General features: G+C 42.4%; 8 protein-coding genes and 2 non-coding genes across 18 annotated transcripts; 4 read left to right on the forward strand and 6 right to left on the reverse strand.

The window, feature by feature from the left end:
- Positions 1-8,215: 8,215 nt before the first annotated feature.
- gja1b (gap junction protein alpha 1b) lies at positions 8,216-13,623 on the reverse strand. Its single transcript, XM_028397665.1, has 2 exons — positions 13,462-13,623; positions 8,216-11,354 (listed from the first exon to the last, which is right to left on the reverse strand). The coding sequence occupies exon 2, from the start codon at positions 11,336-11,338 to the stop codon at positions 10,172-10,174; it is 1,167 nt and encodes a 388-aa protein (XP_028253466.1). The 5' UTR covers positions 11,339-11,354; positions 13,462-13,623; the 3' UTR covers positions 8,216-10,171.
- Positions 13,624-14,745: 1,122 nt separating this feature from the next.
- On the reverse strand, positions 14,746-16,602 carry LOC114428902 (gap junction Cx32.2 protein-like). The gene is made up of 2 exons (XM_028397678.1): positions 16,501-16,602; positions 14,746-15,763 (listed from the first exon to the last, which is right to left on the reverse strand). Exon 2 carries the CDS (start codon positions 15,745-15,747, stop codon positions 14,893-14,895), a length of 855 nt encoding a protein of 284 aa, XP_028253479.1. The 5' UTR covers positions 15,748-15,763; positions 16,501-16,602; the 3' UTR covers positions 14,746-14,892.
- Positions 16,603-17,683: 1,081 nt separating this feature from the next.
- On the forward strand, positions 17,684-19,397 carry LOC114428903 (gap junction Cx32.2 protein-like). 2 transcript variants are annotated; one of them, XM_028397679.1, is made up of 2 exons: positions 17,684-17,736; positions 18,368-19,397. In XM_028397679.1, exon 2 carries the CDS (start codon positions 18,377-18,379, stop codon positions 19,145-19,147), a length of 771 nt encoding a protein of 256 aa, XP_028253480.1. In that variant the 5' UTR covers positions 17,684-17,736; positions 18,368-18,376; the 3' UTR covers positions 19,148-19,397. The 2 variants fall into 2 exon arrangements, with proteins under 2 accessions (XP_028253480.1, XP_028253481.1); XM_028397680.1 differs by having other exon boundaries at positions 17,727-17,763.
- Positions 19,398-20,625: 1,228 nt separating this feature from the next.
- mcm9 (minichromosome maintenance 9 homologous recombination repair factor) lies at positions 20,626-27,746 on the reverse strand. Of its 3 annotated transcripts, XM_028397635.1 has the most exons (15): positions 27,640-27,746; positions 26,705-26,890; positions 26,376-26,541; positions 26,113-26,219; positions 25,574-25,780; positions 25,411-25,492; positions 25,105-25,305; positions 24,807-24,932; positions 24,506-24,625; positions 24,235-24,409; positions 23,950-24,152; positions 23,523-23,726; positions 23,134-23,216; positions 22,721-22,866; positions 20,626-22,546 (listed from the first exon to the last, which is right to left on the reverse strand). In XM_028397635.1, the coding sequence occupies exons 2-15, from the start codon at positions 26,867-26,869 to the stop codon at positions 20,965-20,967; spliced, it is 3,567 nt and encodes a 1,188-aa protein (XP_028253436.1). In that variant the 5' UTR covers positions 26,870-26,890; positions 27,640-27,746; the 3' UTR covers positions 20,626-20,964. The 3 variants fall into 3 exon arrangements, with proteins under 3 accessions (XP_028253436.1, XP_028253437.1, XP_028253438.1); XM_028397636.1 differs by lacking the exon at positions 24,807-24,932; XM_028397637.1 differs by lacking the exons at positions 20,626-22,546; positions 22,721-22,866; positions 23,134-23,216; positions 23,523-23,726 and having other exon boundaries at positions 23,989-24,152; positions 24,251-24,409.
- Positions 27,747-28,071: 325 nt separating this feature from the next.
- On the forward strand, positions 28,072-34,797 carry cep85l (centrosomal protein 85L). Of its 3 annotated transcripts, none has more exons than XM_028397644.1 (13): positions 28,072-28,363; positions 28,687-28,836; positions 29,343-30,214; positions 30,333-30,418; positions 31,475-31,592; positions 31,669-31,836; positions 31,947-32,099; positions 32,263-32,417; positions 32,926-33,043; positions 33,126-33,176; positions 33,256-33,363; positions 33,448-33,640; positions 33,746-34,797. In XM_028397644.1, the coding sequence occupies exons 1-13, from the start codon at positions 28,321-28,323 to the stop codon at positions 33,913-33,915; spliced, it is 2,385 nt and encodes a 794-aa protein (XP_028253445.1). In that variant the 5' UTR covers positions 28,072-28,320; the 3' UTR covers positions 33,916-34,797. The 3 variants fall into 3 exon arrangements, with proteins under 3 accessions (XP_028253445.1, XP_028253446.1, XP_028253447.1); XM_028397645.1 differs by having other exon boundaries at positions 33,451-33,640; XM_028397646.1 differs by having other exon boundaries at positions 33,463-33,640.
- A 433-nt stretch (positions 34,798-35,230) lies between these two features.
- LOC114429102 (heat shock protein 30-like) lies at positions 35,231-35,865 on the forward strand. The gene is made up of 2 exons (XM_028397950.1): positions 35,231-35,722; positions 35,782-35,865. The coding sequence occupies exons 1-2, from the start codon at positions 35,231-35,233 to the stop codon at positions 35,863-35,865; spliced, it is 576 nt and encodes a 191-aa protein (XP_028253751.1).
- Positions 35,866-37,289: 1,424 nt separating this feature from the next.
- gopc (golgi-associated PDZ and coiled-coil motif containing) lies at positions 37,290-43,278 on the reverse strand. Of its 4 annotated transcripts, none has more exons than XM_028397659.1 (10): positions 43,161-43,278; positions 42,702-43,042; positions 41,478-41,642; positions 40,342-40,365; positions 40,011-40,186; positions 39,352-39,517; positions 39,169-39,264; positions 38,605-38,769; positions 38,356-38,521; positions 37,290-37,887 (listed from the first exon to the last, which is right to left on the reverse strand). In XM_028397659.1, the coding sequence occupies exons 2-10, from the start codon at positions 42,960-42,962 to the stop codon at positions 37,772-37,774; spliced, it is 1,335 nt and encodes a 444-aa protein (XP_028253460.1). In that variant the 5' UTR covers positions 42,963-43,042; positions 43,161-43,278; the 3' UTR covers positions 37,290-37,771. The 4 variants fall into 4 exon arrangements, with proteins under 4 accessions (XP_028253460.1, XP_028253462.1, XP_028253463.1 ...); XM_028397661.1 differs by having other exon boundaries at positions 43,167-43,247; XM_028397662.1 differs by having other exon boundaries at positions 43,157-43,204.
- Positions 43,279-43,362: 84 nt separating this feature from the next.
- LOC114429264 (5S ribosomal RNA) lies at positions 43,363-43,481 on the reverse strand. The gene has a single exon (XR_003669639.1). It is a non-coding gene; the product is annotated as a 5S ribosomal RNA (ribosomal RNA).
- A 290-nt stretch (positions 43,482-43,771) lies between these two features.
- Positions 43,772-43,890, forward strand: LOC114429265 (5S ribosomal RNA). Its single transcript, XR_003669640.1, has one exon. It is a non-coding gene; the product is annotated as a 5S ribosomal RNA (ribosomal RNA).
- Positions 43,891-44,661: 771 nt separating this feature from the next.
- On the reverse strand, positions 44,662-50,769 carry ufl1 (UFM1-specific ligase 1). The gene is made up of 19 exons (XM_028397642.1): positions 50,693-50,769; positions 50,349-50,494; positions 50,208-50,236; positions 49,996-50,093; positions 49,639-49,753; positions 49,351-49,481; positions 49,159-49,217; positions 48,935-49,081; positions 48,670-48,845; positions 48,407-48,586; positions 48,206-48,332; positions 47,436-47,558; positions 47,098-47,218; positions 46,850-47,016; positions 46,605-46,735; positions 46,443-46,523; positions 45,384-45,469; positions 45,113-45,293; positions 44,662-44,929 (listed from the first exon to the last, which is right to left on the reverse strand). Exons 1-19 carry the CDS (start codon positions 50,767-50,769, stop codon positions 44,717-44,719), a joined length of 2,388 nt encoding a protein of 795 aa, XP_028253443.1. The 3' UTR covers positions 44,662-44,716.
- Between the last annotated feature and the right edge of the window lie 17,775 nt (positions 50,770-68,544).

Raw genomic sequence — 68,544 nt, forward strand, 5'->3', positions numbered from 1 at the left:
CAAATCAGACAGCCCGACATAATTCTACAAGGCATTTGGTGCACATGGCAACACCGTCTCAATTCAGTGTTTCTTTTTTGACACTGGCTGGTTTCTGGTTTAATCAGCCAGTGTCAAAAGCACTTGTGTCACAATCTGTTCCTCCCTCCAATAGAAAATAGACTGGTGTTTCCCCAACCACCCCTCTGTGTCTGGGGTCTGAGCTCAGGTCAGGTTTAAGGCAGACAGACAAGCAAACACATGCAGCTTCTGCTGGGAAATCACAGTCAAACTCTCTCATCAAACAGAAGATCAGTAAAGAGGCATCATGCAGAGGCAACAAAAAGTATCCATCTGCATAAATCAGAGCAAAGTCTGCACATGGACAGGTGTCTGAGGACACAGATGCCTTCTCTTGCGGCATGGAAACCTGTGTGGCAATAAAAGATTGATACAGAGGTCACATTCAGAGGGTGAATGCAAGCCTTAGGGGCACAGAAAATCTAAATTTGACTTGAGACAAGGAATCAACACAGCCTCACAACAACAAACAAGTCCATAATACATCCGCCAGGCGACACATGGTTATGTTTATAACAGAACTATTGCCCGACATCGTCCATTCATGGGACCAATAAAGCCATAAGAGTCTGTGTTAGGAGGCAGGGTACCATGGAGGAACATGCAACATCCCAATGGTCACATCCACCAGACACTATTATTATTTTCACTCATGGCTGGAGTTCGGCCTTAAAAACACTACTGATTAGGTTAGACGGGGTAAGGGGACACCACCTTCACAACATGTCCTTGTCTCATAGAAATAGGAACTGAAACATCAACCTCATGTTGCATTATCTTGCAGGAGAAAATAAAAAACAAAACAAGGAACAAACAAAGAACTGGAACCTACCGGGAACGAAGAACACAGGGAACACACTCCACAGAGCAACACATGGAGCAAAGACCGACCAAGGTGAGCAGCTAGCAGGTGAGGAGATACAGGTGGAAACAGTTAGGGCGGAGCATGCAATCACTGTGGAGGGAAAACAGGGGGAAGTAACACAGGAAACTTAACTTTCAAAATAAAACAGGAAGGTGAAGGAAGACACAGAAACTGAGGACGAAGACGACAAGAAGGTGAGGAAAGTGAGACAAAAACAGACTACTTAAACAAACCAAGCATAACAACAGAAGGAAGAGAGTCAACCAGAGAACAGAGAACCAATAATACCACCAAAGAAGGGTGAAGTGTGAAGGGTCCCTAAAAACCTGAATACTCTGGTCTTATAGGGGCTTCTCCTCATCACTTTGTACAGAAAGCAGGTAAACTATCACTTATTTTACAGTGGTGAGATGTAACTAAGTATTTGTACTTTACTGTACTTAAGTACATTTTTATGTATCTATACTTTCCTTAAGTAAACCTAATAGTGCATATTTTGCCTCGATCTACACAGAAATATGGATTGTGTTGCTATCGCTGAAGTTTGAACCAATCAGGTGGCTCTATCAGCTCCAGCGATAGCAGAGCTGGTGATAGGTGATCTGTCCTCTGCAGCTAACCTTACCATCACTTTAGGTACATTGCAAAGTACTTAAGACTTTCACTTAAGTAGTAGTAGTTGTATCACTTCTGCTTTTACTTCAGTCTATATTTTGCTGGCTAATTGTTCCTTTACCTAAGTACCGAGCTTCAGAACGTCCTCCACCACTGCTGATTTTATGCATGTCTTAATCTGTTTTCCATGTTTGTGTACAAGCCGGTTTAGTGACCCTGAAACCTGGAGCTGAACCTCCTCTGACTAAACTTGTTCCAGTTTCCATCTGCCTCTTTCCATTCTGTCCTCCTTTACAAATGATCTTGTGTTTAGACTTAAATGTCATAATCGTATGGTTTAGCCTCTTAATGCAGTTTAAGCCACTTTCCTACACACGCACGCACACACACACGTCAAAATGTCCATTATTACTAATTAACCCTACACTCAGTAATGATATCAAGGGAGGACAAGGGCACAGATGCTCTGACCTCTTCAGTATCTTTTCCTCCTAAAGGATCCCATTGTTCCCAGAACAGCTGAGAGATACAGTGTAACCACTCCAGGCGGTGCTCATTCAGGCCTCCATCAGCCTCCATCAGCCTCCACCTGTGTGTATGAGCAAAGAGTCTAGCTTTCCCGGAACACTGTTTGGTTGATCAATGCAAGTAGTAATTTGATCTTATAGTGATAAAAAACACTTTTTAGAAATGATAACTGCTAAAAGTAAATGTTGGTTTACTAACTCACATTTATTAAGACATTTACAGTGTGTAATTGGCTGCATATGAACATCCATGTCCAACTTCCACCTGCTCTCCCTCCACTGGCTGTGTGTGTATTTTATTAGCCTTATTATATGACTTCATGTTTAACACTCAATGTATTAATAAATACACTGAAGATGATTACATACCTGTAATACCTGTAATAAATAATGTTTTTCTCAGGTGGACTTGAGGCCAAGGAGAATATTTTAGAAAGCACATCATGACTGTATGAGGTGGATGATCTCAGACAAATTCCAACAAACTGCCAAACGGGCACAACAATGCCAGCTGATTTCTCCTCCGGGAGGCCGTGGAAGGTGGATAATATAGCTGCGAGGTTCCTGTAATCATAGCGAGACATGAAACGAAGCTGAAGACGGAAAACAGACAAAGTCAGCTTTGGCTACTGTGTGAGTAAAAGTGTTTGAAGCATTAACTTCCAAACAGGAGTTTATTTGTTTTAGAGCTTTTCTAGAAGTTTATTGGTCGTGAGTCACACTTTCCAGAAGTTTTCGACTTGGTTGGTGCGACAGTCTATTCTATGTCCCTGCTTTTAATTTCATTGTTCAGATACTTTGTTTCTTCTGCAGATCACAGTGGTAATGCTTCTTTTCTGAGATGCGCACCACTCGTCCTCCCCTGGAGCCTAATCTGATTGAGCTCACAGTGGACTTTGAAGTGCCATGGAGCGCTGCCCACTTTCCTGTGACACACTGCCAGCATGGGATCATTAGTTTGATTGGTCCTGTGTCTCTTTCTTTGAGTATCTGGGCAGCAAAATGCACCAATACACAATTATAACCTGTGTAAATGATGTAACTGTCTTGGATTTGATCATCTCAAGTAAGCAACGTCCATTTATAGCAATGGTGTTTTACCCAATTTTGCCTATCATAGACTGTAAATAAAGATGGAGTCCACCTAACCCCACACAAATATGAGCAAAGAGGTGGAGCAGGTGGAAGCTTGTGAAATGGAGCCAACCTGTCAGTAGCATGATGATGTGAGGGCATGTCATTTCAAACCAACATCAGCTTTTTCATGTGCTCCATGATTGGCCACCCAGAACATGCGCACATCGACCACCACCAGCTCTGATTGGTCAACAGTTTAACTGTTCACCTGTGCTGGTTTATTACACCTCAGTCCTAACCGCTAGTTAGCTGATGATTGCTAAATGCTAACGTGACAGCGTTCATTGTTTTCGGACTCTTTCACAATGGCGCACAAAGCGGCCTTTGTGTATGAAAATGGAACATGCAGTGACTATTGTGGTTGCGTGTTTGTCAGACATGCAGAAATGCAACCTTTCAGTAGGTAGACGTGATAAGGAGCTTAGGCAGGTAAACAGTCCCCATTCATTCTCCAAGCTACGAGGTTTGCTAATACACACGGATATGTAGGCAGTGAAGAAAGACTGTAAGACGCAGACGAAGGATTTTTTTTTTTTTTACCACATCATGTTGTTGAACCTTTTGACCCAGTCACACCAGTAAGATGGTCCTGGTTAATTCCTGCTCAACACCTCAGGGTGTAGATCTGTGCTATCGCTGGTAAACAAGAGCCATAAAGAAAAGTCTGTCTGAACAAGAAAATGCAGGTTTTCAGGGTCAATGGTGTAAAGTTCACCCAGCTCAGCTCGCCTTGCAGGCTGCATTTTCCAACTTTAAAGTGGGTCAGTGTGGAGGTAGTGGAGTACAAGTACAAGGAGCCTACTTAGATGTGTATTTGGACCACAAACTGGACTGATGCAAGAACGTGGACACTGTTTACAGGAAGGGCCATCACGTATGCTGCTGTCTGCTGGGGCAGCAGTCTGAGGGTGAGGGACATCAACAGACTCAACAGAATCATCAGGAAGGGCGGCCATGTTGTAGGAGAGGACCTGGACTCTCTGACAGAGGTGTCTGAGAGGAGGACGTGGTCCAAAATAAAGACTATACCGGACTGTCCCTCTCACCCGCTCCACACTGTGCTGACCAGCTACAGGAGCTCGTTCAGCAACAAACTCCGACCCCCACGATGCACCACTGAGAGACACAGGAAGTCATTCCTGCCTGTTAAACTACAGAATGCTGCGCTTTAACTGACACATGCTGGTTCTTATATGCTCTTTACCATCTAAAGGTGTATACAGTGTGTAAATATGTTGTTTTAGATACAGCTCAGGGATTTAAAGTTACTTAGATATTTATTATACTTTATATTTTAATTGCTTTTATTTCTTCACTTCTTGTCTGTAACAAAAATAATTCACCCTCGGGCATAAATAAAGGAATTCTGATTCTGATCTTCTGACAAATCAACAGGAATCTGCAGATTTGAGGCCTTTCCTACCGCCTCCATCCACAGCTGCAGTTTGCACAGCTGTCGTGGAGATGGATCCGTTGGTATGCAAACTCTTTCCGGGAAACAAACAGAGAAGCAGGAATGTTGACAAAAATACATCACTAAACAACTCCATTCATAGGACTATTTCTTTTTCTTTAAAATCTGTCTCAGATGGACGACTGCCTTTGTTGGATTTACTGTGTCAGGAGCCTGCGGCATTGCTTTGCTGCCAGCCGCTTCTGGTTTTTGTATAAGGATTAAGAGAGCGTGTTTTCAGAGAGCACGCTGACACAACACTCACACTTTTTATGCATTTTTTTAACCCCATAAGCTGCAGTTCCAGCCAGGCTCTGACATCCGTGGTTATGAGTCAGACGGTGACGTTCACTGTGGAGCTGTTCACTGACACACTTACCACCACAGCATACGTGCACGGTTTCTCGCCCAGTAAAAAAACATTGTCCTTGGCACCACGTGTACTCCTCCTCCTGTAGGACTATTAATTTCATCTTGACACACGGGCTACTCACTTCCTTTATTTTTAACTCTCTGTTCCTTCTGTTCTGGAGATGACTCTGTGTTTTCCACGGATGTGGTGTCATACAGCACTGGCTTTCCTCTCACAATTTAGAGTAAGGACAGTAACTTGAAGACTGTTGAGATATTTCTGTTTTCTGTTGTCTGGTCTTAAATTCCAGTTACTCTGCTTCTGAATAAATGGACTTCTCATAAATCTCAGAAGTACATACAGACTAGAGAAGCTATAAGACCAGAGAAGGATCATTACTTAAAGGGTAGGGTAGGAGATTTTTAAATCTCAGTGAGAGTCAGCCAGATTTGGAAAGTAAACACACTCCCCTTTCTCTCGGAGCTCACCCCGAAGCCACGCCTCCCAATCACATGGACGCACATTACCTGAAGACGAGCTGCGGTCTGTGACTTCGGCCATCATGCACGTACCTCTCTGGTGCACGCAGAGCAGGAAGAGAGTGACAACCAGCCAATACTCTGCGCAGGGTCCACCCGGAGGATTGGCTGATGTTCTTAGCATTTTATAGCTTCCACAGATGATTCATATTTTTCGTTTTAATGCGAAACTGCTGAACTAATTGGTTGCTATCGGACTGTAAAGAGAAGTTACATTAATTTAACAAAAAGTGCATCAGAATGAAATCTCCTACCCTACCTTTAACCCCTAATCTTGTTTGCAATGCATAACTTTAACTAGATGTTACAATCAAAACAATTAAAAACAAAATGTAACCGTTGGCAAAAACACAACAGCCCGTGGTGTTGGGGGGGGGTTCAGCTCCAGACTCTTCCATGTTGCAGGTGCCTCCCACCATCAACACAGACTTTTGAGGTTGTATCAGTCTCATTATAGGATGATGTTGGGTCAGTATGTCCTTTTTTTGTTAGCATAAACCTAACCATGCATCATATCTGTTGGATGTATTATTGACCAAATGTAATGCTTTTTCATGAATGCATGTAGGTATTATGACATATGTAGTCAGCTTCTAGCATCCTTCCTTGGTGATTGTCCTTGAATTAATGATTAACCCTTCACAGGGGTTAGTGTCTCAGGGTTACAACATGTGTGTGTTTGAAATGTAAACACTTGTCTTCCTTCTGATCTGGTGCACTGTAAAAACACCAGGGACAGCTCCAGAGCCGCTTAGCATACTGTAAGTTTTTACGGAAATTGTAATGAAAAACTCATTAATGAAAAGTTGAACATCCCCCCACAGTCTCTTTGCCTCCCTAACTCCTGATCCACATGTGGTCTTCAAGCTGCAGCTCGGCTCTCTGCACACATGTGGTTTGATTTAATGCTGTGGAAAGATTAAATAGGAAACTTGGAGAAGTGAAAAAGAGCTGTGTCCTTTCACATTATGAAATTTAACTGAGTCTATCGGAAGCTGAAGGTACAGCACGCTTTGGGACTGAGTGCCTCCAGAGCCAGATCACTCACATGTGTCTGGATCATGACTCCATTTATGTGATGTTCAGGAACCCATGCCAACATTAGCTGGACAGAACTTTAGTTCTTTTTTTAGGCACATGATGCAATCCTGCCCAAATGTTACAACAGTTAAGTCAGAAAGTCTGTCATTATATAATGAATATTTGTTCATATTTGGCTATACAGGTAAAAGTTTGCATGGTGATCAAACAGACACAAGTACATCTTTTCACTTTACTTGAGAAAAAAATGAAATTGTTGAAAACATTTTGTATTATTAAAATTGAGGAGAATGAGGAGAGTAATAAAAATGGCGGACAGTCTTTGATGAAGTGCATTATTGAGGTCTTGAAATGATCTCATTATGAGTGTAATTATGAACTGACCAGCACAGCAGTCAGTAATGGCATGTGGCAGCTGGCATGACAGGAATGTGGTGCCCGCAGCCTAAAAACACTGGCCTGTGGAGATGTCAAACATGATTGGAGATTGTTTAGCTCAGCTGACCATCATCCACCATCAAGTGTCCTGCCACAGCTAAAGCTAATACTTTATTCCTATTACAGGGAAGTACTGTATCTTTCTGGGATTTCCACTCAGTATTAAATGGGAATAATTCAGGGCTACATTGTTGATACCAACGTTTCTTTCTTTTAAATTTCACAGTATGTATCATGAAAGATTAAATGATTTTTCAACAGTGAACTGTAACATGTAAAACATATTTTTACAACAAATACATACCTAAACCTTGAGCTAAGTTCTGATGATTAATATACAAAAAAACCAATACCATAGAAATGCAAATTGCAAACCTGAAGCTATGCTAATGCTAGCAGATGTAGCTGTTGAAATAATACAATTAATATAAGGAATTAGTTAATTATTCCGTCGAAATGGTGACTATTTGATTCATAGCATTCTTTGGTTCTCGTATTTTCTGAATAACAAACTGTTGCTATGTATAACAGACCGTTGTTAGGAAGGGTGCTTTGATCATCCTCAGGGAGGACGACTTTGAATCAGTCCACCAAATTTAGTTTTAAATTGACATTTTATTTATTAGGAGTCTTGCTAAATGAGAGACAAGAGGACAAATTACAGAACAGAAGAAAACATTTAAATATGTAGGCAATAATTAGGATCTGAGCTAATGCTAAAAGCTGTATTTGTGGCAATAACACTTTTTTCATTTGGTATAGGGAATTAATGCATTGAATATTCAATTTTTATTTTTTCAAACATGGCATTGTGCAGTCTGTTATTCTGAAGATCAAGCCGTTGCTAGGTATAACAGACCATTGCTAGGTATAACAGTTCGTTGCTAGGTATAACCCAGAGCGTGGCTATGTATAACAGACCGTTGCTATGGGCACTGTGGGCCATCATAACCGATTAGCTAAACAAATCACACAAATTTAAAGTCAACGTTTTGAGCGCTAAATTTTCATGAGTGTTGCTGAATGAGAGACAAGAAGAAGAGAAGTTTAAAGGAATTATTAGAAGCTAAGCTAATGCTAAAAGCTGTATTTGCGGAAAAAAAACAACAAAAATGGTGAAGACGAGACTTTTGACGGATGAACACACCGATTTCCTGCAAACCACACTGAAAAAAATCAAACAGGGAGTAAAAAGAAAAAAATATTTATTGGTTAAAATAGCTTTTCACAGATACAATTAATGAGTTTTCTTTTGCTATCATGCACTTACACTGTACAACAGTGGATCCCCATGGACGAGCATTGTCTGAATAACTGCAACAAATGACTAATTGCTCGGGTCCTGTCAGTGGAAGACTTTCTCTCAGAAGCATTCAAACCAGCGGTCAGATGTCTCAGATGTTTTGCACTGTAGTGATTTCTGTGTTATAAAATAAATTAGTAACATGTCTATCAGAAAACTCTTTACCACTCACTGTGTGCATCATATTACATCTCATCTATCACCAAGATCTCAGTGCAAATGCCATTGTAGCTGAAAGATCCATGACATATGTAAGTACCGACAAAAACGATGAACAACGAAAAAAACATGACAACAAAAAGAGTCCAAATTGAGATTTATCCTAGTGTTTGGAAGATGTGGAGCTACACTGGCATACATTTTAATACAAGTGACTAAATATTAGTCCAGATCTATAAGCAGTCTTCTAAAAACTCACATTTTTTTTATTGTGACACAGTTAGCTTGATTTACAGTACTAAATATCTATTTCTCAAGCAGCAATGGTTACATTGAGTCTGAAACCTACAAAACAAAAAAAAGAAATCATTCACTCAAATATGTAAAACACAGATAATCATTCTACTTCTTTCTCTAGCGCTCACCAAAGATGAAAAAAAGAAAACACACTTCATGGAATGAATGACAGTAATAAAGCCTTTTCTTTATGGATCCCACATACAAGCAGATCAGAGTTCGCTGTGTCACAGCCGCCTGAACCATCCTCCCCTCTCACACATAACTCCCCCACCCCCACCCCCCACCCAAAAAATATAATGACATAAACATAAAACCACACAAATTCAAAGTTTTTCAGGAAGTAACAGTCCGTGCTGACTGATAAAGTTCAAACATGTTTTTACTGTCAATAAATACACAGTCTGTGGGGAGCTGATGTAAGATTTGATTTTGTTTTCTTTTTCCCGGATAGTAGTCAATTTTTATTTGATTTGATTTAAAGTGGTAGGTGTCATACAGATGTCAGTCAATAAATATTAGTTTACTGTAAGTCACACACAAAGAATGAAGCAAACAGCATTGGATGATAGCTCCATCGGCCTTTGTTGTGACTGGTGGTGGTTAGGGTTAAAAAAATTTCAGCTGAGAACTGGGATAAGATGAAAAGACTCCATGTCAACAGTCTCTGTAATGACTGGAGCAGAAGAGCTGAGACATGAAACTGGCTGGAAAACAAAAAAAACTGCAGCTGCCATCCCTTGCAGCCTAACTTCCTGGTTAATCCAAATACGGGCAAAGGAAGAGAAGCATGATTGAAGCAGGAAACTCGAGATCTGAGTCGCTCACAAGCTGCTTTAGTTATGCACAACTTAAGAAATAGTTTAAATTCACACTTTGTAAAGTTGTCATGTAGAAACCCAAACTGTCTTTGTACCGGGCTGTAAACATGTTTATTAATTTATAATATATTGAATGAAGCAGTAAATTTGTGCGTTTATGAAGATTTGTGTGGGTACAATGTTAATCTAATCAGCTGTAGAGCTGTCATGATTGCTTCGATCGCTTTTATCAATTGGGAGGTGAAAAAATAAAAAGAATTTTCTTTCCAGTCACTCTGACCACGGTGGTCCTCTGATGATCGGTGACTGCTTCTATTCCTGTGGCTGTTCTATGGGTTAACACCACTACAACAAGTTAAAGTCAGTGAAAGATATTTGTACCTTTGACAGTGTTACTTACATAATAGGTTTTTAATGTCTGTTTGACTGACTAAGAGTCTCTCTACTGTAGACAGTGATTGAGGTTAGTCCCACCTCTTAAATGAACCTATGTCATCAAGTGTTTCCTGATTCTCTGGCTGTAACCGCACATCCGTCCCGTCAGCCAGGAGGAGAAACCATGGTTTACACGTCCAGGTCATCTGGCCTGGCTCGGCTGCTCATCCGGCTGCTGGCCCGGCTACAGGGCCTGGCGTCTATCAACGCCAGGGGCTGCAGCTCGTGTCCCGCTGACGAGGACAGTTTCTTATGCTCGTGGGTATCATCAGGGAAGTCAAAGGCTTGTGCATGGGAGTTTGAAATAGTGCTTCCTCCACCGTTCTGACCTAGCCGGTTCTGCTCTGTGGAGTAGTTGGCCCAGTTCTGTTCATTGGCCTGCTTATTATAATTACGGCACGAGCCAGTTCCCCGCTCCCCTGTTGCTAGCTTGTAGCCTGGGGGGGACATAGGTGAGAGTGGGGCGGTCGGGGAGGAGCAGCCATTGTAGAAGGCGTACTTTGTTGTGGACAGTTCTTTAGGGGTAGCGCTCAAAGTGCCTCCGCCTGGGTAGAGCGTGGGCTGCTGTTTGCCCTTCACACGATCCTTGATCCTCTTAAAAAACACGTAGAAAAGCTCGATGATGTTGAGCAAAAGGGACACCAGTGAGACCACCAGCATGAAGATGATGAAAACGGTCTTCTCAGTGGGGCGGGACAGGAAACAGTCCACCCTGTGTGGGCATGGGGACCTCTCACAGGTGTAGACCGCAGACAGGCTGAAGCCGTACATGTACCACTGGATGACCAGGAAACCGACCTCGAATATAGACTTGAAGAAAATGCTGAAGATGTAGGTTCTGAGCAGGGCGCCTTTCATCTTCACCTTGCCGTGCTCCTCTATGCCATACTTTAGCTTTTTCAACTCAATTTTCTTCAGTGGGATGTCGACATCGCCTCCATCGTTCTGCACGGCTTTTAGCACCTCCTCCTTCCTGTTGAGTTTCTGCTCTTTCCTGTTCAGATAGAAGACGTGAGCCAGGTAGAGCAGAGTTGGCGTCGACACAAAGATGATCTGGAGGACCCAGAAGCGGACGTGAGAGATGGGGAAGGATTTGTCGTAGCAGACGTTCTCGCAACCTGGCTGTTGAGTGTTACATTTGAATGCAGACTGCTCGTCTCCCCAGGCCGATTCCACCGCAGTCCCCAGCACCAGGATCCTGAAGATGAAGAGCACCGACAGCCAGACCTTCCCTCCAGCTGTAGAGTAGGCCTGGACCTTGTCCAGCAGGCGACCCAGAGCACTCCAGTCACCCATTCTCAGGGAGGGTTAGCTGTTGAAAAAGAAGGACAACATTGAACCTGTATCAACAAGTACAGCATGTACACTCAACACAGTAGTTTGGTTTTTGCGGAGGCCCCTCAGCATTCTTGACATTTGGCTTTTTGCAGTGTTGTGTGATTAAACAGCGTCATTATTGGAGAAGACAAAAGTAAATGTTTCATGACGCAAAACAAGCTAATCCAATTATTGAGAGCGGAGACAGAAAAGACATTCTGCTCCTTTTATGCAACTCTTCCTTTTACATGCAGAGATCCAGAAGTCTGGCACCTTAACAAGAACAATAATAGATATGAAACTAGAAGATTTAATCAATAGAGGAACTTTAAGGAAGTAATTAAGTTCTTCATAATTAAAGATGATCACATCGTGGACCTGTGGGGGCTCAGATGTGTCCCATGTGCAGCACTCAGCCTTTTAAACCACCCGATGCTGCTTTCTAGGGGGGAAACTAGTGAGTAAAACGTTCATTATAATCATATACAGCATGAGAAACATGCTGTATATGATTATAATGAACTCACAAACTACTTTGCAGCTTACTGTTAATACCTTTTCTTAGCCGCAGCATGCAGTGCAGATACTCTCAGAAGATTTATGATCCAATTTAAACTATATCTAAAGTCCTCAGAGGAGCTTTTTCTGCATTATGTTCTGTAATAATAAAGTTGTTCAAGCCATTGGCAAAGAAATGTTCAGATTCCAATATCTACACCAATATATTGGTCAGATTATAGAAGGTTAGTGATTTTCTGATTCACATTAAATGAAAATTATGGTTCTGGTCTTTACATGTTAGTGACACAAACGTCAGTTCGGTCAGTTTGAACCTCAGCAGTCTCGGTTTAAACTTCTTATTTGTAAAAAAAATGCACCAAAGAGGAGAAAAAAACTTCATGAATTCAAGACAGAAAAGCTGCAAAGAGACTCGGGGGCATTGCGGTTTTTCAATAAAGCCACAATGCTGCGTGACTGCGCACCCAATCTGATTTGAAGTTGTGTGGCAGAGCAGACGCTGTGTGCAGCCTGTGTGTGGCGTGAGCGCCTTTCCTCACCGCTACCAGAGAAGTCCTGCAGATCCACTTTACAAAGCACAAAAAGAGGTTTAAAAAAAAAAGAGTCCAACAAAAATGTGGCACTAAAAAGTCAGTAATTAACGTGGATCATTAAAGCTCACAGTGCAGCAAGAGGTTCATCTCAGACCTCTTTAAGTGGATCCTAAGAAAAAAAAGTGATTTTTTTTTTTTTACTATAATCCTAAGAACTCTTATCAGCAGTCTGACGGAGGCTCGGTCTCCAGTCTGAGATGAAGCTTGAGGTTAGAGCACAGCTTCTGTGTGATAAAAGAAAAAAGTCTTCACACATGGAAGCACAGTGTTGATCCTGTGGATAAGTAGGAACCTCCAGTCTAATCCACATGCTGCCAAATGAGCTGCATGTGCTCTCACTTATCTAACATTACACATCCTCACATCACCCTTTAAATCCTCAGCCTTTCAGCGGACAATGAAGAGTAAACAAAAAAAGGGGGAAAAAATGAGACTTGAGAATTTTTTTCTTGTTATTAGTCAGAAAACATCCCGCCACTTTCTACATGAATGACCAAGACAAAGCAGAACAATAGACTCCAGCACAATGACCCACTCAGCAGACCTCTTAGCAGAGTCTCTGTAAAATGTGCTCTGCACAGAGACAAGTCCTGCCACATGAATGGAAAAGAGTCCAAATGTGCGTCAGGGCCACACTGAACGCAGCTTTTACGCACAGCGGCCACTGGATTCTTGGAGAACTTTAAATATAACTCATAACTATCCTCAAGTCCAGAGGAGGTCTGTGCCACACACACACACACACACACACACACACTGCTGGCAAAGACACAGACACATAAGTTTTGTTTTAGATGAAAACAATATCAAAGTTTTTAGTAAATAAAGTTTTTAAAAAAGCTTTTTCTCTGAAGACGTGCGCCCGGACGCACAAGAAACATTTTTTTTTCTCCAGAAACTTTCTGAAAGTTCTGGTAGAGTTCAGCGCGCAGTGGAGTTTTCTGACAGCAGAAGTTTTTAAAAGATAAAGAAAAAGTTTAAAAAACTTACCTGGAAAGACACAGAAAAAGAACAGGAGGCGCCCGGACGGACTTTCTCCGTCACTTGTAGAACTGACTCTCAGGCGAAGTTGAAATCCAAGTTTGGGACCAGGAGGGAAACTGAGGCGAACTTGTCAAACTTCCCTTATAACAGTCCCGTCAGAGAAGTTACAGTCACCTGATCTCTACGTCAAGACCGGAGCCTGTGTCTGAAGCTGCGGCTGCGGCTGCTGCTGGGAGGACAAAGACCAAAAAAAAAAAAAAAAAAAAAAAGAGAGTCCCGCAGGAACACACAAGGTGTGGTGTCTGTTCGGGCTTTAAACTTTCAGCATCTGTCCTTTAAAGTTCTTGAGGAGGACACATGGCAGCCAGAGATACACACACATCCTCAGTATGTTACACGCAACACGTCACGTGTGTCCAACTTTTACTTTTAACCATCCTGAGCGTGTCTCCGCTAAATGACTCCAGGCTCCGACATATCAGACAATCACCAAAACAATCTGATAAAACTTCAACATGCGCCACACGGACCAGTCCAAACTGTACTCACACAGGCTGCTGTGGTTATGAATCATTAACATTTTTAATGTGAATATACTCAGGTCTGTAGAACCTTCAAACAGCTGAGAGTGCAACCTTTTTACTGTACATGTTTATTCTAATTTCAAAATAAAATAAATGATCAATTAAATGGAATAAAATGATGCATATGTGATCAAATATCTGTACAGCCATCATTCTATTCTATCATTAAATACAGTATGATAGAAAAACTGCATTATTATGATAATGATTATTATTATGTTAAACCTGTTGGTGTTGTACTGTTTATATGTATTTTGTAACTTTCCATGAAGCCACCTGTGGCTCCTGTACTTCTCTTCACCAGTACACAGCGCCATCTAGTGACAAGGATAAAGTAATGCAGGTGTATGGATGGAGAAAATGCTGCAGGCTGTGTGTGCTTTCAAGCTGGAAGTGAATTTGTGTGTCACCAAAAAGTTAAAGAAAACTTAATTTACCTTTCAAAATAAAAGAACTGATAATCTAATAATGCTTTACAGGGTTATTAATATCTAATTAACTCAATAAAGAATCAAGATTTCAGTTGATGTTTTCATGACTGATTGCTGTATATAAGAGATTCACACCTGAACGTGTGTGAGTGTGTTACCACACATTCCACAGAGGATCATGATTGTGTTATTTATAGGCTTTGTGATTCCACAGTGTTACTACACAGAGCCAGAGCTGGGGTACAGCAACACAAAGCAGCTATATGATGCCAAAATGTGACAAACAGATATTTATTAAGACACATGAAACATTATAGAATCATTATCATTATAATTTGTAAACACAAAATCCAGCTATAGGCTGTGGAAAATATTCAAGCAGGAGAATAATAAAGACATGTGATGATAAAGACGTGGATCCATCACATGTCCTTCTCTTTGCTGATGAAATCAGAGTGTTTGTCGTCTTGATCTGCCGTGCTTTGAGCAGGCAGAGGCGTCAGTGGGAAGCCTCTGTAGTGGTTGCTCATGCCGCCCCACGCCGGGTTGGCCGGGTAGTGCTGTGAGCTGAGCGCTCTCTGCTGAGCCAGGAGCTGCTTGGTGGCCTTTCTCCTCCTCTTGCAGATCAGGTAGATGATCTCAATTATATTCAGAAGCACAGAAATACCAGAAATGACAAGATTGAAAAAGATGAAAATGGTCTTTTCTGTGGGACGGGAAATGTAACACTGTGCACCGGTGCGGGCACAAGGCAAAGATATAGGGCAGTGGAAGAGGAAGTCCATGAAGAGAGAACCGTAGATGTAAAACTGGCCCACGCTGAAGCCCACTTCAAGGAGAATCTTAACGATCAGCTGCGTCATGTAGGTGCAGAAGAGGACGCCCTTTATTTTCACCTTGCCCCTGTCGTCTGTGTACTTGGGTTTCCTCAGTATGGGTCCATTCTTCTGCTGCTCCATCATTCTTTTCTCTTTGTGGATGATGTGCACAGCGTGGCCCAGGTACACCAGGGTGGGCGTGGACACAAAGGTGATCTGCAGGACCCAGTAATGAATGTAGGATATTGGAAACTTCCAGCTGTAGCAGGCGTGTTTACATCCCGGTTCGTGGGAGTCACACAGGAAGTCTGACATGTCGTCCGCCCAGACTTTGTCCGCAGCAGCTCCCAGGACAAAGATCCTGAACAGGAAGAGGACGCTCATCCAAATCTTGCCCACTATAGTGGAGTGAGACTGGACTTTGTCGAGCAGAGAGGACAGGTACGACCAGTCACCCATGGCTTTAAACTAATGTCTGAAAACAGGAAAGAAAAATACATTGAAATGAACAAAAGTGCACTTTACTTTTACTTAAAGTGACAGTGCAAGACTTTTGCATAATTAGCATAACCTGAGTTTTAACTCTGGCATCTGACTAAAAGAGGACAAGGGACCGTCTCCTGACCATACTCCTTCCCCTAGACTTTCACCTTGGATTCCACTTTATTTATGACTCATCACAAACTTCCCTTATTTGCTTTATATGTTTCACATGCTCTCCCATGGAGAACACTAGAAACACTTAGTTACAAGCCTTTGATGACAACGTGTCATCACTGCCAGGAAAGACAGGAAACTTCTGCACTGTAGCTTTATACTTTTGTACGTTTGGTTGGCAACGCAGGCTCAAAATTGTAATCAAACTTTGTCACAACTTCCAACAGCTGCTCTAACGACCTGACTGGAACTGAAGCCTTCGAAGCAAAGGGGGAAAGCTATAAAAAGATATGAAAGTAGCTTCCTCTGTCCCGCGTGTCAGAACATTGATCCTAAGCAGACGCTATCATCCTTCATAATACTTCAAGTTACAAGTTTAATGGTGGCCCTCACAGCTCGGCTAACCTGAAAAACAACCAAGTGAGGTTTTTTTAATTAAAAACAATAAGAAGAAAAAAGACTATAATTAAAATATGCTGACACAGCACCTGATGCGCCTTAAGAGAAAAAGCAGCACACACATGCTTAAATTCTCAAACTGTAAAGAGTACTCGCCTGTCAGGCTTCAGTTATTAGACGTCCTTTGCCGCGAGTCCATCGAAGAAGACGTGACACGCTGACCACCATCAGACTTATACCGCCGACTGAAGGCCTGTGGGTTTGGTCTGGCTGACTCAGCCTGCCAATCACAACCCTAGCTTCTCCTTTCACTCAGTCAAAACTCGTGATGATTCTTGAGGACAAATTTCAACACCGGTTTCTGTAAAGGGAGCCTCCGATGACCCGTAACAGGACATTTTCTTTTTATCGGTAAAAATATTTTTCACATTAACCGTCTCATAGGCACACCCTGTTTATGACACATGCCTGTTATTCTACAGGGGACAGTGTGGAATTACAACAGGTTGCTCTGCACATATTCATGGTCAGACTCATGTTAGTACCTGGAGAAGGTGTTTAGACGGTTAGACAGTTTTCTTTTTAAATAAAAGAGTTTGATGGGGAGGTTGGCAGCTGCACGACGATCACAACACAAGTTCATCCACATCTATGGAATAATCTCTCAAGGTCACAGCATGCAGTTCTGCACACGTAACAAGCCTATTAATGATAGATGAAGGCTGGATGGAATCACGGTCATGTTCTGGGAGCGAGACTCAGACTCAGACTGGGACGTGTCTCAGAAAGCTCAGGCCCTGCTGGGGGAGGCACATGGCATTCATGTCCACAAGCATTATGTTTCCAGGTTCTTAATGGCAACATTTCACTCCAGGATGAACTGATGCAGCTCACTGTGACATGACCAAGCGTTATCTGGAGAAAAAAGAGGTGAAAGGTCAGCTTCACTTTGGTGATGTTAAAACATTTTAATTAACTTCCTTCAAAGCCTTCACTACTTATCTGTAAGACGGACCTGGATCAGAGCTGTCTCACAAACACATGGCCGTGCTGTATAGCATGTTAAAGTATTTCATCCAGACTTCCTCCTTCAGATAGTTTACAATCACATGCACACACACACACACACACACCACAGACTGCCGCTGAACTGAAGACGTGTCATCAATTTCAGATGAACAAACCATCACTCCTATAAAAAAAAAATTGGCAAAATCATCCTTTTTCAGCTGTTTCAACATCTTTTGAGTGACGGCAGTCACGTCGTTTGGGGAGTGTGGGTGGATCAGTCAGACTGGGGAGGATTCTGATGATTTAGCAATTTATCAGGCTGAAATTATAAAAGGGAAGCGAGACAGCGCTGTCTGAAGAAACTGGCCGAACAAAGCAGAGGTAGGAGCGCTGATTATCGGGACTAAAGTTTGTATTATCAGATATTTAGAGAAATAATTTAATTACATTTGATACTTTTCAAAATGTATAGCGATTTACAAAGAATTTTAACCCTTACATGTGATTTTTATTATACACTTTGATGTTATTTATTCAGCCTGCTGCACACAGTTCAATAATATCGGCACTGGTGATGCGTAATTACAACTGTTCATCTTCATAGGGTTAAAAATATAACGTCATCGTGCAAAATGAAAAAATATATGAATATTCAATATGATTTCAATTGATTTCCTTTTAAATCTACAAGACTATAACGTTATAGTTAATGGCTCTTTGTGCACATTTTTTGTGCTTCAATAGGGGATATTGAAGCACAGGAGTCGTCACCATGGCGACCAAGAAAAATAGTGAAGCGAGGACAATTGACAGATCATGTTTGCAGTTTTTAAAAAAATGCTTAGTTTGAACCCAAACAGTGAGGTTAAATGAAATGTAACGCAAGTGCAAACAAAAAGAGGCGAGGAACAACGACCCAAACTTTTAAAGATGACAAAATGTGCCATTGATACTGAGACGTATTAAAAGAACCTTTTCATGAATGTTCATCATTGCTTCTCCCTCTTTAAAGGTCGTCATCATGGGCGAGTGGTCCGTCCTGTCTGCTTTGTTGGACAAGGTGCAGTCTCACTCCACCGTCCTCGGTAAGGTTTGGATGAGCGTCCTTTTCCTCTTCAGGATCTTCATCCTGGCTGGTGGCATAGATAAAATATGGGGAGACGAACAGTCCAGCCTGGACTGTAACAGCAGGAGCCTCGGCTGCAGGAACAGCTGCTACAATCACTCCTTCCCCTTGTCTCACACAAGATTCTGGATCCTCCAGATCCTCATAGTCTCCACACCGACGCTCATCTATCTGGGCCACGTGTTGCTGGTGATCCGCAAAGAGAACAAGCTGAGGAGACGGCAGGAGGCAAAGATCGGTAAGAACGGGATGGTCAAAGCTCCAAAGTACTCAGATGAACACGGGAAAGTGCAGCTCAAGGGCGCTTTGCTGGCCAGCTACATGATGCAGCTTGTGTTCAAGATCATCCTCGAGGTGGTCTTCATCGTAGGCCAGTATTTACTCTATGGCTATATACTAATGCCTACTCATATCACATGCTCCGATTACCCCTGTGGGGGACCATCAAAATGCTACATCAGTCGCCCTACAGAGAAAACCATCTTTATCATCTTCATGCTGGCGATGGCCGTCCTCTCCGTGTTCCTCAACATTGCGGAGATCTTCCACCTGATGATCTCAAAGATGAAGGAGAGGAAGAGGCGGTACAGTGAATCTACCCCCTCAGAGGTCTACTATCCCAACAAACCTGACTACACTTCACCGGAGAGGGTTACACTATGTTGACGTATTAGTAATATTTTATCCTAGTATCTCAAAATTGTAATCAATATGTGGGAATGTGGCTCCGGGTTTAGCTGCTGAATCCTCTATTTCCAGTTGCACTGATTCTCTACAAGACAATAACTTGTATATATATTGTTTTACGTCATTTGTACTGTAAGGAGTTTCCATTTTTTTCATGTGATACTAGAGTGCAATATGCAATTCAATCATGAAGTAGACCCTGACTGCAAACTATTAAATTAAACTTGACAAAAAACGTTCTCAGAACATGTCGATTTGCTTTTGTGCACACTTGTACATTTTCACGACAACCTCTGATAGCTGGCTGTTGTCTTGTAGCACATTCTTATACACATCTGTTCACATATATGAAGCTGCCAATAAGAGGTCCTGTTACCTTTGTTTTGCACTAGTTTAGGTTTAGGTATAAAAACTCTTGGTTAAGTTTAGGAAAACATCATTATGGTTTGGTAGGGTTAGGGTCTCAAATATAGGTCCATAGAGTCAGAACAGGAGTGGTTGAGCTCTAATATGTTAAACTTTCACCAGGACTTACTGCAACTTCCTGAAACTGACTTCTTATATAGTCATAAAGAGAGTGTTGTGGATTTAGAATTCCACTGTTGCTTCATATGCCGTTTTATTTTGACAGCTCTCTGTCCTTGTCTCCGTTTTCATTTTCCCTCATTAATGCTCTCACTATTTGTCTAGGTGGCATTCAGTCTGCACATTGTACAACAGACAGAGGCTCATTTTAGTTTTAATTATTTTACTTGCTCACACTATGAAACATGTGGATATATTAAGCACACTGTCACTGTGAGGTTTTTTATTTCCATAATGAAGTGGAAACAGCTGTCAGAGACATACATCCTGTTAACCGTAAGGATTGCTTAACGCTTAAAAAGAATGACTTCCTCATCTCATCAACAGCTTCTCAGAAAGCTGAATTATTTCTTAGTGGTTGTAGAGATTTCTGTCCTGTCTGTTTAAAGAGTTAAAGAACATAATGATGTCACAACGAAGACCAATTTCTAGAGATGTGACAAGAAACTCTCAGCTCATCGTTTGAAATCAAATTTAATGAAGTAACTTCGAGACATCATGTGATGTTGTAATGTTTGCACATCCTGCCTGGTTTGTTGCCAGCATGTGGGCATAAAAAAAAATCACTGCTTCCATAGCAAACACAACAATTCACAAAACCATGGAAACATTTAGATATGCCAATCCGCACAGACATGCTGCTGAAAAACAGACTGTCACAGCAGGCATAGCGTCATCATGGCTGCTACAACAGTGTATGTTAGAGAGCCGCAATCTGAGCTGTAATCTGAAAATAAAGCCCTAAAACAGGCTAAAGCAAAGGCTAACCGCTCAGTTCTTATACTGTGAACTGTCTTCAGTGTCTTGATGCTGAAGCTGCCTCTAAACCAGATCCTTCACACCAGATTAGAGTCCATGGACTGCTTGTTGGCTTGCTAACATTACTCTGTAGAATCATACATAATGATATAGCTGATCTTCAGAAAACTTCTGAATTTTATTTAACTCACAATATTATGAATCCCAACTATTCACATTTTCTTAAGTAAAAAGTAAATCAAATAGAGAACGTGTGGATAGAAGTTAATCTATCTTCATTCATGAGTGAGAAGCTGTGGATGCAAAACTTGATGCATGTACTGTAACTCCACTGGACATAATAAGGAGCTTATAGAAACATTTTGCTTGATGTCCGACAGATTCCAGTTTTTTGTTGCATGTTGTCATCAAGATTCCTAATCCACAAACATGCTGAAAAGCAGATTATGATGTCAGACTTTGGCTTTTTTAAAGACCTCTTGGTCCCAGTCAGTTTCAAGAACATCATTACATAACTCGGCTGAAGCAAACAGAGACAGACCCGAGAACAGACCACTGGAAGCACCATTATTTCTCAGTGCAGGACCCAGTTCAAAACACTTCCTCTTCTTCAGATTGACAGTGCTTTGATGGGTAACAGGACCACCGTTCACCGTGTCACTGAGGTTTGCAGCATGAGTCAGCTCTGTCCTTTGTTCGTGTCCCTGTCCTGGTGTGACCTGCGGGGATGTGGAGGGTAATCCATCTGTCATTTTGTCCACGAGGAGAGTAGCTGTGCTCTTCTGACAGAGGCTGGGAGAGTTCAGGGTCTTCCCGACTTTTGAATTAGATGTTAAGAGTTCCAAATTGTTCTTTTGAGGTGGACTTGTTTCCACTCCTGTTGGAGCTGCTTTCGTGGGTTCGGTGCAGATGAAAGAGAATCTTGAGAGTTTATCCAGAGTTGAGGGGGCCACAGCGGTCTTGGTGTTGTCTGGTTTTAAAGGCCGGATGCAAGTAAAGCTCTCCTCTTCTGTGTTAAATGGGCTTCTTAGTTCTGCCTCATCGTTCCCCTTTTCTTTACCTTCAGTGCCACCTTGCACCACTTTGTCTACACTAAATACACTCTCCCTGCCCCCACTGGCAGAGCACACATCTGCTCCCATGTCACCAGCCTCTGAATCATTCTGTTGTTTTGTCTTGTTTGTAAGTGTCCTCACTGATTCATCATGACTATGTGGTTTCTGTGTTTTTCTTATCTGTACACATTTATCTGAGCTGTCAGTCGTGTCTTGATCGTGGTCTGAAGGCCTCATTTTCCTTGGTTTAAACACAAATCTTGAGAACTTTGCAGGCAGATCTTTGTCTGCTTCAGCTGTCATTTTTTCCTTTAGCACTGCAATAATGTTTGTAGTCCTTTTAGGCAGCTCCGTCGTGTTTTCCTTCTCAGATCCACCTCCCTTGTCAGCGGTATGTGAAGGGCGGTTTTCATCTGATGACAGTGTGCTCTTATTGTGATAATCAGTCACATTTTTATCAGCATCACCTCCAGACACCACCCTCTTTCCAAGTCCTCCTCCCACCTTGTCACACTGCTGATTCACCTCAGGCTGCCTCAGTGTTTTGTTTCTGAAAATCTTAGAAACCTTCTGCAGTGCACAGCCCACTTTGTCATGGTTGTCACCTTTTCTGTTTTCCTCCTCTGAAGAAGACACTATTGTTCCTATAGGATTTGAAACACTGTCACAGTTATGACTCAGAGTGTTGCTCTCAGTTTGTTTGGTTATTGTAGACACATCTGACCAGCTGGTGTTTGGTTTCTTATTAGTGGTTTCTTGAGTTGATGTGAGCATGGGCATGGTTGTATCATCTGGGGACAGCGATATCCTCCTAGCATGCAACCAGCTCAAGCCACCTTCTACTGTGACACCGTCGTTGACGTGACTGCTGATGTTATGGCTCGGTGTTTTGTTGACAGAACCGGTACCTCTGATTTGATCCTGCTGAGGAGCAGTTGGTGGAACACTTTGGGAGTCCTCTGCGGTGTTGCTCTTTAGCCTAGTGAATGGAGAAATCGTAGATGTGAGTGATCTGTGTTAAATTCTGTTGTTTAACACCATCATGTGCACAAAGAATGTGCATGATGTTGCTGAGAAGGGACAATACACACAGAGAATGAGACAAATTGCCTAACCTAGACTCTACAAATGGAATAGGGAGGAGGTAGTTTACCTGGCCAGTCTGTTCATCTCCTGCTGAAGGAGAGACGGCAGGTTCAGTCCTTCCAGCAGCACCTGGCACTGAGTTTGGTACTGTTGCTGAGGGTCAGCAGGGAATGAGGTGAGTAATGCATTTACATTACCCAACAGAGCCCCACCCTAAAAAGGAAATGAAAATGCACCACATGGTTACAGTTATCTTAACACACACACACACACACACACACACACTCACCAACAACAGTTAAATTTCAGTTACTTTTAAAGGATCACTGTGTGAGATTTAGTGACATCTAGTGGTGATGTTGCACACTGCAATGAAAATTGTTTTATTATACATCACTGAGCCAGCAACGTGCAACGAAACTGCACTGATGAGAGCAGATGATGTACAGAAAGTACACACGGCAGCTGTTTTTACTTCACCTGCATTGAGCACTCCATGACAGAGACAGCGATGACAGCGTCCTCTATTGTTACTGTCTCTCTGTACATGAGTCTGGCATGAGCTGTAAAAACAGACAAACAGTTTAGCAACTCCTTCTGATTGGTCAGTCTATCAGGTTAAGCAGATACCATGAGCCATGCATGTGCCAGGGACACTAGCTAATGTTAATATAATGGACAAACTGTAAACCTACTAAGCCTCTTAGGTCCAGTTTTAAGCCTTAATCCACTAGAGTGGACGGCAACAAAGATTTCAGCATGATGTGTCGTAATTAGTACTGCGAATATATATACTATATAAAAAACACTAACCCCATGGCTGTAACACTGGCTTCAAAGCCTGAGGTAAACCAAGCTCCTCTCCTCACCTTCAGCCAGCCTGCTCAGGCTCTCCAGCATGCGAATGGTTGTGCGGGCGGCATTGCGGCCATTACTCTGTCTTTGCAGCTGGTAGTAACGTGCCAGGATGTAGTTGGCGTCCTCTGACACTTGCGGCTGCAACTGCTTGATCACACTGAAATAAGTTTTCATTTTGTCCATTGGCCACAGACCAGAAGACTCAGCAGGCATTTCTTGGAGGAAAACAAGAGAAAGAGACATTTCATCAGGATGGCATGCATAGAAATCGATATGAAATGACCATGAATGACTACAGCTCTTCTTGTAAGAACACAATCTCAATGATGATTGTGTAGATTTATACAGTCACTGTGTACATCTTTGCTAGATTGAATAAACCCTGTATATCAAAGTGAAGGTGTTGCATTCAGGGTCATTGGCATCATTGTCCTTTACCTCTGTCTTCAAGAATAAATGAGGAGATAATCCGGTCCCACTCTGCATTCCTGGTATCTAGCAGAACTAGAACCAGGTCAAAGCGGCTAAGCAAAGGGCTCGCCAGAGCTACGTTCACAGACAGAGGCTCGTTAGGGTCGTACTGGCCTTTAGGGTTGGTAGCAGCCAGGATGGATGTTCGAGTGTTCAGCTTACACACCATGCTGGGGAGAGAGAGAGAGTAGAAAATGGTGAACCAAAAAAGGGGAAACAGGTGTAAATGGAATCCAACACTGACAGTCCTACCCTGCTTTTGCCACACTTATAGACTGTTGCTCCATAGCTTCATGTATACTAATGCGGTCATGTTCCTTGATGCTGTTGAACTCATCGATGCAGCACAAGCCACCATCTGACAGGACGAGAGCTCCTGCCTCCAGATGCCAGTCACCTCCATCCTTCACCGCTGCCACAGTGAGTCCTTCACAAAAAAAAACACACACACACACACACACAGTATGGTTAAAACCAAGAAAGAATCCGAACAATGAGGCAGCGGAGTGTGAACAGGGACTACCTGCGTTTGTTGATCCAATTCCAGCAGTAAGTACAGAGCGAGATATGACCTTAGCTGCGTACTTCAGGAACTGTGACTTCCCTGTACCAGGGTCACCCACCAGCAACATATGACACTCACCTGGAGAGGAGTGTGCATTTGACAAATGATCATTTTTCCCCCAAAGACAAAATCCAAAACACAGCATTTGCCAGAGCATAAATGGAGTATTTTGTGCTTGCTTTTTTGAACAAACACTTTATACAGTTAGTGTCCTTACATTTCCTTACATTTAATACATTTGAAGAAGCAAGAGAGATACCTCTGATCTTTGTCCCTGAAGGATCTATTCTTTGCACCCCGCCTGCCAGCACCATGGCAACTGCCAGTTTAATCACATACATGCCAAACACTTGTGGGCACAAGCTCAGTAAGATCTGGTTCCTACCTACAGAACAACCATGAAAACAGTGTTGATCCCATCTTAAAACACATTGATATGCCCATGTCTACTCATAGTCACATAGGTCTGTGTGAAACTCACAAACTATAGCTCTAAATGTCTCCAAAAAAAGTCCAGATGCCTTAGAAATATAGAACCTTGTATGGTGTCATCCTACCAGCTATGGGATCATGTTTGTAGCTGTCCCAGAACTCTTCGAATTCTTTCTGAGCATCCTTCATGAGCAGAGCAGCGGCAGTCTGCTGGTTGTTTACTTCTATGTTGTTAGCTTTAAGCACCAGCTCCACTTCACAGCGACAGCCTTCATAAAAGGGCTTCCAGCGCTGACATACCACACCATAGACAGTCACGTCGTCTCCTGACAACAATGCAGAACATATCATAAGTAAGTGATAACGGCGTTTGAGAATGATCCAGCTCTTGTCATAGTGGGATAAACATTACTTTAATAAACTGCTCTTACCAGATTTACAACTGTCAACTAGGTCATCTTCCAGAACCACCACTAAAGAGCGAGGAATGCTGCCTACAGACAGCCTCTGCACCTGGGGTACCAGGGGCAAGATTTATACAAACATTAATAAGAATCTACATCTCGTGTCGTTTGGTCAAAAACACTGCCATACCTGCTCCTGTATCTTGATCTCCTGGTAGTCCCTGCAGGCAGCGGGCTCAGATCCTCCAGACAGACAGGTGAATTTGTACGAGTTACAGCCGTCAGGGTTAGGGCAGCTCACCGGTGAGACAAAGGTATAAAACTGGTCAAAATCTGCCTGCAGCGTGAAAACATGACGGCACTTGGTGCACATGTAATCACGCTCGTATTCCAGAACCTATAATGGGGAGAAAACAAAGAACCCGAGTGTAAGTACAACAAAATCGAGGAAAAACTGCAGTTTATTGTGGAGCTGAAAGCACATCGAATGCCCCAGAGCAGCATTTCTCCTAAGACCTATTTACATTGGCTGTATTCTTCCTTCCCTCAGAAGTGACAGTTAAGAAGCTTTACCCGAGCATAATTTTTTCTTTGTGTTCAAATCCCTACACTAAGAGCAAGTAATTCAAACATATGAAGAACTGTCATTCTCCTGTTCTCCTCCTTATGTACTAAACAGCAGTAAAAGTCTAGCGAGAGGAGTGAAATTGTGAAAACTGATCATGTTACCTTGGCAACACTGGTGCGTATAACAGTACCAGTCACAGACAGAAAGTGGCCTACATCTCTAGACCTGGGAATAGTGTCTCTGGTCAGCTCTGGACACACTGGTAGGCCTGGGGATAAAAACAAATCAGCAAATCATGAAAACCCAGACATACTGAGATATTCTCTTTCACAACAAGCATTGTTTAGGAACATGTAATTTAGTAAACGAAAAGGGGCTCCAATTGAGCAGAAAGTATCCTCTGGTTTTCAGTTAGATGTGTGACCTGTAATGCGTGCATGAAGAGTGTGTCTCATCCTCTGCTCTTTTGTTCTTTGTTCTCCATGGTGTTGGGGAAAAGCCTTCTCTAATAACTCCAAGGCTTTTCTGTGCAATACTTTATCAAATATAGCCAGGACATCATGGGGATACGCGTTGAAATAATCCCCAACCTGTAATCAGAGTTCAGGCATTTTTATATTAGTGGAATAAAGAAATTATAACATAACTTCAAAGATAAAACTACTTTATGGGACTATGTGTTTTTGAAGTCCAATATGGCACACGACAGACATTAGATAACATTAATAGTATTTTTTTAACCATAGCAGTTACCTCCATATTGGCTTCAAACAATGTCATAGCATTAACCACAACAGGCAGGTGGGTCTCTTCATTAGTGTCAGTGATGAGCTGGAGAATGTCGCCTTGATGATGCTCCATCAGATAGCTTTCAAACACCCGACCCATCAGGGCCTCCTGTTCGGGGCTTATCAGCATGATGAAGTAATGTAATCTGAACTGCAGAATAGAAATAAAACAAAATTAAAAAAATCACTGGATCTGAACAGAGGTTTCAGATATTATACTGGGAGAAAAATGGAACATATATTATTATTCCTTGTTCTAAACCACATCAGAATATGTGGATTATGTGTTGCCCTCTGAAACTATAAAACGTTGCATTTAGGAGCTGATTGATGCATTAGAAGTCAAACCATGCTACACTTTTAGCGCTCACAACACTAATGCAAAGTTTCACACAAACACATTACAAACACGATTTGACAACAAAGGTTTATTTATTATTTTCCACAACATCAATCATTTAGGTTCGTTTCTCATGTTGTAGAAGAAGAAGAAGAAGAAGAAGAAGAGATAAATGCTACAATACACTAATCAACTTCATGACACTTGCTAACTTAAAAGACTACACCTTGCCTCTATTAATACTGAGAAATGCAAGTTATAGTGATGCTAACCTGTACAACAGCCAACTGCCACGCAGGCTTGGACATTACACGTATGTTCTCTATGTAACCTCTATGTAATCATTATTGTAGCAATGCCCTGATTTGTATACCATTTTGTCACTATGCCCATTCCCCCGTTCCGCCTATGTATAATAATATATACGTGGCTAGCTTGTCAGTCCTTAGCAAACCTGCTGATAAAGTAACGACGGCCGTTTACCATCTTTTAACAGTCACTCGTTTTTTTAAACACATGTTTTAACCGTTGTTATTAAACAGAGTGAAGAGCGGACATACCTTATCTTACACATGGAAACATTTTGTCATTACACCTCGCTTCACTTCTCTTGTCTCGCTTGTATTACGCGGGCTTGTTTTTCTTTGGGTAGTGGGTAACACTCTACTTCCGCTTTTGGTTCTTCTTCTTCGTGGCTTTTGGTGTGACAGAGTCAGAGCCATTAGCGCCACCGATGGGTCCGGCGTCTGAATCGAAAAGAAAAACTATTTTAGATCTAAAATCTGTTATGTGTTTTTTTTTTAAATAAAGTAATTTAATTAATGATTTTGGGGGCGATTTGTTTAAATATAAAACATTTTAAAACCATTTTAAACCATTTAAAAATTAAATTAAACCATTTAAAAATGGTGCCTCTGCGCGGCGGCGGCGGTGCCGTGTCGTGCTGGCGGCTGAGATGCTGCGGAGGAGGAGTTTTGTGGGTCCACTTCCACTCAGAGGACGTTCAGCACAGGACGTACAAGATTTATTTACAGGGAGGACACCGTTACTCAGCCAGAGAATGATTTCGATACCGAAGTCTTCCCAGCTGTTAAAGGATTTCGTTCTTTTATGTAGTTTAGTGTCATGAACGTGATCGTAGGCGCGTTTCCATATTTTGGCATTTTCCCTCTTTGTCCTCTGGTCGGACTGCTGCGGTTTTCTGTGCTCTTAAACGATCTTAAAAACCACCATCGTACAGAATGTGGTACAGAAGAGATTTTGAAGACGACTCTAATAAGAAAGGTGAGAGGCTTGTGTTTATAATAGATGAGGAAGACAGGAGTGCACGGTGTGCGTAATGTGGTTCTGATTTAAAGGCCCACAGCAGCAGCCAACACATCAACTCCAAGCACAAGGGAAAGTACTGTATGTCTGCCTGTATAGGAGTGCTTCATGCCCACACATCATCTGTTATTAATATTTAACAAACTGGAATAATGTAGACGTGTGTTCACATTAACTGGGTAATATACACAAAATGTGTGCTACCACAGGATACAGAAGAATGAGGGAAACACATCTGATCAGTCAACACTAGCCTGATAACCTCATTTCTGTTGTTTCAGCCTCTCCAGGATGTCTCCCTGGTCCTGACCCAGCCTGGCACAGCGGCCTCCCCGGCCCAGGGAGCAGTGTGTGTGGAGGGCGCAGACAGAGCACAGTGTCTGACAGCGGCGACACTGGGATTGGCACTTATTGCTCTGACAGCGTGGAAGGTAGGATGTCCTTTAATTTAATGTTTAAAACCTTTGTTTTTAAACTATAGACAAACGCTGAAGAGCCAATCGTGGTTCACCTCTCAGATAGATGTGGACACCCAGCCAACATCTGTGTCTGCTGGCCTCCATTTTTCAGCTCATTAACTATTTATGAAGTCTGATGAAGAGTGATGGAGTCAGGTGTCAGGTGGCCTTGAGGACAGGACAGGCAAATGTTCATCCATTAATATTTGTGCTGATGAACACCTATATTGTCATCAAAATGCTCAGTATGTGCTCTAGAGCTGCAACAATGAGTAAATAAATGGAAGTTTGGAGCTGTTAGAGTGGGAATGGGACACTTCAAGGACACTTTCCACTGATTTGTCCATAAAATGTCTGCATACATTGACTGATTAGGGGACAATCAATCAATAATGCAAACAATAGGCAGCTGCAGATCCAGTAGACTGCAGCAGTAGGATTTCCTTCTGTCATGTTGATGCTTTCCTCTGTTTCCACAGATGACTCCAGTTCCAGTACCACTCCTCTGCCTTTCCAACCACTGTCGCAACACCACATGAGCCAGGACGATGACGGCATCCCCATCGTCCATGTCATGCCGTCTCCATCCTCATCCCCTCACTTCCGGGTGCCAGCCTCACCCCACAGCACAGGTCGTTGGAGCCGGTCTTCCCACCTGTGCACTCCAGCCATGTCCCCACTGAGTGCACCAAGCTGTCTTGACATGAAGGACCCTCAGCCCATCCGGAGATGGTCCTCTCTCACCAAGTTGTCATCTGGGCCCGATAAGAGCTCTACTAGGACGGCAGGATATCAATACAACCCGGATACACAGGGCTCCCTGGACAGAGGTCTCCGGTATAAGTACAGAAAGGAGCCCCTGGGTTCAAACGTGGATCTTTATCTGCCTCTATCATCCTCATTTATGTGTAATAGCTTGCTGCAGCGCTCACCGGGGGCCGGCCCCTGTTACCGGTATGACCGCAGCAGCAGATCACCAGGTCTGGACACAGACTTGTCCCTGTCTTCGTCGCTGTCTTCACCGGTCAAACACCACAGTTTGGACGTGAGCTACAGTGCTCTGCCAGAGTCTAAACTGACTCGAGGAGGTGGACAGATTTATGGCCTCAGCTTATCTACACATGGAGACTTACCTCTGAGTCACCAGGCGGACAGAAGCTCCCCAATCCAACCTGCACTTCGCACCCAGATGTGGCTGACTGAGCAGATGGAGTACAGGCCCAGAGCGGAACGAGGAAGCGAACTCGCCGGGACTGGAACGGTGGAGGGAGGCAGCGGCGGTGGTGGTGGTGGAGGAGATGGGCCGTTGCCATGGCAACAGGGACATCAGCAGGAACCAGATATTAACCAGGTAAAATACTATATTAGATTACAAACACGGAAGTAGAGGAGAGAAGAAGAAGAAAGTGTGGAATTGAAACGAACAGATGTGTGTGTGTGTGTGTGTGTGTGTGTGTGTGTGTTAACAGACGCTGAAAGGGACCTCCCTTCCTGTCAACACGCTGGTGAAGATTAAAGAGGGGCTGCTGAGACAGAGAGAGCTGGAGATAGATAGGTAACAGACACACACACAGAGCTGCCCTAATTCTTCCTCCAACAGTCCTTTGTCACGTGTCTCTGACAACAATATTTGATCCTGAGTGCCTACATCTTTTAACCAGTTATTTTTTATGTTTCACCACTTTCAGCCTCACTGTATGTGTTTTAAGGTTTAATCCTTATAGTAATTTTGCCAGAAATTTTTTGCTATTTGTTTTGTTGTTGTCAGTATGTTTTTAAAAACAAAAATATACACAAAAACTATGCTCAGTCTATTTTCCTTTTATGATCCTTGAATGCATCATTATATGTCAGAATCCCAGCTTAAAACCACCTATTTCATCATGTTATTCTACCTTAAAATAAAGCTGTTGCACTAACAAGATTCTGTAATATCTGTGGGGCCAATGCAACAATGCATATACCGGTAGTGATTTACACAAGTTTACATTTACTGTAAATAATAAGAAGTTCAACTTTTATTTTGTTGTTTTTGTGTTGTTTTTTAACAGTGTTATATTACACAAACCTTGAGATGTTGATGCGTTTATGTTACAGTAATAAGTAGGGATGTCCCGATCAGGTTTTTTTGCCCTCGAGTCATTTGATTTTGAGTATCTGCCGATACCGAGTCCCGATCCGATACTTTCAGGACTCTCTATAAAGGCACTCATTGCAGCAAAACCCGTGTGTGTGTGTGTGTGTCGCACTACCGCCACACTGGGAGATTTCACACACGCAGCATCAAGGTCTCGAACCCAGGACCTCTCGCGCCAAAAGTAGCTGTCATACCCTGACACTACAAGACACAGAGCCACCCTGCATAGAAGGCATTAACTTTGAGAGCCCTGATAAATATATATCCGAGTTCTGATCGTGGGGGTAATTTCCGATTCCGATCGAGTCTGAAATCACGTAATCGGGCCCGATTTCCGATCACGTGATCGGATCGGGACATCCCTAGTAATAAGTGACTGAAATGTGACGATTAGTCACTTGGAGGAATTGTTCGGCCCTCTGCCTCTGCTACTATGTGTTATCATTCTGAGTAGGAGGGCTTTCTGTGTTTCAGACAGAAGCAGCAGATCCTGCAGCTACATGCTCGGATCAGAGAGAATGAGCTCCGAGCCCAGCAGGTCCTGCAAAGCCAGAGAGGGTGGTTTGACGATCCCCACATCCTAAATATGGAGGTAAGACCTTCACCTTCAAATCATAAGTTAGTGACTAACTATAAAAGTCACACTATATGTTGTGATTGGTCTTTAGGAGTCGGCAAAGAGAACGCCAATGCAGCAGCCAACTGTCAGGCTGTGCTGTGATGAAGACCTCGGTAGGAAGCTGGCAGTGGCTGAACTCGAAGTCCTTCAGCTGAACGAGTTCTTCAAGCAAGTCAACCAAAAATATACAGAGGACATCAGGAAACTGGAAGAAAAGGTACAGCAAGAGAGAGTTCACTCATGAGTGCTGGTTCTCTTGATGAATGATAGGATAACTGAGCCGATAACTGGACGTGTGTGTGTGTGTGTGTGTGTTTTGGTCCACAGATAAAGACGAGGGATCGTTACATCAGCAGCTTGAAGAAGAAGTGTCAGAGAGAGAGCGACCAGAATCAAGAAAAACAGCAACGCATAGAGACGCTGGAGAAATACCTGTCAGACCTGCCCACTCTGGACGAGGTGCAGGTCCAGGCCAAGCAGGTACACACTCATACCGCATGTGATCTCACATAGACAGAGGCGGGGCTTACTGTAAGAGCCTGGGCTGCTTAACCATGGCATCCATCCTGGTCTCAATGTGAAATAAAAAGCTTTGCGTATCAAAAGTAGGACACATTGTTAGTTGACGTTTGTGTGTGTGCAGCAGGAGGAGGTGCAGCAAAAAGCAAAGGACCTGGAGAAGACGGTGACACGACTACAGAGGAGCATTGAGGAAGGATGTGCTCTGATGAAGGAGAAGGACATCAAGATCGAGATGCAGGCCAAGAGAGAGAAGGAGCTGATTGCATCTGTACACAGGTAAACATGTGACGGACACCTGTCCTGATAAGCAGCTGCTGTTAGCGTGTATTAAAGGTAGGGTAGGAGATTTTGAAAACTTGGTGAGAGTCAGCCAGATTTGGAAAGTAAACACACGCCCCTTTCTCTCGGAGCTCACCCCGAAGCCACGCCTCCCAATCACATGGACGCGCATTACCTGAAGACGAGCTGCGGTCTGTGACTTCGGCCATCATGCACGTACCTCTCTTAAGAGCAGGAAGAGAGTGACAACCAGTCAATACTCCGTGCAGGGTCCACCCGGAGGATTGGCTGATGTTTTTAGTGTTTTATAGCTTCCACAGATGATTCATATTCTTCGTTTTAATGCGAAACTGCCGAACTAATCGGTTGCTATCGGATTGTAAAGAGAAGTTACACTAATTTAACAAAAAGTCCATCAGAATGAAATCTCCTAGCCTACCTTTAAGACTGAATGAAAAGCAAAAGGGGGATGCAGCATGTGTCTCTTTGTGATGTGTTGGTGCAGCCTGCAGCTGAAGGTGCAGCAGTGTTTGGATGACGGGGTGAGGTTGCCCGTGCAAGACTTGAAGCGGCTTGAGGTGGAAAACAGTCTGCTTCTGGAGCAGCAGGATCACAGCAGCAGGGTAACAGCCTAAACGCATGCACACACACACACATACACATATGTCAAAGATCCATTAATGTGTCGTATCTGCTCCCCGACAGCTCTTTAAGCATCAGAAAGAACAGATTGAGAGACTGACCTCACAACTAACGGTAGGACACTGAAAGCATCCATCTACACTCTCTTATTGTACCTGACTAGCTATCAAGCTCACCTGTTTTTTGCTGCCAGGCCACCAGTACCAGACTACAGAAGAAAAGAGGTCTGTCTCATCGACAGCAGTCTCACTCTCAGGAAAAGGAGGAGATCCCGGCCACGCCATCCAGAGGCTTCCCACAGGTATCAGTGTTGGAAGGGTTAACTCAATGTTGCTGTTGTTCTGTTAGCAGAAAATAAACATACATACCCTCATTTTCCACTGAGCAGCAGCAGCAGCAGCAGCAGGTGGAGGGAGGGTCAGGGGTAAACCCTCTGTCCCACGTGCAGATGACAGAAGTGGGCCGGCTGCTGAAGGAGATGTCCCTTTGTCTGCTGGACCTGCAGGGTCTCTGCAGCATCTTGGCTCAGCGAGCTCAGGGCAAAGAGCCCAACCTCTCTCTGCTCCTAGGCATGAAATGTACGCAACACACACACACACACACAGCTGTGACATCTTTTACACATGAGGCTTTCAGTTGTTGTCAGTCACTCACTGTGCTAACATCTTGCTGTCTCTGTCCAGCATTGAGTGTGTCAGCAGAGGAGAGCGACCGCAAAGAGGCGGCGGTCGAAGACGAACTGAGGTTCAAGCTGCTAGAAGTGGGCCAGCTGAGGAGAGACATCGACGACCTGCAGAAAAACGTCTCGGACCGCTATGCACAGTACAAAGGCGACAGCTGTGTGTCACAGTGATGCTGACACACACACACTGCTCACACTTCAATACTTAATTCACAGAACGCCAAAACCTGCAGGCAGGTGTAAAATCCATCCTGCACCATTTATCTTAAAGAGAAAACTGTAAAAAAACAGCAGAATCAGTGGACTTTGAATGCACCACGGTTCCAAGATTTGACCAAATCAGTGTTCTAAATCCACTTTTCCATCACAACCACTTTATTCTATAGGTCTCAATTCAAAATAAAACATTTGCACTAAAAACATTTTGTATAAAATAATCTGCACTCCGCAGCCTAACTAGAAAAGCCATGATTTATTCTCTTACAAACCAGCACCAATAGGACAAGAATAAATCACGTGTTTTGGATTGTAGAGGCAGTAAAATGCAAATAATTCAATATATATAGCATGTGGAACTTAATTATTTTCAAGTATTACCTGCAGATATGTTGTACATACCAATCTCAGTTTATTTAAATTTATTTAACGTCTATAACACAAAGAAAAACTGAATGACGTCATAGTTCAGGTCTGATTGTTTTGGCAGCACATATGTCATTATTTATTATTGATTATTTTGTACAATCTTATACTGAAAAAGGTTTTTTTCTGTTTATCCAGGCAGGTGAGAAGCAATAAGCTTCTTTTTTTTGCATGATATACCAATTTTGTAACATTTAAATGCAACTGTAACCCAAAGTCTCCTCTTGTTGTTGTTGTTATTTTTGTTGCTCTGACTATGGATGATTTAACAAGCCACTGGATGGTTTTTTTAAAGGAATTCATTCTTTGTTTGATATTGTTTACGTTACAAAAATATATCTATTAATATTGAAGCTTTGTTTGTAAACAGCAAAAAATGTTTTTTTTTTCTTAGAGGGTTGATCTTATTTGTTCAGAGGGCAAATAAAATTATTTTTCTAAAGAAACGACGTGACTTCATACTACAACACTTGTGCTTTGAATACTTATGTCATAAATATCATACAATAAATCTAGAGAATTGAAAAGAGACATGCTGGCAGTCAAATAGTGAATTATATAATTATAAAAACACACTTTATTCTAACAGATCTGACCCTAAAATTGTTACAAACAATGATTCTCTGCATGTACTGGCAGTTTGCTTAGCATTTCAAACAGTAACAGGAATGATGGAGTGAAATCAGCTCCCTTTTGTGAAACAGCTCTACCTAGTGGACATCTCTGGCAACGACCACAAATTTCCTGAAGCCTCTGCAGCTCCTGCTTTGGGATATAAAAGCTGCGACAGTCTCACTGCTCAGACAAAAAGCAACAGAGGAAGAGGACTCTGAACACACTAAGGATGCTGTGCTCTCATGGATTCCGGTCCGCCCTCAGTCCAGTCATGGACTTCTACTGGCCAGTCCACAGTCTATGGCCAGAGGTCGGACCTCTGCCCTACCAGCAGGACTTCCTGCAGAGAAGCCTCCAGAAGCTGCACAGTAGTCTGGAGCCAATGGACAAACTTCAACACAACATCCTGGAGGAAACGGAGCCTCTCCCAAGCAGCATGGCCGTGCAGCCAGCCTCCTACCAGCTCCAGCGGGACGGAGACAACTTTGACCTGCCCCTGGATACTGAAGGTTTTTCTCCAGAGGAACTGTCTGTCAGGCAGGTGGGCAGGAAGCTGAGAGTCAGTGGAAAGACAGAGAAGAAGAAGAAAAAGGAAGAGGACGGGAAAGGCTCCTTCTCTTACAGACTGCAGGAGTTTGACCTGCCTGAAGGACTGAACCCTGAAGCCATCAGCTGCTGTCTGTCTCCGGACGGAAAGCTCCACATCCAGGCAGCCAAAGCTGTAAGGAGGTCGAGAGGTAGCTGACCATTAAGAGAAGCTTGGAGGACGAGACACAGCAGAGTGTGTGTTCACAGGCAGAAGACAGCAGCACACAGGACAAACCTCACAACACATGGACTGACATACGATATGTAAACAGCTGAACCGTGGCGTCTTTGCGATTCTTATGAAATAAAAACTGTTCTGTAAATGTACAAACAAACCAAACTGAAACCAAACTTTATTTAAAGACTAAAAAAAACAGACTTGAATACATTACATATAAAGATGCACATCATACAGAATATATGAAAAGTTCTGAGACGTGAAATGAGCGCAAATTAAAATGAAAATATGGCGAAACAGAGAGAACACTGGCAGGTAACCAAAAAGAGCTGGGCACAATCATAAACCGCATGGAACAGGGCGGTGGCGATGGGCTGACGTCGGCCTGTGTGGCTGTGGTTTGTTGTTGTATTTTTTGCTTTATTGCATCGTAGTGTGAAGCGTTCCTGACAAAACATGTTCAGTAGAATGAACTGTGGCACAATAAAAAACAACAACAATATACAGCAATACAACATGAGTTAAGAAAGAGTCCATTAATAAAATGATTGTATCACTTAACAAGTGTTATTGTGCCCACACCCCTTCAGAGTTTGACATGTGTTTTTGTGACATGCCAAAAATGTTAGTGATGGAACGAGGTTAAAGATCTATGGTGGAGTAATGGTCGACTTAGACCTACTGGCCACTTTTGGCCACTTTTGCTTCAATCAGTGTCAGAGGACGGAGGTAAAAAGATGAGAAAAAGTGGACAAAAAAACTACACATTTACAAAAGTCCTCACTGAAATGATAAAGTCAGAAGTTTTGCAAGATTTTAATTTTGTTGTTGTCAAATAACCACAGAGCCACTGCTGCCTGTGGTGATGACATCATCATCAATTTCTGATGTCAGAATATTTTTCTCTCAACTTTGTGTTTTTCATTTTTAGTTTAAACCTTTGTAATCTCTACATTATAGAAGATCATTAGGACCACGTGTGAGGAAAAAAGAATAATTCTGCCTTACACTGTAAAAAATGAATTCAAATCTTTTCAAATTTAATGACTTTAAAAGTCAAAATTCTGCCTTTTTTTCCCCCAAGTCAAACATTTTTTAGTGTCCTAAATCCTCTTCTCTTGGCAATATAATAATGTGTTAATATAATAAAGTGTTTATTTATTTTACATTATTTTATATTACTAATAGCCCCAACTCCAACCCCAGATTTGTTGCTCACTGTGGCCCTAACATGGCATCATACTGTAAGGTCGGGCAAGTCGTTTTGTAGTCTTTGTGCTTACACTGAATAAATAAACATTTCTATGGAAGGGACATTTACATGTTCTCGTCACAATAAAGTGGAAAATGTCGACTCGAGTTTAATTACTTGATCAAAATATGCCCCGTGCCCTGAAGAGTTAAAAAAAGACTGGAAAAAAACCTGCACTGAATAAACGTATGCCATCAGGATTGTTGGTTCATTGTCCAAATGCAATGTAATTAAACTAAGGAATAAGAATCAGCATTTCAAAGCCAGAAGTATCTATGATATTTGTTTTATTTAACTTATTAGATCGCACTGTCTCTACGCGTCTCTGAGAAAGTTATTTGTAGTGACTTTTCTGAAGATGTTTGGGTCGCTCTAGAGTCATTTTCACGGACAGATAAATAACTATATTAAGTGAAGCAAAGCACTTTTCAAGTGAGTCCAAGAAAGCAGTCCCTGAAGGACTTTTTCCTGTCTTCTGTCATTGTGCCATCAGGACAGCTTTCACACCTGCCCTCTGCAGTACTGTTAACTCCCATAACCATCACATTGAAACACACCCAACAGTCACACACTGTCCCGTCTCACTCTTTCCTTCACAGTACATCAAAACAACTGCCAAAGGTTTGTAATTAGACTACAAGAGGAAGAAGGGAAAACAGACTGCTCTCTGTTTTGTTTTCCCTTGTCCCTGTGAAACAATGAATTCTTTCTTTCAGTCCTTTCATGGCACCTCCAGTTTCCAGTTGACACGTTTAAGAGGAGCAGTCAGTCTCAGAGGGCTTTGAAGGGGTTTCCTCTGAGGGTGTCTCACTAGAAATCCCAGTGTCTCCATTCTCCGGTCCATTGCTCAACGACATCTTTTCCAGGGCTGGAGGGTAAACACAGATTAGGACACAATAAGTAAACTATGTCAGATTATTTAAACTCGGGGGGTGTCATGTGGCTCGTTTCGTTTTTCCTCTCATCACACCGATCCTTCTGTTTTCATTAACCGAGTACGATTGATCGATCGAGATCGCATTTCGACGACATCAAACAAAAGTTTCGATTCCACTGAAAAACACTGCAGCCCTGGAAACTGAGCTCTCCCAACCAACAGCCTACCTTTGATATTTGCCCTTACTTGAGCCACACAAGAGGTTTTTTGAGAATTATCGGATAACAAGATAAAGTTGCATTTTCGCCCCAAAGCTAAGTAACAGCTAAACATAATCCCGAGTTCTTTCGATAAAAAAAGAAAACAAACAGTTAACAGGCTGACATCAGCAACTGAAGAGGTCCGGGAAGGTCTCGCTCTCTGATCTGCACCTTGTTAGTCCCTGTTTTGAAGACTTACCCTGAAGTGATGCTGAGCTGTTGCTAGGTGGCGCACTGCTGCTATCATCTAGTTCATCCAGGTAGAGCCGGTAACGATGGCCACTGTCGTCCTCATACTCCACATTCTCATCGTCGCTGTCCACCTCCGGAGCCACGTACACCACTTCAAACTCTATCTGTCCTCGCTGACACACAGACACCCACAATGAGCTGTCAGAGAAACACACACACAGTGTGATGTGTGTGTGTGTGTGGACGCTTACGTTACCTGCTGAGAGAGAATGGTGACCGCCTCCTTGTGTTTGGCATCTCGCAAATTGATACTGTTGACCGCAAGGATGGCGTCGCCGACGTGCAGACCTCCGCATCGGTCGGCGGGCTGACCCGGATGGATCTCTGAAATTAAGATGGGAACGCCATGTTCCTTCCCGCCCTGAAAAAAGACGCACAAAAAGACAAAGTGTTCACACATCGAGCACAAACATTCTATATGTGCTTCTCAGTTTAATTAGGAGTACATGTGACTAGGGATGTTCCGATCTGATCACGTGATCGGGCCCGATTACGTGATTTCAGACTCGATCGGAATCGGACGTTACCTCCCGATCAGGACTCGGATATGTATTTATTAGGGCTGTCAAAGTTAACACCTTCTGTGTAGGGGTATGACAGCTGCCTTTGGTGCGAGAGGTCCTGGGTTCGAGACCTCGATGAGCCACTGCGTGTGTGAAATGTCCTAGCTTGGGAAGGCTGAAGCATTTAAAGTTGGCGGCAATGTGTTGCGGGAAGTTTGGCGAAGAGAAAGAAGAGAAGAGAAATACTGTGGTCTTACTGTAATAGAGATTCCTAGGCCTTCATGATCCTCTTTGACCAGTGACACCTTTCTGATGGGACCCACTCCCTGAGTTTTCTTCAACATGTCTGGATCCTGTGGTGACATCAAGATTTCAGCTTTGGAAGAAAAAGGTATCAACATGTTCACCTGCTTTTGTTGCTGTTGTTTGTCATTACTCACGTGTCCCACGGGAGAGGGAAGCGGTTTCTTTGGGTCGCTGCGGCCTCTGCACGCTCGGATGACGGTCTTGTGGCGGTGGAGGTGGATCTCTGCTTCCAGCTGATTCCACAGTTTGTCGTGTGCGGGCCCCTTCATGTCACGGCCCAGTAACTGGATCTGCTGCACCCTGGAAGACAAACCAGACCATTCGGCTGTCAAATCAAACAGTAGGACATCCATCCATTTTCTTCGATTAGGAACGATCTTTTGTGTTAAAGGTAGGGTAGGAGATTTCATTGTGATGGACTTTTTGTTAAATTAGTGTAACTTCTCTTTACAATCCGATAGCAACCAATTAGTTCGGCAGTTTCACTTTAAAACGAAGAATATGAATCATCTGTGGAAGCTATAAAACACTAAAAACATCAGCCAATCCTCCGGGTGGACCCTGCGCGGAGTATTGGCTGGTTGTCACTCTCTTCCTGCTCTGCGTGCACCAGAGAGGTACGTGCATGATGGCCGAAGTCACAGACCGCAGCTCGTCTTCAGGTAATGCGCGTCCATGTGATTGGGAGGCGTGGCTTCAGGGTGAGCTCCGAGAGAAAGGGGCTGACTCTCACCGAGTTACCCTACCTTTAAGAGCTTGTGTTGGTTCTTACAGGTTCTGTGAGACGTCTTACCTGCCAGCCAGTTCTTTGTCCAAGTATTTGGCAGCCAGCCTGGCTCCGTACACCTCAGCCTGCAGTACTGCGATGTGCCTGCGCAGCGCCTCGTTTTCTTTCTTATATAGTCTGGCTTCGGCGTCCAGCCTCCCCTCTACCAGCTTCTCCTTCTTGCTGGCCTCCAGCTCCTGTTCCTGAACACCACACACATGACACAACACTTCAGTGACAATACTTTTCCATTCATGTAGTTTATATGCACACATTTTAACAACGTCTATGATGCACAATCATATTTATATTTATATATATATACAACTTTCCAAAACACACCCATGCAGACACTCACCATGTCGTCCAATGTTGGCGCAGGCTTTAAGGGAGGGGAAAGGAAGCCGAGGAAGAAGAGAAAGAAGAAGAAGAAGAAGATTAGAGGAATGTCAGCCAAGAGGGATTGTGAGTGTGTTAATCACTGAATACAAATAAACTATGAAGCAATACAGACGTCAGTATTTAAAACTGTGACTGAAAGCAGTGGGAAAGCAGGAGAAGGGAGGACCAAAGCACCAGCAGCCCTGAAACTGTAGAGTGAAATGTGCAGTCGTTCCAGGCTACACTGGCAAAATGAAGAGAAAGTAACAAATTAAACTACGTTAAAATGCGCTTTTTCATCTGATTGTGTGTTTTCCCTTCAAACTGATGACGTGTTATAAGATGTTCTCCGAATTTTGTCCATTTGTATGGTTGTTAGCTGTGCTGAGCTACCACTTAATGACTTAATGGACTGCGTATTGTCTTTCTGAAAGCCCTTGAAAGGCTTCTGTGCCTGAGAGATGCTGACCACATCCCAGAGGACTGGCTGCTGATGTTATGCTTTCATTACTGGTGTGGATAAGCAGTGGGTTCAACACTAAGCTTGTCTAAATGTTGCTGTCTATTAATGTGGAATGCATTTCTTTGGCAATCTATTAAAACTAGAGTCAGACTGACACTGGATGTTTAGGACAGAAACCCATTTTTGGGTAAAAATCAATGTGAAGGCAGCGTCTGGCTCACTGTGTTCAGCACTGTAGACAATAGACTCCTTGTCATAGCCACTGCCTGTGTGTACAGTTAATGCATTAGTAGTAGCTTGTAGTGTTAGAGCAGCATCTACTGTCTACCTTGAATGTCCTGAGCAAGCGTCGCTGTACAGCCAGTCTATTCTAGCTTTGCTCTATCATATCTGATCATGTGCGATGATAGCTAACAAACATCTGCCTACTACAAAACAGTAGTGATGAAAAACAACAAATAAAAACAATGTCACCATACCAGATGCAAACTGGTGTTGCACTACAAAAAATACAGCAAAGGAAACAATCATTTGAAAACTTAAATATTATCTATAGATATACGTTATTGATCCTGAAAGGGAAGTTGTTATACAGTCACTCTTCATGAGCTGTGGACTGGTTATGGACACCATCTCCACCTTTTACTTACCAGTCTGTCTTTGATGGTGTCAGAGTCCTCCGCTTGTCCTTGTTTGGCATGAAGCTGCAGCTGTAGAGCGTGAAGCTGCAGCAGCAGGTCATGCACCTCCCTTTCTGCCACTGCCCGCTCAGCTTTCGCCTCTGTCAGCTCAGAACGTAGGTCCACCAGTTGGGCCTGGTGTGGAGAGAAGTATGAATGGAGGGAACGAAGTGTGGATGAAGGGTTGTGTTGGGGGGGGATATGTCATATCAATACTGTGCTGGCTACAGTACCGGTACTTTACAGTACTTTTAACTAATGAAAATTTTGTTCTGTCATCATGTGTCACGTGTGGTCCAGTTGGGAAAAATACCTCCATATAAGTTTCAAATTTTAAAAAACAAATATTCAGCACTGCTCAGTATAATGGGAAGCCATGCTTGACTCAGGCTGTCTTCAGCTGATGTGCAGAGGACAGTGGAGGTAATGAGTAAATAAATAACTCTCACTTCTGGACAAATGTTATATACACTGATTACAGCTTATTTGCATACTTGGTCAATTAATAATCACAGTATTTTTTCTTATTATGATTGTGTTGCAGTGCACAAAGAGAGAGTTCGAGTTCTGTTTACTTCAAGCCACAAGAGTGCTTTTCTATAGAAAAAAGGGGGAATTAATATTACAGTGAGAAATAAGGCAAACATTCTTGGGGTTTAGAGGGTTAAAGGGGTTTCATATTACTACATGATGCTGGCATGATGCTCTCAGACCAGCACCCAGTTTGGGATCAGGAAGCAGACACCCACTGAGCTGCTTGTTTCTGAGTCACCAGACCTGTCAACCTTCCCAGTATTTACTCAGTGCTCAGTCATTTCTCTCTCCGTTTCTCCTATTGCTCAACAACACTGGTCACCCTGAGTCTGACACTTCCTGTGGTTTTCCTCCCCAGTCTCACCAAGTGGCTTCTTTCTTTAAAGATATCCTAACTGTGTGAGGTGTCAGGAGGAGTGATGTCACTGAAATCACGACATAAACAAAACAGATCTGAGCTTAAAATCAGGTCTGACAGGTAAGTCCAGTCCGATGCGTTCAGCGTGTCCAAATATTTCCCACCTGGAAGAGTTTGTAAATAGTGCTCATGTAATATGTGCGCATCCGTGTGTGATTCACAGATGTTGACCTCAAGCTGGCATCATAATCTCCACTGATGTGGTCAAAGTGATGATTTGATAAAAAACAAGAAACACTAACCTCTAGTTTGTGGTTGAGCTGAAATACCGTCTGTGTTTTGTGACACAGCTGAGCAAAACAGGAGCTCAGGCTGGTCATCTTCTGCCGACCTTCATACGTAATATCGACTTGATCCGGGTCTATTTCTCCGAGCAGCAGATCCACATCCACGAAGGCTTTGTCAAACTCTTTCTCCAGCACTTCCAGCCACCGAAACATGGACATACCCGGGCCGAGGCCTGGGTTCTGGCCCGATGGGGAGCATCCAGCCGAGGCGGACATAGTTAGAGCACAGCGCAGAGCCCTAACGTTGACGTTAGCTTCTTAGCTAACTGGTGATATGTAACGTTCTTTGTTGATCGCTAGAAAAAAATAGACATGAAATAACGTTCAGCAGTTATAATCAAATTGGATGAACCGTATTATCGGGGAGAAAGCTGACAAAATCACGTATTCTAATTCTTGCGGAAAAAGACCTGCCTTTACCAGGAAGTCCCACATCAGCTTCGCGATTCTATCGGTGAGGCGATTACTACTGTCTGACTGCAGTGGAAAGCAATGGATGGCAGAGCGAGAACTGGAGCCGCTGCGATTGCAGACATTTATACGGACTATGTTATGAACCTGGAAGCATTTTGTGCAGCAGCGACCTCTGCTGTGTGTCAATAAAAGTGAAATAAAAAGCTTACAGCACCTGGTATTCCCAGGCGGTCTCCCATCCAAGTACTGACCAGGCCCGACTCTGCTTAGCTTCCGAGATCAGACGAGATCGGGCGTGTTCAGAGTAGTGTGGCCGTAAGCGAGGGAGTATACAACTATCAGGACTTTTATTAAACATGTCAGTCATCAATAGAATTGATAAATATATTTACTTATTTCTAATTATATGGTCAAATAGTAACCATAAAGGGTGTTTTGTGTCGCAGAACAAGAAGCAAATATATATATTATTGTCATTAAAATACAAAGGAGACAAATATACATTATTTATCTTCATACTTTGACAATATAATTTGACATAAATGCTACTCAGATATTCAGATTGTTTGTGTCTAACATGTATAAAAGTCCTGATAGTTGTATACTCCCTCGCTTACGGCCACACTACTCTGAACACGCCCGATCTCGTCTGATCTCGGAAGCTAAGCAGAGTCGGGCCTGGTCAGTACTTGGATGGGAGACCGCCTGGGAATACCAGGTGCTGTAAGCTTTTTATTTACAGACAGCAGAGGTCGCTGTTTCACCTGTTTATGTGAACAAGTTATAAATGCAGTAATTTATTGTTATGTATTCTTCATGTATCTGGTTCTCTTTGTGTTACTTTATTGTTGGGGGGCTGGGGCCTATCCCAGCTATCAGCAAAATACATTCAGATTGCAGATTCTCAAGAACTTGTTTTTCGTGCATGAAGTGTTTTTCTGCTGTAAAGGTGGACAATTTAACATGGGAGTTCTATGAGGAGTGACTCAACTTCTGGAACCTGCCCCTAGAGGGCTGACAGGGGAATTGCAGTTTTCCATATTTGCTTCATCTCTGGTTGACTCTTGGCTGTGAGATTGTGAGATATAGATTTACACATTTTTAAATGAAACCTCTCTCTTTACACCTATTTGTTCAGAGCATTAAATTTAAGATTCATGCAGTTACCAGTTTCTTTTATTGTAAGTCCTATTTATTCTTTAATTTATTATTTAAAAAATAGTTTAGTTAATAGATTTTTGCTTTTGTTTTAATTGGTTTTGAATGCAGAATAGCTATTAAATTAACATACATATTAAATTTACATAATGCAGTGGAAAGCACAACACAGCCTTTCTTCTGCAGTGCAGTGGTAAAGATGGACTGTGTTCACGTTTTGTCCACTGTGATTTTTCTCAGTCATTAGAATGCACCAAAGTCTGTAGGAATGAACCAGCGGCTCACTGAGGACTTAAAAATGTTAAATCAGGTCCACTAGATAAAATACAAAAATACACCGACATGGCAGGAGTAAAAGCATTTATCTGAACAGAAAGATAGTCAGACATCAGATTCATTCAGTCCTCGTTAACAGACGTTTTCCTCTGGGACAGTACCAGGTCTTTCACCTGCGGCGTCAGGGTCATGAGCTGCGAGCGGACGCTCCGGGCCTCCTCTTCCTGCTCCTCAGACTCCTCCTCCTCCTTCTCCTCCTCCTGCTGCTTCTTGCCCTGACTCACCAGCTGCTTCACCACCAGGCTCTGGTAGGCAGTCAGCAGCTGCTGCTGCTCCTGCAACATGCAAAGGTTTTAACAGTTTAACTCTCCACACTAATGCTCCATCACACACGCAACACTGCAGCAAGCAGATGGAGACCCATCAGCAGCTGCTGCGCCGCACAATGAGATTAGTGTTAACTATTTACATAACCGGACAGTGTAAACCGGTTCCAGGTCAGTGAGTGTCAGACATACCACAGGTACTCGGCCTGTGAGCGTGCCAATGATCTGAGGCACACAGCGGCCCGGAGCGTGCAGCATGCAGTGGGTGGTGGCCTGAAACAGCAGCACGCTGGTGAGGTGGAGGACCAGAGCTGGATCCTCGGCCTCCTTCAGCTGCTCAGTGAGAGCCTGGCGGTGCTGGAACAGGGCCTGCCTGCATGACACACACACATTCACACAGCTTGAATCTCCAAAAACATCAGCTGGATTCAAACCTGTAATTAAATCTATAATTTTCTACTACCTCTCCTTTTTCTTGTCTCCCTTCTTCAGCAGGAATCCACACACCTCTGCACTCGTCTCTATGTTGGTCAGAAAGTCTTCAATAGTCTGTGATGATGATTACACAGCCATCAATGTAATTACATGTATACACAATCTTGGTTAGAAGTGCAGAGAACTCGTAAATTACAAGTATTAATCTTACAAAAATCAAAATAAACTAAAATCAGTACGTACATTATCAGTGTCCACAGCTGTTACCAAATAAAACAATATCTGCAGTGCAATCAGCACATGTTGTAGAAATCATGCAGAGTTCTGGTCATATGTAAATAAATCATGGCTTCTCAGTTTTTACAGTATCTTGAGTAGGGATGTCCCGATCAGGTTTTTTTGCCCTCGAGTCTGAGTCTGAGTCATTTGATTTTGAGTATCTGCCGATACCGAGTCCCGATCCGATACTTTCAGGACTCTATAAAGGCACTCATTGCAGCAAAACCCGTGTGTGTGTGTGTGTCGCGCTACTGCCACACTGGGAGATTTAACACACGCAGCATCAAGGTCTCGAACCCAGGACCTCTCGTGCCAAAAGTAGCTGTCATACCCCTACTACAAGACACAGAGCCACCCTGCATAGAAGGCATTAACTTTGAGAGCTCTGATAAATATATATCCGAGTCCTGATCGGGAGGTAATGTCCGATTCCAATCGAGTCTGAAATCACGTTATCGGGCCAGATTTCCGATCACGTGATCGGATCGGGACATCCCTAATCTTGAGCGATGTAGGATAAAGTGGTTGTGACATTTAGTAAATGTACATTTGGTTTTTAATATGGTGCATTCAAGTATCATCAAAAAGTCCAACAATTTTCTTGTTCTTACAGTTTTTCCTCTAAAACACTGTGTCATTTTGGCAATTTAAAAAATGAATTTCTATGTTTGTATGTGAATTGAAGGCTTTTGTAGACTTGAGGGTTTACTTGTTTTGGGTTTATTTTGACTCTCTAGTTTTGATTTGACCTCCGTGCACCTGCTGTGGAGCTGTTTGTTTTCTGGGGGTGACATGAAATGCTACTTACTTTGCCATTTAGGCAGTTGTGTAGTTTCATCAAAGGTCCTCTGGTCTCCTCCGACAGTTTGCCCAAAATCTTCACTCTGACCTGAGGCAGCACATCACTCCATCTTTAAATTGAGACTAAGCTTATTTTTTTTTATTGCTGATTAATTCCAAAAGCACAGACCTCGTTGGTGATGGTGCTGGGGTTCTCCACAGACATCATCAGGTCAGCAGCCAGGAAATTAACCAGGATATTGGTGACATCAGTGCATAAGGTCTTCAGCACGTGTTTGGCGATGTGGACCTGGGTTTCATCTGCAGTTGGTTCAAAACAAGAATTCAATTTATAATTTAACTTTATATTTTAATTAATTTTAATAAGAATATCGGGCGGGTATACAGCAGTGGGGAAGATGGAGCAGGATTCACCAGAGAAGAACTTGGTGCCTTTTTCAAACAGCCGGATGTTGTTGTACAGGTTGGTGATCTCCTCCTGCAGGTCCTTCATGCTCTTCTTCTTGTTGGCCCCTGATGGAGAGCTGGTGGAGGACATGAACACCGTCCGCAGCACCTCCTGATAGGCTTTAGTCAGAGGCCTGCAGGGACGTAAGACAGTGAGAGGACAGACTGATCGCTGGCAGAGAGAACTGGTCTGGAGACAGGAACCTGTGAGTTACCTTACTAAATGCTCCGCCAGCTCCGAGAGGATTTCTTCAGGACAGTCACTGACTCTCTCCTCCAAAACAGCCACGATCTCCTCCTGAGCCATAAAGGGAGCTTCAGTCTGTTTGCTGCGATCTTGGCAAAGATAAAACACGTGCTAATTAGTCTCAAAGGGACACTACAGTTACCTTTGTCTTCTATAAAAAATGCTTAACAACCCTGGAGAGAGATTCCTAGCCAACCAGCCATTATACCACTGTTACAATCAAGCGCCTCACAAAGCAGGCTTAATGCACAGGTAGGAATATTAATTCTGGTGAAGATAAAACGGCTTTTTTGGCCTTTGGTGTACTTGTCTGTGAAGGTCCAGATTCTTCATCACTGTCCTCGTCTTTCCTGCCCTTCTTCTTGGTTTTACGAATCCGGATCTCTCTGGCGTTGCCTCCCCCACCTGATTTCACACTACCGCTGCCCTCTGGGAGACAAAGAGTTAACAGATTGTTTTTTTTTTGTCAAGATAAAGCCACATGCAGACCAACAGACTCTCACAGTCCCAGAGCTGCTCAGAACATGTGACTCTACTCCCAGGAGATCTTGTGGGACAGATTGCGGCAGGTTTCAGTTGTGATACCAAAACATATGTGCAATATGTTACTAATTAAAGAGGAGGTATCAAAAACACAGGGAAGAGCCACTGGCTTTAAAATAGTTTCTAATAAAAAACCTCATTGAGCATAGCAAGAATATATGAAACAGGGAAAAGCATCTGACTTTGCAATGGTCCTTGAATATATCATGTTTGCAATGAAAGAAAATAAAATACAGTAGAAGAAAATGATTCATTGACTTTTGAGGAGCAGTCACATGATGAAAATCGGCCTAGTGGTCCATCTGCAGATTTTCTACAGTAGTGTAACGTAAATATAGAAATATCTACAGCATATGGGCCTCTGGGTGTTATAATACACAAAAACATGCAAGAGACCTCTTACTACTTCTAGCCACGAGTTTGCGGTTTCCATAGAGATAGAGAAGTTTATATTGTAGTGACAAAAATGTCTTAAAAAGAATCCTAGACAGCTCGAATGCATGTTTATGAAGTTTAGGTGAGGTCTGACACACCTGTGGCCTTCTTCCTGCGCTCCGCTTCTCTCTTCTCCTTTTTAGAAAGTGCTGAGCTCTCTGTCAGAATAGACGCTTGCTTCAGATCCTCCTCAGTTATCAGGAACACTGGGTTGTTTTTGACTTCCTAAAAAAAAACAAAAACATGTTTTTTTAATTCCAAGAGTTTCACATATAGATATGTGACAAAGGCTGCTGTACCTTCTGAGCTTTCTGCTGCATGGCCTCATCAAATAAAGACAGGCAGTTGCTGATGAACTTCTCGCTGACGACCACCGTGCCTCCCAGCACTCTGGCAGACGACTGGACATTGGTGTTCCTCATAGCCTGGTTGATGAGCATCCCGGTGTCCTCCTCTGACAGGCAGCTGGGCAGAATGGGCTAAAAATAAACAAAAATAAAAACATTCAAACATTCTCTGAAATGACACTCCTGCTGAGTAATTCCACTACTACTGTAGTGACCTGTAAGTCGGTCCATGTGGAAGAGTTGACAGCCTCCTCCACAGACGCCTCCACCTGGTCGACCAGCCCCTGACCCACACAGGCTGCTCTGAGGAACAGCAGCTTGTTGGACTTGTAGCGCTTCTTAATGTAGCCGGAAGGGTCTGGGATTCCCAGTCTGGCCAGAGCATCAAACTCTGAAAGGAGGAGGAGGATTTTTTAGCAGCCCCACGTAAAAATAAATCACACAATCAATACAAGAACAACGACAACACAAAAACACTACCTAAATATCCGTTTTGCTGGAGGAAAGAGTCCACCCAGGCATTCTGTGTTTTGGAGTAGATATCAGGGATATACACAGCTTTGTCTTGCCGGCCTCCGACCACACTACCTTTCAGGCGTCCAGTGTTCACCAACTCCTCCAAGATGGCTGGCAACAATAACAAGAAAAAACACTATATAATAATCCACTATATTACATGGCAGGAAACAACAGTATCTCCTTACAGTACAAAAGATGCTCTTGAAATCCAAACGTTCCAATCATGCTGCTGACATGTGTGGGCCTGCAGAGAGGGCAGTGGTTTGCATGAATTAAAAGATCATTCTAATCATGACACAACCACTGACTGTACCTGAACACAGCAGTTCCTGCCTGAGGAGGCAACACTTTAAATAAAATATGCATGCAATGTTTACCTGGTGATTGCACTGAAAAGCCCTCGTATCCTAGCTTTGTGACGGGCAACAAACGCCGGAGTAAATATGACACCTCTGCTGTACTGGTCCATTTCTCCTTGTATAAGCGTTCCGAGACGCTTCGACAACTCCTAGAAAATATGTGCATGAAAACACAACAGTCATATTTTAATTAACAGTCACCAACAGCATGTCAGGGGAGCCCGAAGACCGCACACAGACAAATGATTGCCTCGTTCATCACCAGATTCTATCTGTAATATACACCAAAGTGAAGATGTGACTCACCTCAGTTAGAAAATCTCCTGGGAGGTCATAGCTTTTGCACAGTTCTGCAATACTGATCATACCAGCCTCCTGCAGTTTGTCGTTCACCTCCTCAGCCAAGCGGTTCAGATACGTGCTGCAGACCACACAAAATGATCAATACACTCTCACTGACAAACTGGATTAAGCTGCCTAATCTTATTTTGAATTCCAGTAAAAGTCCTTCAAAAACATGTCACAGCACTCTTCACCATGCTCTGATCCCCCTGATGAATAAAGTAATTGATCTATATGTGCTATATTGCCACCCCGGGCTGTGTTTTATGCTCCGACGTTGGCCCACCTGTGGTAAAAAAAAAAAATCACAACACTACTTACTCATCAATCAGCTGACCGAGTACGAGTTGAACTCCTTTATCAGATTTTGCGATGTCACTGGCTCTGTTTTCAACATGGACCCAATCCACATTGAGGATCTGAAAGGAAGAGGATCAGGGACACCTGTAAACAGGACTTGATACGAACTCAGTATTTCAACATGCTTTTAGCATATGGTGCAGGAGACAATGTTTGAACGTGCCACTACACACCTGCTGGAGGTCCACAATGTTGATTCTCCCTACAAAATACAATGACTGTTTTCAGACTGTAGAAGCCTGCACATCTTTATTTTTTAGTTGTTTTAAACAGGATTTTATACAAAAAAAGTATAGTTTCTCAGTTTAACTAACCTCCATGCACGTAGAGTTCATCTCGAATCTCTCTGCTGATCTGGGATGGGGTGATGTACTCCTTCCCATCAAGCGTGTGCACCACATCCAGCTTTTTATCTTGGACCAGTTTTGCAATAATTTCGATGCAATTCCTCTCTGACAGCCTGTGGAAAAGTTTGCAGACGTGTCGTTACTCTAACACTGATAAAAACGTTTGAGTTTTTCTTGTAATAGCTGATTTTCGTCTCGCAATTTCTCATAGCAGCTGTCAAAAAGAAGACACAACCAACAGTGTGGAGTGTGCAATGTATAGTTTAAGCTAGCATTAGCTTCGCTGCTAACAGCTGCTCGTAGCTTTTTACCTTTGCACCGTGTCAGCAAACTGTGCTCTCTGGAAGTCAGCGGCAAGCCGACGAATTTCCTCCCAGTCCGCTGCCATTATTACAGTTTACGTTATAGAAAAAAAAACAGTCCGCTGCTCACGTCGGCCACTCACTTTGAATAACTGTTAGCTAACTGTCAGGTGGCTAACGGGACAGCAGCAGCTTCTGACTAGCCACACGTCAACATTCAGTGACGTTCGACGGAGAGCCAGAAAGGACAGACTTTCTCCTCCGACTTTCAGACGCCAATGCGCGAAAAATAAAATAAAATAAAATAAAATAAAATAAAATAAAATAAAATAAAATAAAATATTTTATTATTATTTTATTATTAATTATTAGCTGTAGAAAACATAAACATTATTTAATGAATAAATTAAGAAAAGTGACCAATTTATTATGTATATATTTATATTTATAACCAATTTATATTAGCAGATGAATAACACCATTTTGTCACTAGTCTGTATATAAGAAAATACATTTTATAATCAGTATTTTGCAGTGAATTGACCCTTTAATGTTCAGTCAGAGCTATAAGGGCAGGAAAAGTAGGAGACCGTGCCAGTGCTGTACAGTTCAGTGAAGTAGTTGCAGTATAAATCTGTAACCTCTGGAGAGCAGCAGACTACAGGACTTTAAAGTCCTTCAAAGGGGGCTAGCTTAACAGATGGTGCTGTACTATATGAAGCACTCCATCATGCCAGTAAAGACCTGGTAGGAATGAAATACTGTAATTATATGTCATGTGCATATTCACTGCAGGCCTATATGTAATTAATTGCATGTTAACTTTTTTAAAAAATTGTCCCTCTGTGTCTGGCAAACTATGTCTCGCAGCGATGTGCAAGAACTTTTTGAAAAACGCTCTCCATAAGCAGCCTGCACGCTGCTGCTGCTGCTGCTGCTGCTGGGTTGATGAAACTCACACTTTCTGTGAGAGTAAAGCAGAAACTAATCAGCAGCCTGGGGCTAACTTTTAGAATCAGGAGAAAAGTTGTAAGTGGATTTGTTCAAACTTTAGGATTTATTATATGATTGTCTTTTCCCATAATTCCTGCCTTCAAGCTCTGGTTTAAATGACCAGTCAAGGTAAAGAAAAAAATACAAAATTAAAGTGTGTTATTGAGAGGCTGGTTTCAGAAGAGTGTGTGTTCTGGATGCACCTTTCTTAGAAAATAGAGACCCTATCTGAATATTTGATCATTTCTAAACAGCATTTGTAAAATTGACCTCTGTAAAGGCCTTTTAATGATTTTTTTTTTGAAGCAAGGTTTGAGTGTGTTTGACCCAGTGTGAGCAGCGAATGATTAAACATCGCCTTGCAGCAGCTCGGTGCAGCCAAAACACACACAAGCCTGCTTCTTCAGGGGAGAGAGGACACACACCAAACAGAGGGAAGATGAATGTGTTCAGTTAATCATCATCATAGTGCTGCTGGGTGGAGAGGTTTATTCTTAGTGCAACATTATGTGTCCATGGCTGGGTGAGTCTGGTCTGTATCCTTCAGTTGGAGTAAATACAGGACAGTTAATACAACTACTCGTCCTACACTGGGAGTTAAACATGCTCTAATATACACTGTAAACAACACCTGTGTCCAGCCTGGTATAGAAGAGTGTTTTTTTTCCTGCTAAGATGACATGATATAAGTGCAATAATTAGCATGAAATAGCAGCCAAGTGTTTGCATGTTCTCCCTGTGGCTTCCTCCCTCATTCTAAAGACGTGCTTAGGTTAATTGGTCACTGTAAATTGCCCATAGGTGTGAGTGTGAGTGAGAATGGTTGTCTGACTGTCTGTGTGTTACCCTGTGATGGACTGTTGACCTATCCAGGGTGTACCCCACCTCTCATCCAAAGCTAGCTGGGATAGGCTCCAGCCCCCTGTGACCCTGCACTGATGGATAGCAGCCAAGTATTGCAAAACTACACCTAAACATTGCAAATGATCTTTTTCTAACAAATGTTAATGTTTACATTTGAATCAACATATGTTTACTGGGAAGAACATCGCTACACAAATTATGAAATGAAAGACCTAAAAGATACTAATCAGCATTTTATGTTAGACAACACAGCCTTATTTACATTTATTTATTTATTCTTATTCTTTGATATATGCTGCTGCTACTACAACCTAATTTCCCTAAGGGCTAAGATTAAGAAATCTTTAATCATTTCATTCATTCATTCATTTTTTTTAACTGACTTGAAAACACAGGGCTAAAGATAAGGTGCTCATTCTGAATATCAAGTTTCCAGCTTGAACAAATGTTCTGATTCATCTGTGTATGAGTTTGTGTGTCGTTTGGCTGTCGGTGACTTTTTATTATTCTGCTGTTGCTCAGGTAACAGTCACGTATAAAAGGTCAGGTACCTTTCATTAGCTCTTCTTTGTGATGCCTGTTATTGCTTAATTTATGAACAAAAGAAGCCCTTTTATTTTCAAATGCCATGACCTGCTTCGATCATTGCATAAACATTCATATAATATATATATAGTATACAGAGAAGCCAACCAAAATCAAAACTGGATTTAATTATTTAAGAAAATAAAAACTTAAAAAGTTTAAATGAAAGCTTTAGCTGAGTTCACTCACAGTCAGTTCTTATTGAATCTACCCATCTCTGCCTGTGTAACCAGAGTGCTTCGTCTATTTAACAGGTTGGATTCATGCACACAGCCAGCAGCCAGATGCTGCATGTAGGTTTATGTATCTGTGAGATGGGCCCTGAAATGCTGAATGATGTCATTCACAGAGCTGTAAACGGCACATAGCTGCTGTGTGATACAGCGCTAACTGCTCTGTTTATATCCCAGTTGTGTTTAAATCTCCATTAAATCTAACTGTAAACTAGCTTCAAGATGCAGCTAATTGAGTCTTCAAACCCTTTGATATTGAGAATCAAATGAAAAATAAATGCGTTTGATAAGGTGCCTTCTTCTCAAAAGGAAGAATAAAAGTTCCTCCAGTCTAATTTCAAACTTCAAAGCACAGCTTCCCGGACTAAATTTAGGTCATATTTCCACAGTGAATAAGCGTTATGAGGCCACGTCTTTGAATCACAATCAAGCTGAGGTCGGCCAGTAAACACGTTCGTCTCTGCGGTGGTGAACACATCTCTCCTGTGACTTCAAACACTTGAACTTAAGATACTGCTCTGTTGATTGTGTGAGGGAAAAAAATCCTTTGAAGATATTACAGTACATAATGTGAGGGGCTGGTTGATATTAGGCCTTTAAATGTTCATAAATACGTGTGATGCACAGGACTAAAACCATCACATTTTAGTGTCTGCATGCAACAGGTGCTCTTTGCCCTGTGTACCATGAAACAAATGATATAAATGTGTGTACACCACAGTCAAAGCCTTGTGGAAAGAAGTGCAGGGACATCTAAATGCAGGGCCGGCCCAAGGCATATGAAATATGCGGTTGCTTAGGGCCCCCAAGAGCACCAAAAATCCATGATAAAATATATATTTTATATTTTAAAAAACAACATTGATTAATACAAATGAGATGGTATGGTAATGATAGTGGGTATGTTACATAAACAGTGCAACCTATAGGTGGATGAAGCATCTGATGCTGAGGTGGTGGTATGAAACTTTGCTTAGGGCCCCATAAAGGCTTGGGCTGGCCCTGTGTAAATGTTTTTGAGCTTTACTTGAACTGGACTGAAACAGGACTGCGTATAAATAAGGGGGAACGGTACAAAGAATGGTCCAATCACACAAGTTAAAAAAAAACAAAAAACAAAAAAAAAAACAATTGAAAATGGAAATGACCAATCAGAACGCAGCCTTAGTGATGTTCAGTAAATGCACAGCAAGTGGTTGATGCAGCCATGCAGCAGGAAGTTTGCATTATTATACAGCATCTGCCTGTCACTAAAAGTGGTCACGCTTATAATTTTAGATAATTTTAAGTCATAGTAAGATTAAAATAAGTGAAAAAATAACAATAACTGTCCAGTTTTTACACAAAGGGAACTGATCAGTAGAGACAAACCCTTTGCGGTACTGTGATTTAAACATGTTTGTTTCTGCTGGGAAGTTGAACATTTTAACACGGCCTATGGGGATAAACTCCCTTTCCAAGCCACACTCTTGCTCTGTTCAGACTAGAGGAAAGTTAATCCAGCTTGAGTTAGCTCAAATCCAGATTGCTTTTAAGCTGCATATTGTCTGAACGGGGTCTTTAACACTTTGAATTGGTTGAATTTCTCAGCTGTTTCTTTTCCATCTACCAGCCAAAACTGCAGCAGTGAATCTGGACCGGATGTTTAAAAGAACCGGTGCTGCTGTCTAGTATTTGGTGAAGAAAAAGTGTGCATGTAGCCAGCATTGGGAGGTCTGGGCAGATGACAATCAGTCATCAGACCTTAGTTTAGGGTCTAAAGAATAGACCAGAGTAGAAAGTTTCCTCAGGATGGGGTCAGGTAAGGTGAATGATTAGAGGTTATCATCTATTTCATAACATTAAATAAGTAGGGTGCATTGATCCAATATTAAAATCAAACATCAGGCCCAACATTGATTAAATAGCTAGGGACAGATGAGAATGACCCATATACCCCATCTGTTGTGGGAGCTTTACATATGGACGTATGGATCTATAAATATGTATCAGTAGACCAAAGAGTGTCTCTCCAATTCCAGCTGCAAACTCTTTAAAAATGTGCAAAAACAAACTCATCTTGGAGTCCTCCTTTCAAAGTATATTTTCATGAAAGGTTGAACTTTAAGTTAAGTTAAATTTAGGTGCTTTCATACCCACTTCAAAAGACAGCAGTGCAAAATGTTTGCTACCCCACGGCTAGGAGCCCCAGTTAGGTCAGAGTAAAAAAAAAAAACTTCAGAGTGCCTTTAGCCTTGGGCTTATTTCACTGATTGCAATATAAAAAGGAGTGTTAAGGTCAGAGAATATATAAACACAGACATTTTACTGTATACTTAGCTAATTTAACAGTATTTCAATCTGTGCAGCATGTCTGCAGAATCAGAGGGAGCAGCGGGGGCTGTTGGCAAGGAATGCAGCGAGTGGGGGGTGAAGCTGAGAGAGAGGAGGGGGGAGACAGGGAGAACTCGTCAGATGTCCAAGTCCTGCTGTAGCTGGAGAGGTTATGGGTGTCCACAGTGCTGCCAAGTGTAATGAGGATGCAGCAGAGTGACCACAGTTCCACACTCAGGCTCTAATAATGTCACAAAGCTTCTGCTTAGGAACGGATTGTGTGACCTCACAACACAAAAAACCAAAGTGCCTCCTATGAACCCATGAAAAGACAGGAAAGGAGGGAAAAGAAGTGACAATAAGGGAAAGGAGAGAAAAGGAAAGAAAAGTGTGTAAGGCAGGAGAGGCAAGGGAAAAAAGGGGAAAACAAGAGAAATGACAGGAGTTGAAGAACAGGGGTAGCAAGGGAGTAAAGATAGGGCATGGGAAGGAAAGAAAAAGCCTTTTCAAATGCGATTTGCTGGTTCAGTCTTAGTTCATGAGAGGATGAGTCTATCATCCCACTTTGGCAGGGTCTATGTCCTGTGTCCTTGGGCTGCAGATTGCTTGGATGTGTCACACTGAACAAGAGACAAATTCCATCAGCAGATGTCATGGTACTGTTGTGGATGAGAGACCTTGGATGATGGGCACATATTATTCTGTCACACATTCGGCCCGCTGGAAAAAAAAAAAATATCCAGAGAGGATCATTTGATCGAAGAAAGCAGAAAAAGACCCATGTCTGAACAATTTGCTGTTAATCAATGCTGATAAAGTACACAAACTAACAAAGGAGCAGGAGCGAGCCCTCTGCTGACCGCCAGGTTGGACTGTTTAGATCACAGACAGAACTACAGGATTGTAGATCAATCCCAAACACTGTACAGGGGGATTCTTTGGCTCCCTGTCCAGCCCATTAAGCATGTGTAAAAGTCTGATGAATGGTGATGAGGTCAGGCAGTGGGTGGCCTGGAGGTCAGGACAGGCAGGTTCTTCCACACGCTTTTTCATGCTGACAAGAATGCAAAGTTATCATCTACATCTTCATTATATGCCCTCAAAGTTTCAACAATAAGGCAATGAATAAGGATCTGGAACTCCTAGAGTAGGAACAGGAACATTTTCCACTGGGTGGTCCAAAAAATGTCAGAATTAATTGATTGATTAATCGTGGACAGTCAATTAATATCGCAAACAATCATCATCAGATGCAGCTCTAGCAGACTGTGTCCATTTACTTTTGGTCTAAAGGTGTATCTAACCCTATCCAAGTTGTTTCAATGTCTAACCCATGAGAGACGATGTGGCGTGACAAACATTATGAGATAAAGAAGTGGCAGCACTGTCCAGGCCTCCACCTCTTCTTCTAACACACATCCAACAATGGCATCTACAGATGATGTCCAATTATTACTGTTATTGATTTAACATCATGTCTTCAAATTTTCATGAATCCATAATCCCTGGCGGTGGCACTAGATGAACCACAGACTATGCATGAAAGTCACAATTTCATTGTTCTATCATTCATCACACGCCTGCATCATGGCCACTGACGGCTCAGTGTCATGGGCCCTCGTGCCACGGGACCCTTCCTCTCGCTATGCTGTCCTTGAATGTGTCCTTGAATTCGGTGGTCACATGTCCTGCTTGTTATAGCCCCCATGCTAACAGCCGGAGGCAAAAAAAAGTGTTGATTAGCTAGCAGTCCTAACAGCTCCGCTTCTGTATCTGACAGTTTTGATGCAAAGCTACAATCAGCGATGCTAAAATCAACACTTGGGGCCCCCCCCCACCTCCCGGATTGCTGATCATACTGCCAACAGTTTAGCTGTTAATTGGTGTGCATGGGGGATGATAGGTGTTGCACATGCTGTTACTGAATGTGGGGTTTAAACTGCTTCTGTAAATATGGAGCGGTTGACAGAATGTCTGGGGGACGGTTGAGCATGCATACCTCTGAGCGTGCCTGTTCTGCAAAGAAACAACGAGTTTCCTTCATACCACTGTCACACAGATACACATACCTCCTCACTAACCTGTTTTTTTCCAGAAGGAATGCAGGTTTAAGGTCTTTAATTTCAAAATAATGTTGATTTTTCTACTTATTGTTAAACTCTACTCTCCTCCATATTGCTTTCTGGCACCTGTCACCTCCCACGCTCAGTCATTAATAGCTTAGCAAATGTCATTGTGCACAAAGTACTGTATCTACAGGAGACGAAGGCTAAGCTGTTGATTTTAACACCTCCTGCTGACGATAGTCTGGAATCAAAGCTGAAAGCAGGGAAGGATGGAGAGATCCACCTCTCCTCTGTCGTTCCCTGAGCTCCTGTAACAATCAATCTTCTCCAAGATCAATAAACCCTTTATCTCAGAGAACTGATCAACTGCTCCCATCATTTGGAAAAACTCTTATTTATATTGCTTAAATAACTCTGGGTTAACAAAGGTGGGTTTTAGAAATGAACTGCCATTCAATGCAACACTAGAACTGTACACTTATGTTACGCGGCCGGTGTAAATCCAGGGTCAGGCTGTGGGAGATGCATGTATCGTACTCAACCAAATGACCACGTTCACACTGGGGAAATCAATCCGGTTAGAGCGGGATTCGTATAATGAGTCTAAACAACGCGAATGGGCTCAAATGTGGCTCAGGTCTGAACGCAAATCTGGCTAGCGACGTGATACTTCTGGTTCACGGGGACAGTGTTCAGGTCGCGTACAAAAGCTGCATGTAAACAACTGTCGAACTACGACAGCTTTGCCCCGAGTTTATTTTCGCCAGCGCTACAAAGGAATAAACTCCTTTTTGAACCAAAAAGAAACGAAAGAACGAGCGACATGTGACAAAAAGACGCACAACGCATGCGCACACGCGGTCCTACCACAGCCTGAACGGACTCTGTATATTACGAGGCGCCACCTAGCGGTTTGGAGGACAACAAACAAGCTGGATTAAGCTGGATTGAGTGCAGGCACGCGTGTGTGATTTGAAAATAGGTCTGAACGTATCCAGCTTAAAGGCTATATACAATCCTACTATAGCTGGATTGACTTTCTCCAGTGTGAACGGGGCCTAAGACTGCACAGTCGTTACGAAATACAAACAGACTTTAGCACCAACAGCATGAAAATTCATGCACTTCTTCTCTTCTGAGTGGGTGGAAATCTTGTAAAACACAGGGTGGATGAATAAAATTGCACAATGTGCAGCATATGCAAAAAATTAGGCAAGTCTGATGTCTCAGCCCGAAAGATACCTGTGATGAAGCTGATGTGGAGGAGTTTCAGTGGCTGCATGCATCCATCACTCCCAAAGCTTCTCATCCACTTTTATTTATTTATCATCTACACAGAGACACTTTTATCAGGAGACAAACAAAATATTACAGAAAAAAATAATATGTAAATGTTTTAGTTACTGCAGTGCAAAAACATTCAGATGGAAACAAGTGTGTTGAACGATCTATCATTCATATGATGGTGTGTGTGTGTGTCTGTGTGTCAAAAAAAACACCTTTTACATAAAACAGAGAGTTGTACATTTTTGTATTCATAACCATGTAAATAACTGTGAAAACTTTAATTATATTAATCCCATTGAAATTCCCTATAAATACATTGCGCATCAGTTTTATCAGCAGGCCTAGTTTTCTTTCGCTGTCCAGGAATAGCATGCTAAATGTGATTCTTCTAATAAAAATGCATGATTTTCCTCCAGTCCAACAGACTAATTAATCTGTTCTTCGCCTCTAGGGTGAGCTGTCATTCCGTCTTTGGGGAAAAGCGGAGCATGAACTCACTCTGAGGGTCTCTTTCCCACACAGCAGGGACTCTGAGGTGCTAGTTATCTTTTCATAGGCTGACATGTGTGAGAGAGGAAAGAAAAAAAAAACATGGTTTTACCCCTCACAAACTCCAGAGTCTCTGGGGGACAGCTGGTCTGATAGCTGGCTACAAGCACTCTGACACCCTCTTTTTATACTGTCGCTGAACAATTAACTGGGATGAGTTTGAGGTTCATTCTAGAGGACAGCAAGTGTTTATGTCTCTCAGGTAATTTAACCTTTATAGACCCAACCCTGGAGATTTTTTTACTTATTTTTTATTTTTTTTATTGTTCTTGTCTTGAAAGCACTGTCAAAAATCTTAAGAGCAGTACAGCCAAACCAAGAACAACAAGGTGTGTTCCTTTTTTGGCTTTGGACATGGGAATCCAGGTTTTGTGACAATTTACTGAGAACAAGACCTTTCACATGTTCTACTGACACCGCTGCGTGTGACACCATCGCCTCTGTCCCTGCTGTTCCTTAGCTACAGATTCTCCTGACTATCCATGTGGGCGGCTAGAAGGGAGTCACATTTACCTCCATCTTTCACATGCAGGCAGCCCTGTTTAAACACCTGATGATGCAGCAGGGCATGCTACCAGCTTTACATCAGTAAAAAACTACTGAAAAGATATATCTGTGGATGCTCTCATTCATCCAGGTCATAGTCATTTCCAAGAGTTTAAATCGAGGCAACCCGACTCAAGGATTGTGTTTTTTGAAGACGTGTGAGTCCAGTTGCCTCGATTTAAACTCTTGGAAAATCCTGAAAAGATGCAAAAATAAAGAAACAGCCACAAAGACAAAATGCATGTGAGATGACAGATGACACCAGACAGGTTTTGGATGCACTTCCTGTTTTATTTTGTTATGTGTTCAGCTTCCTGTTTGGTCTGTGGTCCACTGTGCTCTAATGATCGCCCCTGTTCCCTCGACCTGTTCAACCTGTGCACACACATAGAGGCCTTCTTCAGCCATGTGTCCAGATTGTTTGTGCTGCCTCGGTGTGCCGCACTTTCCAGTGTTTCTCCAGTGAGTTTTCCTGTAAACAGATGTGTGTATCCATTTGACTGTCTTTGGTTTTAAAACCCTGCCCGCTTTGTTTGGATTCTGATTGTTGCCTATAGTCACTGCCTGCATACTGTTGCTCTTTTTCAGACTGTGTTTCTGGAATTTTGACCTGTGGATTAAAGCATCTGGATCGTGGACCTTCAGCTGCCTTTGGTGTGAGTCAACCAGTCTGTTGGGACATTACAGACCCCCTAATTATAGGTATGATACAGCTAGCTAGCTACATAGCTATAGCCAGATGTTTTTTTTTAAAGCTATGAGCAGTATGAAAGGGAGAACACTGAGAAGTTAGCATTTATGCTAATGTATTAAATTGTATACACTTTAGCTGTGACCAAAAAAACTGTGTCGGCACATGCTGCGCGAAACGATGTATTTGTCATTTTTTTAGTGCTGTCTGAATGTGTAATGACAATTTTTGTGCCCACAATGCATCCAACAGATTCAGGATCACAGATATATATATATTTATAAACGGACACATAACGTCTACAAAGACACAAAGAGATTCAGACGGTCCAGAGTTGCTCTAAAGCCACATATTTGTGGCCGGGGCTCTTTTGTCTTTTTGGCATCTTCTTTTTTTTTTTTTGCACCAGAGATTGACAGGTTGTTAAAAAGACACAATGAAAATAAGCTACATGAGGACTTCATGAATCATTTATATTGTAGAAAAGAAAACATCCAGAGGGAATTCATAGAAAACTGGTCTACACGGGACACATTTTCTCCTCTGTAATTGAGGCTCTGAATCAATACCTGTAATTATTCTCACTATACTGCTTTTGACTCTTAGCCCTGCAGTTAAAAAGAAACATTTCTGACTTCTTTTAAGCTTTTTTGTTTTGCCTGGTGTGGAACTCCTAATGAGATACAGACTCCCAATAAACCAGGGTCAAATGCTTAATTTCAGAATATTTTTGAAAAGGCCATAATATTTTTTTTTTTGTCCTTGTGAACTTCAATTCATGTATGCAAATGTAAATCTAAAAGTTCACAAAGTTTAGACAGAGTGGGTTAGAGCGAGGACCCTTCCCCCCTCTTCAGGTCTGGAATAAAGAACACATTCACATCAAGCTATACCCATGCTAACCTACAGCATATCTGACGTGTGGCGCTGCAGGCTAACTTGTCAGAAATGGAAAGGGTCAGCTCTCAGAGGCACTTTGTTTCTCCACAAGCCTTGTATCAATACATAAAAATGTGGCAATACTTTCAGGATTCATGTTTATGCATGAGCAGGCCTTAGCTAAGATCTTTTTGGCACGGTGAGAAAAGCTTGTGTCTCTAAATAGACTCTTGGCTGTCCTGGATGGGGGTTCTGGTGGAAGTCGGTGAACCCAAAAAAAAGAATGTCGGGCCAGATGAAATGTCCTGCTGGTACACCTGATTCACATTAAACCCATTATCTTTCCTCAGCTTGTATCTATTTTTCATAGCTGTTACATCAGGATATAGACTTGTCATCGAATCGGCCATTTATTATAAAGTGGAAGAGCTTATTCAGAATCACTCGCTTCGGTGTTATGACTGTGGGAGGCGGATGAGTATGGAGATATGTTAGATAATATGTGAAGGACTACATGTTCAGTGTTAGAGAAGCAATAGTGTCCACCAGCACTGCTGCACCTTTAATGCAGTGAAATGAAGCCCCGGTGTCTTCAACTGCAGTTCCCTGTGTGGCCTCTGGGGGCTGGTTTTTAAAGCGAGTCAAGTTATTTGGGTTTATTGGGTTTAAGTTCAGGTATATTTGTACTTTTTACTAATATGTTTAATTCATAAAGATTCAATATGTGTTACATTACTAAATTATGTTTCTTATTTTTAGCTTGAATTTGTGATTGATTGTGTGTATTGGGCTCTACAAATAATCTATGCTAAGTTGACATTGCAAACGTTGTGCAATATCCAACTGACAATACCAAAGTATTTCCATATCTCTCTATTTCTGCATTCTTGTCTGTGATATTCAGGCACTCTGTAGAGGCCTTAATCACTTTTTGGCAGGTGGAACACAATGCTTTATGAGGTGTATTGACCCTTTTAAAGGTGTGTTAACAGGTACATGGACTGGTTGAAAAAATAATCTGATAAATATCACAGACAAGAATGAAACCAAGAACTTTTGAGGCAGAAATAAGGCCCTGGGCTCACTGTGGGGGCCACGGTCACTTTTTGGCAGGTGGAAAATACCAATGTTTGAGGTTTCTTTTTTAAAGGGGTCTTCATGGGTTGAATTAATAATCTCTTATATGTGATAACCAATAATGAACTGAAGTAATTTGGAGACAGAGCTAACCTCAGGAGCACACTTTATGGGCAGTAATCTTTTTTTTGGCTGGATAACAATCAACAATTTACATGGTGTACTGGCCCTTTAATGACATTTCTATCGAAAAAATGAAATATTATGGTTATTAAATTACAGCATGTATTTAAAATTGAGGAAAGTCACACCAACCACAATACAATATTCATAACCACTTGAACAACTTGTATTATTAACAGCCTCTTTTGCTGCAAAATATAAACATGTCTGTACCTATGTTTATTTTTTATTTTGCTGTTTATTTCTACTGTTAGAGGGATATTTTTAGTATAACTGAGTGCCAATATATTGCGGCTGCAATAGCAAAATTTCCTAGCTTGGGATAAATAAAGTATTTCTATTCAATTATCTTCTATTATTAGACACTGCAGCCTCAGAAATCCTACGAGCAGGACAAACTGCAGCCTTTCCTGGACATGTGTGAGTGTATGCAGAGGTACTACCAACTTATTGGTCCAATAAATACTTAGTTGAGGAATAGTTCCTCTCTTGTAGTCTTTGTACAAACAACAAACACATTGCTTAACAATTAGGGAGATGCTAGAATGCCTTTGCACAAACAGAAACACCACTTCACAGACTCACCTATCATAACTACTAAACAGCAATCATTTCACTTTACCTCCCAGAACCTCACACTACCAGCCTGTGCTTTCCACTGTTAACCCTCAGTCTGTGTGTACATTTGTCTTCTTGTATTCTTGTGGGTATATTTGGACCACACACACACATGTTAAGTCACACCGCACTCCAGCCTGAACTCACATACACTCACTCATATGTGGGAGGCAGAGGAGTTTGACTCCCCGCTCTGCAGTTCAGGGGAGAGAGGGGCTCTCAAAGGGAGTGTGAAGAGTTCATTTCGATTTATTAAAAAGAGAGAGAGAGAAAAAAAAAATCCAGTGTAAAGAATAAAGGGATGTGGTCCCTGCTGGGACCTGTATCTCCGATTTCATTTGCATAAAGGTCTGCACATCAAAAGTAGCGGATGGCCTCTTTAAAATATTCAAATGCAGCTTGTTACAAGCTCCATCACTGCTTCTATCAAAGGACGATGGAGTCAAGGAGAGGAAGCAGAAAGCTCTCTGTGTATTTTTTTTTATTTCCCCCTCACTGGTCAGCTTGACTGTTCTCCTGCCTGCAGGCCTGACAGACTGTCATTCTATAGGGCATCCCTTCCTCATCTCCCCGGAGGATATCATGCTGACAAGCAATAGCTGAAGTGAGCATGACAGTGGATGTGTTGAGAAAGATGTTTCCCATAAGGGAGAAGCAGCTCAGTCCACAATGTGGATGGAAAAAACACACACAGACACACACACACACACACACACTGAAACTGCTGCCGTGGCACTTGTGCCTGTATGAGGAGGCAGCAGCAGGCGTGCTCGGTGTCCCACACAGCACACTACATGACTCTGTGCGGCAGTGAGCATGTCAAAATATTTAGAGCACAGTCAGGAGAATGATTGACACTGTTTGACGACCACATGGGGCACGAAACGTAACCCAAAGCGTTCTGTTTACCAGTTTATTTGTTGTGTGTGTGTGTGTGTGTGCAATTAGAACAGAAAATGGTGTGCATGTGTGTGTGTGTGTGCCAGGTGCTCCTCTGTGTGGGTGTGGATTCTTTTAGCCCTCACATATGCTCAGAGTAAAGTGTAATAAATCAAATTAAAAAGTAATACTTCTGCTGTGTTCCTAGGCAAAGAAGTATCATTATGCACGTACCGCTCGTTCATCATGAGCCGCAGTAGGTTGAACAGTATTGTCAAATCGACAAATATCAGCTAAGTCAGACTGAAGCCATTACTAATGAACACATATTTAGAAAAATAGATGAGCCCTTGGATGGATATGATTACAGTCCGAATGGGCAGTATGTCATTAATCATGCTGATTAATCAGCTGCAATTACAGAGCTGCATTCTTTTATGTGATTCTTCTTAATGCTGGGAATGTTAATGATGAATTAAACGCTAATTATTTATATATTTATTTGGTCATGTGGCTCACAGGGACATCACAACATTCATTGGATTCTTTACTTATCTCCGGAGGATGTGAAAGGGAGGTTGTTTCCAGGTCATTGAAGCTGTGAGAATGTACATATCTGGCGCCCTCTTGAGGTTGTACGAATGTGGTGCATGTCACAATATTTAAATGAGAGACAGATGAGGTAGTTTTGCCTCACAAAATTGTGTTAATTGTTAGGGGATAGGCAGTTTTTGTTTATCCTACCCCTAAAGCCGGGCATACACTGTGCGTTTTTTGGTCCAATTTTGACCCGAATTTTGAGTCGTACGATTTTTTTGGGTCGAATTTCAGCTTTGTCATTCGTCTTTAATCGCACAGTGTACTGGGGCTCACAAGAGGCGATTACCGTCGCACGAATGTCGATTGATATTGTTTGATATTTTTGTCGCCCCTCGTGAGAGTATCGCACAGTTTAGGCAGATATACGGCCCGATGTCTGTTTTCTTCCCAGACTGCGCATGCGTTTGCCAAACATGCATAATGTCACTGTGCCTACAAACATGGCGGCACCCACAAGGCGTTGGACAGAATTGATGGAGGCTATATTTGATGAGCTGTGGCAGCAACATGCAGCACAGATTCTGAATGACTTTGACTTTTTCTTTGAAATAGCAACAGCTCCGGGTTATACATGTTCAATTTCCAGTTCAACGCGATCACCTGAGCACCTAAAGTTGCGTGTAGTGTGAGCAGTGACACCGCAGTTAACCATCGCACCGTACAGTGTGAGCACATCGCATGCCTTTTATTCGTACTGTGAGTTGGTGTAAAACACACACTTCCCCAAAATCACACACTGTATTGGAGGCTTAACAGGTACACAGCCACATCAGCTCCAATGCTTTTACCTGTATATGGATGAGCCAGGAGTTTAGGCGGGCTCAGGCGATGCCAATATGACAAAAGTCATAAAGTCTGGAGTGATGTCATGCACAGGTTGTCCATAGTCTTAGACAGTTATCTAAAGTATAGGCAGAGGAATGGCATATTTTCTGCCTAAATACAGGGGCAAGCTTCCAAACAAACTACCATGTTTGTCCACTTTGAAACCCTGGAGAAGACAGCATAAACATGAAAGTGTTTGTCCGATCAGGTGCAGCCAGACAGAGTTTGCTGATTTATTTGTTGGTCTGTCAATCATAAATCGTCACGGTCTAGTGAAAAGCCCATCAAGCCATGTGAGTCCTAGCATTCTAAAACAGCCATGTGTACACATACCATGAGAGCAGATCAGGCAGGTTGAGTCTGAAGTGAACAAAAATCAAACAAAAACAGAGCTGTGCAGGTGCTGGGCGAGGATCAAACCCACAGAGAGCCAACGTTTGATGGACTGCAGGAAGGTTAATTGACGAGCTAGCAACAGGTGTATGAATGAGGTGATTAGTGATGCACCTCAGGTGAGTCGGTGTAAACACAGGAAAAACAGGCTGAAGAACAGAAGGTGGTGGAAACACAAAAACAGACAAAGCAAACAGTCGTGCCTAAACCTACACTTGACTTCATCTCTCAGGCTCTTCACAGTGTTCTGCTGTTAAGTGTTACGTTCACCATGGGCGCAGCTTGCAGCACTTCAGGGTCTGAACCTCCAGTGGTGGTGGGAAGTCTAATTGAGGTAATATAGTATTGATTTCTGTTCCCTTTTCAACTCTTTTCTTCTCTTTTCTTTCTCCCCTCACAGTTGCTTGGCTCCGGGCGTTGAAAAGTGCCTGAGCAGGCTTTGATGCATCTTATTGCTAATGACCTAGCTAATTATCTGCACGATAAACATTATCTGGTCATTTTTCACCTTGAGCAAACCTAACGGACATTGGCTTAGCATGCTATTGATATTTGAAGGTGTTAAAAGGGCAGCTTTGAAAAAAAAAACAACTGTGGATTAAATACTAAAAAGACTGTTCAGAACATGCTTTTCCAAGTATTCATGTCTTTAAATACTATTGATCCTTTGCTCCTATTAAGACTATAGCTTACATGCTGCTGTTAGATGCTTTGGTCACCAAGGACCTGTAAATGCAACACTGCTGAAGCCTTCAATAGATCAGTGTGTGTGTGTGTGTGTGGGTTCTCCTGTCGAGTGACATGTCTGACTGGACACCTGTCAGTGCCACCTTCCCAATTATTTCTTCATTTCTTAGGCCGACTACCTCCTACTACTGTCCTCCTCCAGTTGTCATTATGGAGCACACCTGAAAGTCTTAATATCCACAGCATGGTTGGTCTCCCTATTTCAAATATGTGTGTTTGTGTGTGTGAACAACCTGAACAAGTCTTTAATTTATGCCTATAATAACTGACCTTCAGAGTGAAATGAGCAGCGCTGGGAACAGCCATTCATCAAATGCAAGTGAAGGACATTTCCACCAAGTGGAAGGGTGTTAGGGGCGGGATTGTTGTGGCCTTTAATAAAAGTCTCTGTCAAAGTTACGGCCAAACATAATGTGTTTAATGGCAAATAAAAAATCTTTGAGAAAGTTGTGGATGAGCGTCTTGAGGACTGAACTACATATATATTTCATTGACAGAGTCTATAGTTTCAAAGAGAAATTTAAAGTTTCTTCGACATTCTAAAATCTTAAATCTTGCATTAAGGTGAAACGTGTGATGAAAGAGCTGTGAAGAAATATAGATTTAAAAACAGCCTTTGTTTGTAAAATGATGTCAAAGGTCGCTCGGTGCGGCACTGAACCGCATCATTTTTAATGCGGCTTCACTCATGTTTGCATATTGTGTTTCTGGCCGTTTTGATTCTCTCACAGCAGAGCCCATCAATAGAACTCTGTTCGGCAGCCAGCTCTCATGACTCTCAGATTTCAGAGCCTCTAAGCAGCACACGAATGCAGCACAGGTCAGGAGTGCACTCGGATAAATGTGTGCTCACAAACAGGTCAACGTATAAAAAAATCAGATTATAGTCATGAATTATTGAGATCAGATGAGTTTGAGATGTGCTTTATATTAAGACTAAATAGCTTTAACCTTGCTTCTTCTTCGTCTTATGTTAATATACAACATAGGTATTACATTGTGGTGGTGCTGAAGCTCATTCATAGGCAGAGGTTCTCCCCTTTGACACCATAAATTCCTACAAAAACATCAGTCACAGCAGTGAGGATGATCTATAATCTGTAATCTATGTTAAAAGAGTTTTGAACTACAGAGGCGTGCGAGTCTGACTCATTCTTTTTCTGGGAATAATGTAAAAATACGACAGTCACACAGTAATTATTTTTTCATCAGTAGGGTCTGTCAGAGCTTTAATAAGCGCCGCTGACTCTCCGCCTGCATGCCAGTAGCATGGGCAGCCCTTTGAGCAACTACGATTAGATGCAGATTGAAATTTCTGCCTCTACATCCAAAGGGAATCAAGGGGGGCACTGAAAACCAAAGAGTCTTGTTGGTCCAATGTAATCTGTCTGCATCTGAAGCTGTTCCTCTGGGAACCCTAATCATAGCTGCAAACTCAGAAATCAGGGTCAGATCAATGGGAAGAATTCATGAGGGGGATGTGAATGAAGAACAAATTCAACAAGTCTTTCGCAGGGATTTTCTCTGAGGAAT

This window comes from Parambassis ranga, chromosome 24, assembly GCF_900634625.1.
Source record: "Parambassis ranga chromosome 24, fParRan2.1, whole genome shotgun sequence".
Lineage (NCBI taxonomy): Eukaryota > Metazoa > Chordata > Actinopteri > Ambassidae > Parambassis > Parambassis ranga.

What these genes read in the sequence shown, in the direction of transcription:
- mcm9 (XM_028397635.1), bottom strand. Translation starts at nt 26,869, where the DNA reads ATGCTGATAAGCCCCGAACAGGAGGCCCTGATGGGTCGGGTGTTTGAA. An exon ending in AGATCAAGATACAGGAGCAG is followed by an intron (nt 25,493 to 25,573) that starts GTATGGCAGTGT and finishes CTGGTACCCCAG; the next exon opens with GTGCAGAGGCTGTCTGTAGG. An exon ending in AGTTGACAGTTGTAAATCTG is followed by an intron (nt 25,306 to 25,410) that starts GTAAGAGCAGTT and finishes CATTGTTGTCAG; the next exon opens with GAGACGACGTGACTGTCTAT.
- gja1b (XM_028397665.1), bottom strand. Translation starts at nt 11,338, where the DNA reads ATGGGTGACTGGAGTGCTCTGGGTCGCCTGCTGGACAAGGTCCAGGCC.
- LOC114428902 (XM_028397678.1), bottom strand. Translation starts at nt 15,747, where the DNA reads ATGGGTGACTGGTCGTACCTGTCCTCTCTGCTCGACAAAGTCCAGTCT.
- LOC114428903 (XM_028397679.1), top strand. Translation starts at nt 18,377, where the DNA reads ATGGGCGAGTGGTCCGTCCTGTCTGCTTTGTTGGACAAGGTGCAGTCT.
- ufl1 (XM_028397642.1), bottom strand. Translation starts at nt 50,769, where the DNA reads ATGGCAGCGGACTGGGAGGAAATTCGTCGGCTTGCCGCTGACTTCCAG. An exon ending in TCAAGAGCATCTTTTGTACT is followed by an intron (nt 49,082 to 49,158) that starts GTAAGGAGATAC and finishes TATTGTTGCCAG; the next exon opens with CCATCTTGGAGGAGTTGGTG. An exon ending in CCAGCACCATCACCAACGAG is followed by an intron (nt 46,524 to 46,604) that starts GTCTGTGCTTTT and finishes GTGCTGCCTCAG; the next exon opens with GTCAGAGTGAAGATTTTGGG.
- LOC114429102 (XM_028397950.1), top strand. Translation starts at nt 35,231, where the DNA reads ATGCTGTGCTCTCATGGATTCCGGTCCGCCCTCAGTCCAGTCATGGAC. An exon ending in ACATCCAGGCAGCCAAAGCT is followed by an intron (nt 35,723 to 35,781) that starts GTAAGGAGGTCG and finishes GAGACACAGCAG; the next exon opens with AGTGTGTGTTCACAGGCAGA.
- cep85l (XM_028397644.1), top strand. Translation starts at nt 28,321, where the DNA reads ATGTGGTACAGAAGAGATTTTGAAGACGACTCTAATAAGAAAG. An exon ending in TTGCTCTGACAGCGTGGAAG is followed by an intron (nt 28,837 to 29,342) that starts GTAGGATGTCCT and finishes CTGTTTCCACAG; the next exon opens with ATGACTCCAGTTCCAGTACC. An exon ending in CCCACATCCTAAATATGGAG is followed by an intron (nt 31,593 to 31,668) that starts GTAAGACCTTCA and finishes ATTGGTCTTTAG; the next exon opens with GAGTCGGCAAAGAGAACGCC.
- gopc (XM_028397659.1), bottom strand. Translation starts at nt 42,962, where the DNA reads ATGTCCGCCTCGGCTGGATGCTCCCCATCGGGCCAGAACCCAGGCCTC. An exon ending in AGCTCAACCACAAACTAGAG is followed by an intron (nt 41,643 to 42,701) that starts GTTAGTGTTTCT and finishes TCTCCACACCAG; the next exon opens with GCCCAACTGGTGGACCTACG. An exon ending in ACACCATCAAAGACAGACTG is followed by an intron (nt 40,366 to 41,477) that starts GTAAGTAAAAGG and finishes CCTCCCTTAAAG; the next exon opens with CCTGCGCCAACATTGGACGA.